Source organism: Vanessa atalanta, chromosome 13 (genome assembly GCF_905147765.1).
Source record: "Vanessa atalanta chromosome 13, ilVanAtal1.2, whole genome shotgun sequence".
Classification (NCBI taxonomy): Eukaryota; Metazoa; Arthropoda; class Insecta; order Lepidoptera; family Nymphalidae; genus Vanessa; species Vanessa atalanta.
In genome coordinates this window covers 119,496-191,584 of record NC_061883.1, presented here as the reverse complement: position 1 = coordinate 191,584, position 72,089 = coordinate 119,496, and the positions used below count along the sequence as shown (strand labels likewise).

Sequence of the window (72,089 nt, the reverse complement as noted above, 5' to 3'; positions counted from 1 at the left end):
ACGACTAAGACGGTACAGACGGCAAAAATATACACAAATTTTATCGTTTACTTTATTTTATTGAAAAAAATAATATGACACGCAAGTAAAATAATGTTATCTATTGTATTGACGAGCTTAAAATTAGTTGAAGTAAATATACTTTTCAAGAGTATCAAATATGCATGTATGTACTCGTATATGACGTAAATATAAATCTTTTCCTAACTCGTTACTCAAAAACTATCACGATCCGTTAAACATAGAGTCAAATCAAAAACATCAAAACTTCAAATTGAATTCAGTCGATAAACTTACTGCTTGAATAAATTTCCAATCTTTCACGAGATGTCATTCGTCAAACGAACTTTATGTTAATTCAATTCAGAATACTACTAGCTTACTCCGAAATCTAAATATTAAAATATAATGAATTCATTAATAAATCAATCTGTATGTAAGCGACGAAATAAGCAAAACAAATCTCCCTCGCAATCTACTTAATGGATGAAGCGAAGTGAACTAGAAATAACGGAACTATTTCTCTTCCACGCGGAGTGGTTACAAAACGTTTTACCATAAAATATTTATATTGACTTTTTATACTATTCTTTGTGAAATCTTTTCGTAAAGTATAAAGTAAGTCTATAAATCTATAGCCCGTAAAAGCCCCTTTCCTTTTAAGGAGGGGGGCTTACTCTCGGTGTGTTCTTTTATCTTCAAATATCGTATGAATTATTGGCAAAAATTAAGTACGTTGGCCCGGGCTAAGCCAAGCGATCTTCGGCTTATATTCACGTGTTCTGATTCATGTAATTAGTTTACGCGCCTTTGTTTTGCATATTTTATCATTGTTAATAGGCGGCGCCTGTATGATAACACCAAATTGCCACTGATTCTAGTGTCAGAGAGCAATACTCTTTATTGCCGTGTTCGGCTTTCTAATTAGAGGAACAAGGATAATAATATCTTTGATCACATAGTAGACGGTCCATAGACAGGGTGAGAAGTTATTCATGTTTATGTCAGTGTCTGTAGTCTTTCATCGTAAGTTCGTCGGCCTTTGTAAAATAAATTGAATAACCAACTTGTCCTTTTTAGTTTTTTCTATAGATTTTGTAATCGCTTGCAATTATCAATTTATAGAAGTTTTTAGGAATTGACATAAGCGTTATTAAAAGGTTGTCAATTGAAAGGAACCAAATTCGAGTAAGTTTAATCAGCTCGAACCTTACAGACAGAATATTTAATAAGTGAAAAGTCAAAGGTTGCGTCAAAAGTTGTCGACGAGATGAGTTTAAGGCAAACCTTAGATGAGTTTAGAATGTTTAGTTGTTTCGCATTTCTTTTATTCAGGATTAAAATAAATGAGACTTTTATTTAATTTCCGTCCTGAAGTGTTCTTCTTAAATAGATGACCTTAGTTCGTTAACATCTCGAGTTCTTAGAGAACTTATTTCAAGATAATTTCTACCTTATTTTGCCTTCTGTGTGAGTGTATCTTCACATTGGTATAGTATTATTTAATTTTGTTGTTGTATATTCAATTATGTTATAAAATGTCCTCTTGAGATATATAATATTTTATTGCAATGACTAATCGTGGTATACAATATATTTAGACATGCTTTGTTACAATTCAGGTTAACACACACATATAATATTCCTCATCACACACACATTATTAATATTTTTAACTTGTATTTTCTAGACTTTGATTTTAATAATGAATTCTTAATATATTCTAGTCTTATTAACGTAAAAAATGTGTTCTGTTTTTTAAAGATTAAGTGAGATGAACGAACGAATGAATGATGATTAAAGGACGAGAATTGCCTTTTTTATGATAAAAGTTGGCGGACGGCCACCTGATGGTAAGTGGCCACCATCGCCCATAAACCATGGCTTTGTAAGAAATATTACCCATTCCTTATATTGCCAATGCGCCACCAACCTTGGGAACTAAGATGTTCCCTTGTGCGTGTAGTTACACTGGCTCACAGCAATACTGAGTAATCTGATGAGTGGGTGGTACCTACCCAAATGGGCTTGCACAAAGCCCTACCATCAAGACAAGCCTATCAAACTATTTCAAATACATTCCCTTATAGCAGACAAATACATACTCGTTAAATCGGATGATATAACGGCCTCTTTCACGATTTAAGATTGCAATATATATATATATATATGTATGTATGTATAAGTTTTTATTTATTTGAATATTGCATCCGTTTGTCTCGTTTTAACAAACATATAATCTTCAAATAACTAGCCAAGTAAAAGTCAAAGTCCGGCTGTTCTTGTCTTGTTGTTGCTGTTAAAACTTACGTTGTAATCGAAACATACACAGACATATACAACGAATAAACTTTCCATTTTTAAGAGACCCTTATGATTCTTAAAGACTCCCTCGTTGATCTAGTGGATAGTTTTAAGAACTGTAGATTTTTCATAAGAGGACACAACCATTATAAAGTTGCCCAGTTATTAATAAATATCAATAAGATGAAACTGATACGTAACGGTAAATTAAGATGTATGTTTTATTGTGTGAATTGTTTATTAAGTATGTTTATATGTTGTTTTTGGGTATTGCTAAATATATCAAAAAATAGGATACAAAATCGTTCGCCAGCAAAATTAAATGTTACGCGTATATAAAAAGTGGATTGAAGGTACGTAATGGTATAAAAAAGGCGCCGGAGTAAGATAATAATGATGTACGATATCGGGCGCCGGGCGCGGCCGAGAGGATTACTTGTTGTTTATTTTATAATATTGCTTTATAACTATATTAAAAAAAAAGCTCCAGATAATACCTTAATCGTTAAAATGAAAAACATTGCTTTGAGCAACTTAGTATATTAATTTAATAATAAACTGAGATGAGGGAGAAGATAGAATATGTGAATCTTTACGAAAGTTAAAATTTGACAAAATAAAATAAATTCAATAAATAAAATAATAAATAAATGCTAAATGCAAATTTAATCTCGTTTTCTTTTAAGCTTAGGGATGTTATTTTCAATTAGAAATCGCACAAAAGGGGATATGCCCAAACAAAAAAAGGAATTTTCCTTAAATTCATACATGTCGGAGTTCTAAATTAATAAGACATAAAACAAACCGAATAAGTAAAATACGTCGTTTTTGAAGTCGGTAAATGACATTTTTCAAACCAGCCAACGTCATTTTATTCCATGTGCTTAATTTGTACTTCACATAGCACTCGGCAATGAAAATACATTTTCGGCGTGTCCAGCCGTGGGCTATCTACTAACTGTCTAGAGGCTCATTGAACTAGTGATAAGCATTTAATCCTTTAATAAACTTTATATCCTATAAAGTTATAAGCCTAATTTGAATTTTCATTTTATTAATGGTAGAGCGATGTATTATCCCGAGGATGGAGCATCGTAATATTACTCTTTGGAAACACATTGTTTATCATTCATCTCGTGCTCGGCGGTGAAAGAAAACATCATGAGGAAACCGGCATGTATCTAATTTCAACGAAAATCTGCCACATGTGTGTTCCACCAACCCGCATTGGAGCAGCATAGTGGAATATGCTCCAAACCTTGTCCTCAAAGATATAGAAAGCCTTTAGCTGCTGCTAATGTAATGTAATGTAATATTTATATATTAAATATGATTATTAAATGTTTTACTATGTATGTATGTGTATGTATGTAACCGCTATTTTCATTAAAATAAAATACACGAATCGCAGCATTTTTATTGCATAATTAATATTACCAAGAACCAATTACCAATATTTTATACAATACGACAACGTTTAAAATACAGCATTTGATTTAGATAATTGTTATTTATATTATTTATCAGTATCAATTGAATCCAATGTCTTGAAATAGTATTAAATGTTGATAACATAATTTGACGCGTCAAAGAAGAGTACCACTACACGCTCTGGACTTCCGACTTACCCATAAAGTTTAATTGACTTATTGAAGTTTCCATTACCAAAGTATTCCTCTTAACTGGTTGTAACTGCGATTGACAGATTGCATTGCTAATGCAGAAGATATCGGCCAGCTCTAGAATAATCGAATCATATAATAATGTCACGGGGTCCTGTCATTTGAGCCGAGATGGTCCAGTGGTTAAAAAACAAGAGTATCTATCGAAGATTACTAGTTCAACCTATGCAAACATTAACTTATTTACCGTTTATGCAAAAGTGTATTTATTTGCAATGCGCTCTGTGCCAGACTTTTAGGTTTTTTAAAAAAGTTCATTTAAAAACAATTGGAAAGGAGCCGTATCCTAACTTTTCTTAGCAGTGTGAATAAAGCTATCCTTGTTTTGATATTTCATAATACTCCTCTTTTCAAAAATTCTTAATATTTGCATAAATAAAAAACAGTACGAAGTACGTAAATTGAACTTAGAACCTCGGAATTTGAAGCTAGAGAGTTAAAAATATATTCAACCATAGTAATGCAGTTCATGAGTTCTTCAAACGTTTATTAGTGACTATGAAATGATGTGAAAGCTGTACGTTTTATTTGGCATCAGATCCAGTGTGAAATATCAAAGTTTAGTAAGTAAATAAATAAATCAATAAAAATTTTATCCCCTGGCGAACTATTGTACGAAAAAGCCGATATTTCACACGAATTTGCTCAAATGTAAAACTCGACTATGAAATTGATAGCCTGATATTTGTGTATAAAACAAAAACAAAAATTATTTACAGAAAGAATATTATTTTTATTTCACAACCTATAAATATGAACTTTAATTTTCGGAAGCCCACAACAGTCAGTAATTACGAATTCAGCAGCGTACAAAATATGAAAGAAACTTATTACCAAAATGTATTCTACATTACACAATGTGTACGCATTGTATTTAAAATATATTATCATTTTAAATTCGTATTAACTGAGCCGTACTGGTTTAGTGCTGTGGTAGGTTCGTTGGAGGCTAGGGGCTCCAAACCAAAAAGTATCTTAGTTCTTCCATTACAATGACTTTTTATTATTATGCGTATGCATTAACTATCTAACACATTACCTAAAGTAAAATAAGTTTGAGCTTTTTAATGGCATATAGCTATAATGACTAAAACCTACCGTCAGCGTGGTCGAGTTCCCAACGCACAGTCATGAATCCACTTGATAGAATTCGTGAATTTTAATAATACGTCGTAAGGTTAAGTCGTCTATCTTTGTATCGCAGAAGAAGGTAAACAAACTTTTTACATTTTTACAGAGAAGCGACATATATTATTTTATTATAATTTATTTCTTAAGTAATACCTTTGGATCAATGATATTTATATAATAGGCCTAAAAGCAGAAGACTTTTTTGTAGTGTTTCTGTGTTGAATATAAATGACTTTCCTTAGGAGAGGACTTGGAGCTTATCCAAGTTGCTTCAGTGCGGAGCACATATGTAGCACAGTTTCATATGTCATATTGAGATTTCCTCATAATGTTTTTTACCTCCAAACACAAAATTGACTATAGTATCTGGTTCTCATTTGAATTCGACAAAACTGTAGCATTTTTGTGAATTGTTAAATTTTTCTGAACTCCGCTGTAACTCGTGAAGTATTTGATTATTCTGATACAAAAATGTTTTCTTTAAACATTTTAGAAAATGTGAAACTTTATAATTCTTACAGAATATTTTAGACGGCGCTGAAAAAAAAGTCTTTTTTAAAATTTGGTTTGTGGTATCAATTTTCTATAATAGTGCCGCAAGCTCTTAATATATATGAGTATGCGAAACTAGACTAATCTATTTAAATTTGAGCTCTGACTGGACTATATTAAGCACTTGAGAGCAGTTATCGTTTATCCGTATTCTATCCACTGAGCCTTAACGGTGCTTCAACGAAAGCTAAATATTTTTAAATTCAGACTAGCGCCTGCTTTATACCTCAACACACTGTAGCTCATAATAAATGGGGAGGTCACATGCTTGTAAGTGGAACTAATGCGTTGTGGGTTGTGGTCCGCTTCCTAGCACATTTGTAAAGAATGGCCTATTTACACTGCAATCCCCGCTTTGCAGTAGACATTGCTTTTTATGTTTAACGTTGTGTAAATTTATTTATCGGTGATAAAGTTGACTAAATTTTAATTAAAGTTTATGATGAAACAAAATAAAACAAAATTGTTTTTAAGGATCAATAGTCAGGCGAGCTGGCCTGTGGGCCACCTGGTGGAAAGTGGTCACCATAACAAAACTACTACAACACACACTTCTAAGTAGAAAGGTACAGTTTCAAGCTTATCCCTTATTTTAAATTATTATAACAGGTAATGCAAGATTTTTAAAATAAATATCCGTTAAGATGAATTTTTATTACAACGTTGAAAGTACGTCGCTGAGAAGTCAAGATTTTACGAGAAGGCTTCGGCATCACGTAATATATTATCTTAAGCAAGTAGCTTCATGTTTGGTAAGTCTTTTGGAGGGCTTAAATTTGTCTACTTCTAATTTAAATTAAAAAATATCTTTTTTTGCCACTAACTCAATATATGAAACCTTTAGCTTGGAAAATGATTTCTGATGTCTTTAAGTACCAAGTTGCAGTCAAATTTCATATTTCAATTCAAACATCCTAACGCCTAATTTTAACGTTGACCATAAATACAGAACTTATTAACTCAATCCTATCGTCATCGCCATAGGAACATAAAATATCAAATAATATTGTGGAAAAGTCCCTTTCCGACTCGATCGGTTACGTCCCGGAGCTCCAAGCGATAAAGAACTCGTTTTGTTTCTGCGATGTCCTTTTATTGTACAGGGGTCGCCCTAGTTTTACAAATTATTCCACAGGCGGCATTTTTGTTTTGCTCAACCGCGCAGGTTTGTGTGTTCAGTCCGCAATGAAAGTCCTCGCGTAGCTCAGTCTTTCATATTGATATTGTATTCGGTAGCATACGAACAAACTGTTCAAGATTGACAATTGAAACGAATGTACAAATTGTTAGTTTTGAGGGTTTCATACCTCTAAATGTAAAAAGGGAGCCGTATAAGATCACTTCGTTGCCAGTCTATCTTGTCTGTATGTTTGTCCGTCGAATCCTTTTTTCACACAAACGTGTAGAGGCTTGCAGAATTGAAATTAACACCAAATATCTAATAGGACATCTGCGGTTCCTCGAAGCTGCGAAAAGCGAAAAAAAAAAACAAAACTCTAAGTCTACTCAATCAAAAGAGAACAAGACCGTTTATGTCACATTCGCTATATATCTCAAAGGGAATCAAAAACTATATATGTATATATGTTTCCAATTGACCTAGAATCACGAAATTTGGCAAGAAACAATATCTTGTAGCTCAAGTATAGGAAGAAATCCGAAAATCGTAGATTTGTTGTTACACCAGTGTCTGTTTGCCGAACTAAGGAATTTTTTTTTGGAAGTCTGAATCTTAAAATTATCTGATAAATCATTGAATAGTTCACGAGTTTGACTTGTCCATTCTCTATTACATGATTACGGCAAAAGTGAAATACAAGTTTAATAAATTACGAATTACCTTCTTTAAATTACACAGACGCTGCCGAAGGAGATGAGGAATTTTAATATATTGTCCGCACACGTGATGAGTAGTCATCACGTGCATAAGCGGAGCTCGAGTAGTCGTGCTCCTCTTATACGCTTCTTCTATTGCATCAGGTTCTAATCTCAACATATCTCGGTTGTCTTGCCCCATTCATTCACTTGGGCTCACCTTTTCTTGGCTGTCTCAATGCTCGGCCTTCGAATCGAGCAAATTCAAGGCCAATGGGACCGAAAGGAATATACGCCTCAGATAAAAAACACGGAAAAATAAATATCTAATTTGACTACTATAAATAATTTGATTATATCGTACTTGAATTATTACTCATAAATTATTTGGTTTAATTTTCGTAATTGACACGTTATTAGTGCGGCTGACTATTTCCAACTTCTGATAAAGCGTAATTTTCACATTCGTTGATTGGGTCCCATGACAATACAAATAAGAAAGAGGGTCAATAATCGAATTTATTGGGGTAATAAAGGGTGAAAATATGTTATGTATATGAGTACCAAAATACCATTATAATAAACCGGACACAATCCAACCCCGAGATTGAAGCCGGTCATTAGGGTTAATCGGTTTTCCGGATTCGGGATAAGAATACTTTTACAATGTTGCCTTTAAGTATAACATTAGCCTGCTGATAAATAGAATAGAACGGAGTTTCGTAACAAAAGCATGTTATATCGGTCTTCGGTTATTACAGATGGCGGATATATGTATCTCATTGGATATATGTATGTTGTTCTTTATAAATAATAATGTTTAAAATCTATACTTAATTTCATCGTGTTCATCATCAAAGGAAAATGTCGCCATGAAACTTGCGCGTGATCGAAAGGTTGTATTATTGTGTACTCCTGCAAATTGGTGTTTATACATAACACGGTCCAACTTTATGGTATTATTTTGCGTGAAAATCAACAAAGCATTCTTCCCGCCTTTTTATCATTATGTATGTGAAGGAAAAATATTATATAATTATAAATGTACAGTAATTTCAGTTTGTGGCTGCAACAGCCTTTGTAAGGGGTGGGGTGGAGGTATGAACAGGTAGGCTCTGTTTCAAATCAGTTATCTCTAATATAATGAACTAACAAACATCCATGATATAAACTTTCGCATTGTAATATTAAAAGGACATTTCTCTTAGATGAGCTAATGATAACAGTAACAGCCTGTAAATTTCCCATTGCTGGGCTAAGGCCTCCTCTGCCTTTGAGATCCACTACGTTCCTCCATTGCGGGTTGCCGAATACACTTTTGGCAGAATTTCATTGAAATTAGGCACATGCAGGTTTCCTCGCGATGTTTTCCTTCAATAACAATTTCTCGTCAAGGATTGTTTTTTTTTTTTTAAATATATCATCATTACAAGCGACCGCATCTCGGAGCACAGCTCATGAAATAAATATAAAAGCGTGAGTTATTCGCTGACCGGCAGGCGCCTCTCGACAGCTCGCTCTGAATTATTAATGCGGAACGTATCCCCGTCTAATTCACTAAATGATGAAAGAAGGCAAACGAAAAATGTGAGAGTATTACTCAGAAGGCTTTCAAACTCCTCTTACACTCTGAAAATCGAAAAGTTCTTCATTCAAGTAGGTCATGATACATTAAATTGAATGTCTCGAATGTAACATTGCTTATTTATTTTTAAGCACTACTTGTCGCCCGCGGCTTCGCTCGCGTTTTATTTAAATAAAGTAGCCTGTGTACCTTCTTGGAGTTCAAGTTTGCTTCATACCAAATTTCATATCAATTTCAAATTCGGTTAATTGGTTTGGCAGTGAAAGAGCGACAAAGAGAGAGACAGACAGAGTTAATTTTACATTTATAATTTTATTATAGACATTATAGATGGTACACAAAACAGATTGCCAAAGTTAAAAGATAAGATATATACACATAGAACATTCATTCAAGAGCTATGTGTACTCCTAAACATGTGTACTTATAGAATTGTCCTTGTCATTGTCATGTATAAACGGCTAAAAATCATTTTAATTTGTTTATTGGTGAAATCAACTATTGACTCGGATTTTACAGTTCGGTAATGTACTCACGTACATCGTTTTCTTGGTTCTCTCCCTTGGTCATCTCCACTAACATATAAATCATCGAGGATCTTCGCCGGTAAATTTTTTATACTCAGCTATATAGACTTTATAACTGATACTAATTTATAGTGTAAGTCTTAACAGAAAACCGTCCCATTTATAGTATAAGTTTTATAGTGCAAGTCTAAACAGAAATGCCCAATTCTCTTATTATATAACCAATCTATAACGATCAATATGATGAAAAAAATAATTATACATCACACGTTGCGAACATAGCACGAATTGCCATAGAAACGTTAATAATCTTTGATACAAAAAATAAAGCTTATACTGGTACAACCACAACAAAGGCTTTAGGGTAAAAAATAAGAAAGAATCTAATAACGGCACCCGTAAATCCTAACAAATTGCGCCCCGACTGACATCGTGAGCTGCGCTTAACGCCGAACACTAATAGGCGAACCGGATCTTCGTACTGTCAAAATGCAATAATAATACGCATCTTTTTTGTTCAAGGAAGAAATGATGATATTAATTTAAGAACTAGATTTTTGTAAAGGATATTAATTGATATAGTGGAAATACACAAAATTTGTATTTGTAAATGTATCAAGTTGGTGAGAGGAGCACTCGCTTGCTTGAAAACTTCACTTAAGATAAGTTTTTATAATTAATTGAAATTAACTATAGAGTCGACTGCAGACCGTCGATATGACAGCTAGTTTGGATCACATTACAATTTAACGTAATTTTTGTTTATATTGTAAATATAAAATTACATTCCAATTAAGTAAAAAATGTTTTTTTTTTTTTTTTGGTAAATATAAATAATTACTCAACATAATTATTTTGAATAATCGTGGAGTTTGTATGTTTTGATTTTCAGGTAAGATATTTTTGCATTTAATTTTAATATATTTATGTAATTTTAGTATCTATATTCCGAAGCAGTAGTAGCTTTACGTCCATTATAACATTGTACGTAATCGCTAGAAGAACATATTAAACACACAATTCAATAAATTCCTCCTCAATATTACATAGTATAGATTCCGACATTTCGAAATTGGCAAAATAAAGAAATTATAGAAAGCCGCGTGTAAAAATAAATGCCGCAAATGCAACGTTATTAACATCTAGCTAATAAACGTAATGCCTAAAGCTATATTGTTTTTCGCGGCGCCAGTGAAAGCTCCCAGATACTATTTTTTTTCCGAAAATCTTCGACAGTTATCTTATCTCAGACAATTCATACAAAACTTCAATGAATACACCAAAAATTTATATAACTCTCCTGAATCATTTCGTCTATTAGTGAAAACGGCATAAAAATATTGTTCTGTAGCTTACGACTTTATATTTCTAACAGACAGGCAGGTGTACAATGTGTATTGAAACATAAGAAAAAAGTAATATATTAAAACTTTAACTCATATCGTTTCGATAGTGCTTATAAGTTACTTTATTGGAAGCATGATATATAAAAAATATACACAAATATTGTGATTTTATTAAGCCGTTGTTTTACGAGTTTAATATTGAGGATTGTACAGCCTTTTGTTTTAAAGTTTATAACCTTCGCAAGAGTCACAGAAAAGTACCATTAATTAATTGTAAAGTTATATTAAATAGGAATATCTTTAGATACGATATTTATTTAAGCGTTAAATAATTGTTATTACTTTTATTCATCCGTACAATAAGGATGAACGCCAAGAGTTCCAGAGTTCAAAATACCCAAAAGACATAAAAAGTTGCTGGGGAATCAAACATATTGTCAAGTTGTAAGTAGTTGTAATAGCAATATGCAGGCAACAATGAGATCCGGGATTATCCAGCGAATGGAAATCGTGACCTTAGACTCTGGGTTCAAAGACCACCACTCAGATTATGTTCTTATTGCTAAAAATAAAAGAATGCTTCTAAATTTTTTCATAAATGACAGAATTCGGAGAAAAAAGCGTAAAAAATACATCCGAATGATGTTCCTCTTTTTTGGTTGAAGTTAGTTAAAATAAAAGTTGGTAAAAGCGTAGAATTTTTTATTAGCAGATGTTAAAATATATTTAAAATCTTCTTCCAGTGTAGCTGATGACATGTAGTTATTTATTTTAATACTTGACTTTCAGCTTTACGCTTCAGCAATTAGAAACTGAAATTAACTCGTGGAACTTAATAGAGCAGACGACGCTTTGAAATATTTTCCCAGTAACACGAGCTTACATCTATTATATAGTACAGATATTCCTTGCTACCAGTTTGTTTAAATGTTAATATTTTATCGAAATATAAGAAATAATTTATATTTTTTCTTAAATTTTTAAATAATGATTGTCGAATTACAACCACTGCTATAATGTTTTCTTGTAATAGTGAGATATTAAATATTTTATTACAAGCATGTTTATTCAAATAAAATTAATTCCTTTACAAAAATCTAGTTCTTAAATTAATATCATCATTTCTTCCTTGAACAAAAAAGATGCGTATTATTATTGCATTTTGACAGTACGAAGATCCGGTTCGCCTATTAGTGTTCGGCGTTAAGCGCAGCTCACGATGTCAGTCGGGGCGCAATTTGTTAGGATTTACGGGTGCCGTTATTAGATTCTTTCTTATTTTTTACCCTAAAGCCTTTGTTGTGGTTGTACCAGTATAAGCTTTATTTTTTGTATCAAAGATTATTAACGTTTCTATGGCAATTCGTGCTATGTTCGCAACGTGTGATGTATAATTATTTTTTTCATCATATTGATCGTTATAGATTGGTTATATAATAAGAGAATTGGGCATTTCTGTTTAGACTTGCACTATAAAACTTATACTATAAATGGGACGGTTTTCTGTTAAGACTTACACTATAAATTAGTATCAGTTATAAAGTCTATATAGCTGAGTATAAAAAATTGACCGGCGAAGATCCTCGATGATTTATATGTTAGTGGAGATGACCAAGGGAGAGAACCAAGAAAACGATGTACGTGAGTACATTACCGAACTGTAAAATCCGAGTCAATAGTTGATTTCACCAATAAACTAGCTACTTAATAAAGGTGATAACTTCGTCTTTCTAGCGACGCCTAGTCTTGAAGATAAGGCAAATAAGTTGATCTTGACAAGGGAACAATTCAACTGTCAACTATTTAATTGAGTGTGAAAATTGAGACTATCCAGGAAAATGTTGCCTTCAAAAAATTATCTAGGAAAAGTCGACTCTAAACGTTAATTGCCGCCAAAGGGAATAAAGATAAGATTGTCATGAAAAGAAATTTTGACATTTACACTATGTGGAGTAGAAGCTAATCATATAATTTTAATTACGCTTTACGGGTTTTCTACAAATTCTCCCGGGTAAGTACCACATGCTCAATAGGATACTTAGAATTGTTGCGTTCCGGTTTGAAGGATGAGTGAGCCAGTGTAATTACAAGCAGACATAACATCTTAGTTCCCAAGATTGGTGGGGCATTGGCGATTTAAGGAATGGTTAAAATTTCCTACAGCGCCATTGTTTACTGGTGGTGGTGACCATTGACCATCAGGTGGCCCATATGCTGGACTGCCAACATATGACATAAAAAAGAGAGAGTGATGGATGCCATGAGATTATGTACCTTCAACTTATACTACATAACCTTTAATATACCCCATAGGAAATAACAGTGCTCTCTACTATTAAGGAGTAAACTGGAAATATATTCCAGTGCTACTCCAACATTGACAAATAATCAACAGCAACAGATTTTACTAGCAGCATACGGGGTTCCCCCAACGCAGAACATAATTAAGCAGAGGCACATTTAAAATATGATGTACCCTGAATTGAATTGGCTATCTTTGGTTAAGATTCATATGTTCTACTGACTACCTCAGGTAAAAATTATTATACACTAAGACAAATAACGAATATTCGCGTCTATAAAAGGAATTTGAACAAACAAAAAGGAAAAGTAAAATATTACTGAAGCGAAAATTAGCGAAGACTAAATACGAAATCAAAAGTTTTAAGAATATATTAGAAACTTTTGACTGACATAATATATAAGTTGGCATAACAGTCCTCGTTACAATTATAACAGTTAAAGTCAATAGCTATTATAAGTTCTCTATGAAAGGAAATAAGGGTAATATATAAATGTTTTTGTATCTGTGTATGTAAATTGATAGAATTCGCTCAAATATAAGTTATATAAATTATGATGTCGTCCTGATTTTATTTTGGCAAACTTAATTCAGACCAACCAACTATACCAAGACCAAAACTTCTGCATTTTTTTGTCTGCCTCAGTTAAGATTCGATCCTAGTACTCGGGATCGTTGGACTTATATCTAGTCTACCAGGGCAGCAGACCAAAGCTCTATAATATTAGTTTTTTTTTTTTTTATGGATTATTTGTATAATTTATCTTCACTCTTCCACAGTCCAGACGCTCGTGTCTTAAAAGACAGGGTGTGACCCTACTAGGGTGGTTGGCGATGCGTGAGGTTAATATTGATGATGTCGATGTTTCAAGTGGCCCTTAGGTAGGAGAAGACTGGGATTCCGAACAGTGCCAGGGGAAATCAGTCACCTTTCATGGTAATCGACTAAATGACACCCATTCATTTTAAGCAGTTACTACTAACATTCATTTCTATGTAAAAGATGTAAAAATGGCGGCGAGCCAACGCTGACAGAAACGGAAATATCCTAACTGGCAAATAAATCTTACTAAAAGCTCGTAAACAAATAGATCCGAATATCTTCCCACAGAATATCGATAACAGTTTGTCCTTTTAAATGTCTTTTAATTGTTTGTCATTTGAAAAAAAAAAAAAACAAATATATTTTGCGATGCCAAGTTTAATTCTTGGGCTGTACACTTCTATAATGGTACAAATACGTTTATAAATAAAGCGCAGAAATAGCATTCGTTGATATTCAGTCAGGATAAATAATAATTCAATTATATTTTGTAATATAATACGAAAAACCGTTATATTAGGAATCTTTTTATCGATAGAATTGACATTTTTAATTCATTTGAATGGATCTCTCTACTAATGAAGATTAAAAAGTGTTTCTAAGATCTACTTGAATATATTTTGATTTGATACATTAAAATTTGTGTTAAAATAATATTTTTAATAAGTCATAGATGTTTATAACGCTAAGTGATAGAATTTGATTTCCATATAAAAATTAACTCCGACGAATGCAAGTTTTCTTTTTTTGTTTAGACGAACAAAAGTAATTCAGTCGAAACGTTGGGTGAAACAAAACGTTCATAGTTAGTTGTTAGCAGTGGAATTTATTCGTAGCATTCCGAATCGGTAGCGTTACATTTCATTAAAGAATGTAAATGTTGATTCAAAAGTTAGTCAATGCGACCATTCGCAAACCAATGTTAACTCGTACTTAAATTATGTATTAAGTACATATATTAGTGATAGTAACTTTAACATCAGCATTGTTCTTTTTATTAACGCCTTATTTACCAGTACGTATACTGTTTAATGTGTCATTATTTTTAACATCCAATTCAGTATCTGTGAAAGAAGAATGAATTGTTCAGTTCTTGTGAGAGGAGAGGTTGATTGTTATAATACAGAATGTAGTCAGCCCCGCCCACGTGTACTTCGGTCAACTGACCTTTATGTTTAAATCGTCTGTAACTCTTAATATCATCGAAATCGGCCCAACCAGGGCCGATTTCGATGATATTTTTTTTTGTATGTTTTCTAATGAATAGTTTTATATTGGAGCCGGTAGGGGGCGCGGCTATTGGGCTTCTTATTTCACTCGTACAAATTCAGACCCGGCTACTCGTATCTATATTCAATTAAACTAAAAGCCTGAAACCATTATTCCTAGCTACGTAATACATAAAGTAAAAACCCATTTCAATTCGAAATGAATTCCATTAATAATTTCGTGGTTACCCGAAGCCTTAATTAAAAATGGCGTCAGCAGATGAATCAAATACTTTTCTTTCATTTGCGGTCACTCAATGCTTTATTTCTATCCAATGATATTATAATTAAAGTTTTATATCAGTAAAGTTTTTTATAAGTGATGTTAAATAATTAAATTAATTTTGTACTCTGGTTATATCATATTTTCAATTGTGACTTATTTCGCGCTCACTAAAAGTTTTTTTTCCAAAATAGTTTTTTTTTTATGTCATATTAGATGTACTGGCAAATGGGTCACCTGATGGTAAGTGGTCACCACTGTCCATAGATGTCGGTACACTAATTATACGATATATTATTTATTCCTCATAACGCTAATGCGCCAAGAACATGGAAAAGTACACAAAACAAAAAATAAAAACTGACTTTAAATATTTGCATTTTATGTCAGTGAACGTTACGAAGTCTATGTTTTTCTTATATATATAACGTGTAGATATTGTTAGTCGACCTTTTAAAATAAATAAAAATATTCATAGGATGAGTTAATAATGTCTGATATTAGAAAACCATTGTACATTGACACATTTACCATTTACTGTACCATTGCCAGTATATTGTACACATTGACCAAATGGAAAAGAATAAAAAAATCAGTTCGTAAATATAAAAGTGTACCTACGCCAAAATATTATCTTCTATACATATAATAAAATCGTTACTGAACGAAATCTGTACATGGAAGATATTTGAGAAAAAAGTTGGGAACTACAAGGCCACGACAGACGCAAAGATACGGCAGATATGTCAAAAATATAATACCCCTACTTTTGAGGCTTAAACTCACGCGAACGGAGTTGCGGGCACCAGCTAGTGATACATTAGTGTATAGACGAATTTAGAACTTTATATTTTAACTTAAAGTAGTCAAAAATGCTATAAGATACAAGTATATAATAAGATTTCGATAGTCGTCGACGTCTTTTTACGCATTGATAATATTAAAATATAAAGAAAAAAGAAGGGTCGGTAGTCTTCTTCTTTCTATAAATTTTTAGCATTAGCAGCCTGTAAATTTCCCACTGCTGGGCTAAAGGCCTCCACGCTGCTCCAATGCGGGTTGGTGGAATACACATGTGGCAGAATTTCATTGATATTAGACACATGCAGGTTTCCTCACGATGTTTTTCTTCACCGCCGAGCACGGGATAGATTATAAACACAAATTAAGCACATGAAAATTTAGTTGTGCCTGCCTGGGTTTGAACCCGAAATCATCGGTTAAGATGCACGCGTTCTAACCACTGGGCCAACTCGGCTCATGTTCTTAATATAAATACACGAATTATAAAACACAACTTTGATATAAACAAATTTCGTTGATTCGACTTTTTTGCACTTCCCTGTGATTCCCTGAAACTCTACAGTTCTTTAGAGAGAATAACATTCGATATTTAAACTGGAATCGTTGACATAAAATATATTTAAAATCTTCTTCCAGTGTAGCTGATGACATGTAGTTATTTATTTTAATACTTGACTTTCAGCTTTACGCTTCAGCAATTAGAAACTGAAATTAACTCGTGGAACTTAATAGAGCAGACGACGCTTTGAAATATTTTCCCAGTAACACGAGCTTACATCTATTATATAGTACAGATATTCCTTGCTACCAGTTTGTTTAAATGTTAATATTTTATCGAAATATAAGAAATAATTTATATTTTTTCTTAAATTTTTAAATAATGATTGTCGAATTACAACCACTGCTATAATGTTTTCTTGTAATAGTGAGATATTAAATATTTTATTACAAGCATGTTTATTCAAATAAAATTAATTCCTTTATTTCCCTGAGTTTCTTTTGCCAGTTGAATTTCTTAAGAAACTTATTTCCGGAACGCTAGTAAATTTGTGACGGTTAATAAGTAAGCGAAATGTTTACTGGCTGGTGATTTTCGCTGAAATAACAAACTAAACAACTTTTCTACAATCTGAAAAGAATCTATCTATGGGTATATATCCTATTTATTTTTAAAACATCTGCCCTACTAATTTTTAATCGTTTTAAAGTTCGAATATATGAATAGGGTCCGATACTTGCCGATAAGGAATATCAAATCTGCGTAATTCACATGACTATGAAGTTACGTTAATCTGCTCAAGCATAATTTTTATTTGAGCGCGAATTATGGACACTATTAAAATTTTCAAAAAGTAATTCCGCAACAAACTCAACCTCTGCGACATGGCGCTTTATACATTTACTGTTGCTTTGTATCCAAACCACGTACAGACCAGTGAATGAAGTAAATGGATTTTCGTCGTCCGGTCTTTTGGTGAGAAAACAACAGAGAATTGTAACATTTTTATCTTGAATCGTGACTGGATCTAATAGAATTTGGTTTTGCTGTTAACAGTCAGTTTAAATAAATTATATTTTTGTTCATAAAAATGATCAAGAAAACATGTATGCATGAGCTACTGTTGTTTACAAGTGTGTCTAAACATAGAGCCAATCTATATAAGAAACAAGAGAATTGAGTGGGTAGTGAGTTCAGGTGTAGGATCAACATCTTCATTTCGAATCTGAAGCCTCACATGCAAGCCAATAGAACATCGAAGCAGTCGAAAAACTACCCGCAGTCGCGTAGTAATATAAGTTGCAACCTTTGTTCATATGTATTCAAGACGTGTACAAACTCGTGAATGAATTCAAAGAAGCGAGGAAACTTGTGTTTCACGAAGTTGGAAAAGTACTAACGCCTTCCTGGGTCGGAACGAGGACGAATGCAGTAAATATAACCCTTTGTTTTGAACGACGGAAGTAAACGGAAGTCTTGTTTCTGAAGGTGATAGGAATCATGACCATACTTTCACTGTTATATATGGTGTGTATAATTGTTTACTGTAACAAATATACTGTATGTTTCACTGACATTGTCTCAGTTGGTGGTAGGATTGCGTGCAAGTACGACTTGATACCGACCACTCATTATATATTCTATCGCCAAATAGCCATATATTATTTTATTCTCGTTTTATTTTAAGAATTTTGTTCAACACTTGTGGGTAAGTCCCATAGTCCCTTTGAAGGCTGAGTGAGCTGAGTTCCCTGGGGTTGTTTGGTTATAATTAATAATAAATATTTCTTTACAGTTTTTTTTTTATGTTATAGGTGGCAAACGAGCAGGAGGCTCACTTGATGGAAAATGACTACCACCGCCCATGGACATCTGCAACACCGGGGCGCTATCAGGTGCATTGGCAGCCTTTAAGGAATGAAAAGTTATATATAACTTCAGTGATGGTGAGTAGTCATGTGGTCAATTAGTCTGTCCGCCTACCTATATTATATGAAAAACAAACTCTCCACCAGCGTCGTCTTGACACGGATAGAATAAGTCTTACACCATAATATTTTAGTATACGAGTTCAACAAGTCAGGTAATTTTTATACTTTTTCGTGATCAGATTATAATTCATAATATTATATCTCGTTGTATTATTTCATATTGTTACCGGAACTCTCGCATATTTATATTACGTTTTAATCTCGTACTTAATCAAATAATTATAAATTTCACCGGAAAATGAGGTCGTATCGAGTAAAATAAACTCTTTTTCATTGAAAATATCCGCTTTTCGGGTTAAGAGCTCCGGGTACTTTATTTCGTAATTTAATGAACGCTAAGCTGGCGTGATGGCAAAGCTGATGTAAAAATTACAAAGTTTTGTTTATTTTATGCCCCAGTGGCTTGGCATGGTGTTATTGTATGCCATTAATTCAGCCTGTGTGAACTAATACCATATTATATACAATATGGCGCCGTGAGAAAAAATAATAACAGTTCTTCACCACCTTCGGCGCTAAAACGTTATGTCCCTTGTGCCTGTCCTTATACTAGCTCACTCATCTTTCAAACTGGAAACCAAAAATACTAAGTATTAGTGTTAAGAGTTTTTTTGACGTGTTTATTTACTCAAGGTTTGAACTCAGGAACTTGAGATCTGCAGCCTCACAAGCCAACTACTAGGCCAACGAGACAGTCGATTTATAGAACAGCATATCACCATTATCAGTAACAGATCATCTCCAATGATATCGAGTAGATCGCTAACATTGTAAATATAGTAAATTGCTGTGGGAATTGAGAATGTTAAGAGATTAAAAGTGGGTAAATGTTTGCTAACCAGTACACGTATAATAAGTAAAGCGCTTGGTTTTATCAAAGGATGCTCCATTTATTGATCGAAATATTAGTAATGCTTATTATTAAAATATAGCGGTGTGCAGATATGTTCATTTATTAAGGTTATTACTATATTCGCTTTTTTACCTTTAGCTATTAATTAATAAGATAAATATTTATTTTTAAAAAAACAACTTTAAGTAGTGTCCATTTAAAAATCTGCAAAGTGTCAATTACCCTATTTCTCCTAATTAAACCAAATCTCTTCGAACTAGATTCATAAGATTTTAAATTTACATGGTTGTTTTTATTACTAACAGAATTTAAAACGGGATATTTACCATGTTTTTTACGGGATATTTAACATGTTTTTTCATTTTTATTTGGTGGAGCTCGATATTTCGACATTATCTACGAATGTCTTGTTCACGAGACTGAGTTCACGAGTCTCGTGAATATCCCGTTTTAAATACTGTTAGATTCATAAGTTTGCACCACTCGGCCGTTTCGGTTTTGCTTTTGTTGTTGAAATTTGAGTCGAAGAAAAAGAATACAACGAAACAGTGGAGTTCATGAATACATATTGTTTGTACGACTAGGTTCAGTTCAGTCGTTTCATTGTGAACGACTTTCATTAGATCTACAAAAAATAAAATTTACGAGAGAATAGAAGAAGATTGGCACTGTTGCTTAGACACGTGGACTTCATCGGAAATTGTGTGTTTAAATTAAACCGCAATTGGACATTTATTTGTGTAAAAGTATGTACGCCATTACATATTCGTATACGGCTGCATTCTCTTTTTCTGGAAAGTTGGACGGGAAAAATTCTGGCTTTACGAGTTTTCTAACCACAAGAGGGTAAGCTCGCGCAACTTCCTGATACAACTGCTGCTAAAGTTATTTGACAGATAAATTCAACCATCGTATATCGGTAGTACCGCTATGGGCAAACCCGCTGAGGAAGGTCCCAGCCACTCATTACATATTATTACTACCGATGAATAGCAAGACTTAGTATTGTCTTACTCCGCTTTGAATGCTGAGGTACCTAGCTTAACTACAGCCATCTCATCGCATTCCAAGGTTGTGTTATGAGGGACAGTTAATACTTCACACTGAATCCGAGTATATGGGCAATGGTAACAACTTATCATAAGGTGACCCATTTGTTAGTCCATTTACCCCCCGCATTTGGCAACTGCAGCTTTATCGACTACAAAAATAAAATCTATATAATATATTTTTGAAAATAATTTTTACTCGTGAAATTTAAAATAAGAGCATTTTTTTCTAGCAATAACAAAACACTATCGCGCATCTTTACGTTCGATGTATGAATAATTGAATATTTTATTCCTGCAAATAAAAATAGTCTGAAACAATATTGAAAGTATTCTATAAAGGTTTCGAAATATAAAGCCGGTTATTATCTCAGCATCTCATCTCCGACTCCACAATTTCGTTTAGCTTGCTACAGGTCGCACGGTCTCGCTCTTCAGTTGACGGATATTAACTTGATTTACCCATTTCAAAAATCAATAACGTCGATAATACCGTTGATGTGACAGAATAGTCGCGATCCTTCTCAAGGAATATCCGTACAGCGATTAGTAGTTTCCTGTGTGTAAATAAACACTCTCACACTCACTCAGTGTCATAATGAATGATATAACATTATGAAACTACCCGGGATTAATAAATCTTAAGACCAATTTTTTGATAGGCGAATGTGATTTGCACATTCGCCTATAAAAAATATGTGGTTGACATGATATGGGCACCTAATATGATATGGGAAATGATTACCATTATCCATAGACATTGACGCAGTAAGAAATTTTAACCATTCCTTACATTGCTAACGCGCTATCAACCTAAGGAACTCCTATGTCATGTGCCTTGTGCCTGCAGTTACACTGGCTCAGTCACCTTTCAAAACACATCAATACTGAGAATAATTGCTGTTAACATTAACATTTTAACATTAACAGCCTGTAAATTTCCCACTGTTGGTCTAGGGCCTCCTTTCCCTTTCAGGAGAACGCTTAAAGCATATTACACCACGCTGCTCCAATGCGGGTTGCTGGATATACATGTGGTTTCCTCACGATGTTTTCCTTCACCGCCGAGTACGAGATGATTTATAAACAATCCTGAACCCGCAATCATAGGTTAAATGCACGCGTTCTTACCAATGGGCTATTTTGGCTCTTTCTGTTAACATTATTTAAAAATAACTTATCTTAAGAAAACTTCTTTGCACAGCATAAAGAAGTTTAATTGTTTATTTTAAAAATCATTAAAAATCACTCTCAACGATTTGTGAAATATATCTATTTAGCGGTGTTAACATAAATTGGAAATCATTTAACATCTATCAATGATAATATTTTTATCCTTAACGTTAATTTTTTAAAAAGTTCCTGAAGACCTGTAGTCCAAAGATAAATATCTTAAGTTCGGTCGTAAGTCGATTAACAAAACGACACTAAACATAAATGACGATAATACGTTAGAAATATTAATTATTTAATAAATAAAAGTCTCAATATATACAATTGAAATTTTCATCACTTCCTTGAGTTTATATTGAAATATAAATTCTTTTTTAATACGTCTGTTAAGACTGTAGTTGACAAGTAACCATTTGCGTTTTCTGACTATTAGATATTTGTATCCTGTCAATTGTACGAATATATCATGTCATCGTTAATTATTATTAATATGTAATGACGTTTAATATCAAGTCTATTTTATTACTCAATTACAATTTTATAACAATTTAAAAATGGCCGACAATCTGCCGCTGATACCAGAAAAAGAGTAAGCGAATAAAATATATTCCTTATAACAGCCTCACAATATTTAGAAAATATAACATAAACAGATGTTACAAATATATTTCAAAGAAGATACATTTCCCTCCGGTTCGAAGCACTCAGAGTATAAAATACCAACGTCATAAAATATTCAAATGCGAGATCGGTTCAAATAACTACACAGGTGCTCCGCATCACTCTGTGCGTGATGTATTACCAAGTCACAATATGCTTACAACAATATTATATACGTATAATCACAATACTATAGATATAATAATATCAGCAGAGATCATTGCACAAATTCGAGAAACTCAACTTTACCTACTAGGTAATCCGCAAATTGATACTTCCTTCCTGCTAGGTATTTCTATCATAAGATATAGCGAATATTATACTTGGACTAATTATATATTAATATCTTATGTAACAAATATTTAAAGGTAAGGTTTATTATACGATATAAAAGTAAGCGTGGATTTATTAATCAATTATATTTGAAAAAGAACCTGATATAACAATTATATGTATATAGCTGAGAAAATTAGAGACTAAAATAGTAACTGCGAAGTTTTTTTGTAGATTATACGCGATATCTACATTTGGGGCCCAGCTCTAATCTTTTTATCTTCACGATTCAAAAGTTGGGCTTATAACAGCCTACGTTAATAAAGAATATTTAGATATTTCTTTTAAACACAAACATACAATCACTTTCTGAATCAAAGTCAAGTTAACTTTTTTATTTAATCGAGATATTCATTGGTCGAAAAATACTCAAAAGAGTCTCGGGCTCGATTTTTAATAACACGAAAACTGATTTGAAGAATTTTTAAAAGTAATTATTGTTAGCTAGTAGTTTGTTTTGGAAAAATATATTTATACATTAATACACCTGCAATTAGCAACCTGGGACCTGCAAAGTCACAACACAAATATTTGTATTAAACTAAACTTCTGTTCATATACCTAATTGACCATTTATATTTGTAAATAGTGGGGCAGTATGTGCAGACGTCAGGTCAGTGCTGCGCGAAGTATTCCGAGACTTGGACTACGTGACACCTCCTACCAATAAACCATTTCAAGGAAAAAAGAACAAAGAACTGAAAATCGAAAATGAAACAACGAAAGATAATCTCTCGGTATTTGTTTCACCTCTGGTTATTCTAGTAGTTCGTAGATGACATCCTTGTCCCCGTCATTTTATTTAAAAAATCACACTTATATAGTTTTTCTTTTAATAAATATGTGAATATGAAAGTTAAATATATAGCTAACAATAAACACATCAAAACAAAACAATAGATCAATCGTGGTATACGAAGTGGCGATGTATCAATCCTTATTGCGCTATTTTCATTCTCATTTTTAACTCAGATTCCAGAAGTCTCTTCGGAATTCAAGAAGCTGTATCAGCAAGAAGTAAAGTTACAAAACGAATATGTCAAGCGACTTGCAAGGGATGCTCTTCCAAATATATACAAGCTACATGCTCCCGTGCTTTCAGCGGAGACATGGAAACAGGAAGCTGGGCTTATAGGGAGGCAAGATTTGAAGCCTTCTCTTGAACAGAGTGCTAATTGTAATTTGTATTTTTGTTTTATAGATATAAGACGTTGACAACGGACTTACATTTATATTGATTTGATGTTTGCGTTCTCTATAATTATACCTATAGTCTAATACCATGTATGATAATCTAATATTTCACTATCGCGTTTCAACTACAAGTTCAGTGTTGGAGGTAAAATTTTAATGTCGGAGTCAAATGCAACATAAAAAAAATCCAAGAAAGAATAATTCCATATTTTGAATATTCAAGTTAGATTGATGACGAAATTTTTAATGTCAACCTCATTGTTTTAACTGAAATGACATGTTTATCAATGTTCTGTAATTGTTAATGACTTTTCAACAATTGCAAAATTTTTAAGCAGAAAGTGGAAAAATTTCAACGAAATTTCCAAATAGCATTTGAGTGAATAATTTACTCAAGGGTCAATCTTTTTCTTTGAGGATTATTAAAGAACCCTTAAACTTATCAATGTGTGTAAGCGATATCATGTATTTATATATAACAAAATAATAGAGCCGAGGTGACCCAGTGGTTAGAACGCGTGCATCTTAACCGATGATTTCGGGTTCAAACCCAGGCATGCACCACTGAATTTTCATGTGCTTAATTTGTTTTTATAATTTATCTCGTTTTCGGCGGTGAAGGAAACAATCGTGAGGAAACCTGCATGTGTCTAATTTCAAGGAAATTCTGCCACACGTGTATTCCACCAACCCGCATAGGAGCAGCGTGGTGGAATATGCTCCAAACCTCAGAGAGAGAGAAGGCCTTAGCCCAGCTGTGGGAAATTTACAGGCTGCTATTAGAATATAGTAAATCACCTTGTTCATTAACATCAGAATTTCAGTAGTTGACGTGTACATACAAAACCACTAAACAAACAACATAATTATTCAATTACCCTTTGCTGTTTTGGATGTTGTTTTAACAATTATATGCCATAGATATTTTAGATGGCATCATATAATTTGACATCACCTGCAGGTGAAGACAGTCTATGGGTTAAAAATATATTGAATAGAAGTTCCGGTGACGTAACTGTCGTGGAAAAAAAAAGTTCACCGCTCGTTCTAAATGAACAACTTCAACCGAACGACAATGCGACGCTGCAATCGATGAGGTACGGTATTGGTATAAAATACTTATTTTTATTATGATATTATTCTATTACAGTACATTAATACTTTGTGTTAATGTATTCTGTTTTCAAAAATACATACGCTATTTTAACGGACACTAAAACTAATAGATTAATAGACGACTTGTTACGCCAAGAGTATTTTAAATTTAGGTCCACAATTTTACCATAAAGATAATCATTTTATTTTCAGTATTGGTGAAATAGTACCGAGACCTGATCCTCCACAACAGTTCTTATCTTTTTCTCCAATTTTGCCTGATTATATAATTTGTATCCCTTCGAAATTAGATTTCATAAATTTCAAAGTTGGACAGCTGCATACGGTAACTATTAAAAGTGGTATAGCGTATATATACTCCAATGCGCGAAGTGAAGATAAACAAATCTTTTATTATTGCAATGTTCCAATGTTCCGTAGGATTTATTAATAGCTCTGCTATATTATGCACTACAAACAGTTCTGGCATCCATTCTACATTTACTTCCAAAGTTCTGACAGCAACTTCATCGACATTTAAAACGGTATATTTTCACGAATCCATAATTTATTTTTAGTTTACAACATACCGAAATTTTTAGTGATTATTCAGACCAATATGTAGTTTCAATCAAATGTTTTTTAGTTTATCTTTACTCTCGCTATTGGAATTGACTAAAATATTGTATGTCATGTTATTGACTTTTTATTCGTAAAAAATTGTAGCAATCTCTCAGATTGGTCAACATTTCGAAATTCGAAATCCGTGTTTCAATCCGTCCCCCGTCGAGACGTGAGCTGGACGTCGAACTTTGTTCCCGCCTAGTTGTCACATCGGGGTCAGTGGCCGAGATGAAAATCCATTATCGTCCAAAGGACGTACGTGCGCTTACAGATCAGCTGCAAGTACGAGTATCCAGCGGACGGACACTGTGTATTCCTATTGCGTGTTTCATGGAACCACCGTTGCTTGAAAGTATGAAAATATTGGCTCTGTTAAACAATTCGTAGTAAAAAAATCAATAAAATACTTTTTGATAATAAATTTTACACACTACGATAATTCTTCGTAAATATTTGTTGTATAAAATATATTTGTGGTACTGGTAACTCAAGACTGACCGCTTAATTGATTAAAAGTAAGAATAATTTCTTGATAAATATCCTCATAAGATCGATTAAACGTATCGGCACTGCTCAAATGTCAAATGAATGCTCCTTTAAATGGCGGGTACCATTTAAAGAAACATAGTTATCCATCAGTATTATTCTTTTTTGGGTTCCAAATGGTAAAAAACAGAACCCTAATAGATTATTCATAATTCATCAGTCTGTCTATCCGTCCGTATGTCACAGCCACTTTTTTATTACTATTACTGTGTTTTTATGTATAACTGGAGAATAAAATGATTAGTAAACACTTATCCTTATGAGTGGATTTTTATTATATTGATATTAGTTAATAATTCATTCAATGAAATAAAAAAATATTTAAATCAGTTCACAGTAAGCCAAAATATTGAGTAGTATACACAGAAAAAGACATAAATCCACTAGCCTCCTGCCCTGAAAAAAGGTTAAATTGATAACCTCCCTTTTAAGTCCCCAAACAGAATTGAGAGGAAATTGGGTAATTTATTATTATTAAATGGAACAGAAATTTCACTTTTGTATCTTATAATTGTTGTTTATAATTTTGTTTAGTTATGGTATTACAATATGGATGTTACAGTTTTAGTTCTAAACAAGGTATCCTGTACTTCAAGTGTCTCCCAACCGACGGCAACTGTTAATGATGTATTAGACCTTGGAGCGAAACTTTTAGGAGATGTTCATCGTGCACAGCTTCTTCTACGTTGCGATACAAAGCATGCAACATTCTTTTTGCTTTCTGAAGATTCATGGATAGACTGTTCAATCCAGGTAGTAACTATATTCAAATTAATAAATATAAAAATTATTTTTGCATTAGCAGCCTGTAAATTTTCCCACTGCTGGGCTAAAGGCCTCCTCTCCCTTTGAGGAGAAGGTTTCCACCACGCTACTCCAAAACACAAATTAAGCACATGAAAATTCAGTGGTGTCAGCCCGGGTTTGAATCCGAAATCATCGGTTAAGATGCACGCGTTCTAACCACTGGGCCATCTCGGCTCTCAATATGTTAATGTTAATATGGAGAGCCGAGATGGCCCTCTGATGGATTTTGTATATAAAAATTATAATATTTAAAAATATATATATTCCAAATAAATTTGCAATTAATATCTTGATTTTATTTGAATCAACAATTTTTCTCGTTTCCAATACAAAATTATCAATTGCAATCGGCTGACGTTGTAAATCATTATTCCCCCATACGATTATGTCGTGCCTTCGCAAATTTATGAATTTGATGACCTTGTGCATTCTGTTATAACATTATATCAAATTTATATACGACCACATCTTTTACTTTCCCTAACTAACGCAACAAACAAAAATTGAAATCAGAAAATCTGACAAACAATGTGGATCATGCGACATCAAAAAATATTCCGATCAAATGCGAATAGCTATGACACAACTGTATTTATTTAATTTAGGTAAATCTCGTAACTACTTGTAAGTAATTTCTGTTCCATAGTTTGCAGTCGATAGATCTGAGAGTACACAAAAATATGGTATAGCGGTCGACTCATTTTTTATATCACCGGTCCGGTGGTCAGGTGCTGATAGTGTGAATGGCGTAGCCGCGTGCCGTGCAACTAGCACTGGTTTTCACTCTACCGCTTTGAGAATCATATCTTCTACTGCAATTGCGCGACCTCTAAATCTCGTAGCAGATACGATGCTATATTCGCCAAAACATATAACAGTTCAGGTACGATGTTTAAAAAAAATATGTTTGTACATAGATTAACCGCTTCGTTGGTTAAGTAACTAGCTACTCTTTATCTAACTAAACTTGGTTCGAATTCTCAGTCAGGTTTTTAAAAGTTACAGGGCTTTGCAATTGATAATTAATAATTATCTCAGGAATTACATAATAATAGGTCCTACGTGTGATTTTTCTTTGAGTTTGTCAGATTGCTTATCATATAATACGTCAATGAGGTATGGTACACTTTAATATAATATGTGTATGTAGTACACTTGGCTAGACTATTTATAATGTATGTAACTATTCGGTCTTATATTTATCAAGGTTAGGAGAATACGCTGCTCATACGGCTTAGTGGATACATATTTTGTTGCAGATTTTCATCAGATACATGCAGGTTTTCTCGCGATGTTTTGCTTTAAGACATTATTAATGAAAGTAAAACACATGAAAATTCAGTTTCAATTTGACTGGGTCTTAAATCGAAATATTTTTGTAAGATGCACGTGTTTTCTGGGTTTTTATAGTAATTCTAAATGTATTTTAATTGTACCCGAACCAGGCTCACGATAAGGACTATGATATTTGTAGTGAAGACGACCCAGCTTGCGAATATTATGTTAACCTTGGTATTGCATTCCCGCATCGCTCCCTCTCAGCGACAATAAACATTGTCAATCACAGGTATTTGAATATGTAATACGGCTAAAATAACAGTAAGTCGTGTGAGCACCATTCGTATATTGCGCTAATGTATATAGAATTTGTTATTATTGAATTTTGATTTGGCCTTTAGTATGAAATAAGAATAAATATCTACGTCAGTATTTAAGGCACTGTGTGTTGATAAATTATCCTATCTTAGGTGTAAGTAAATTTAAGTTTTACTAACAGCTAGGTTAAGTTAAATAAATAAATAAATATTGGACAACATCACATACATTACTCTGATCCCAATGTAAGTAGCTAAATCACTTGTGTTATGGAAAATCAGAAGTAACGACGGTACCACATACACCTAGATCCAAGACAACATAGAAAACTAATGAACTTTTTCTACATCGACTCGGCCAGGAATCAACCCGGGACCTCGGAGTGGCTTACCCATGAAAACCGGTGTACACACTACTCGACCACGGAGGTCGTCAAATACTAACAATGCTACTGCCTTAATGATGGTTGAAATAAGATATCATAATAATTATTTAATACCATGTTATATCACAGCCCACTATATTACAACTACTATTGGAGTGCAAGGCCGTGGGGCGTTTGCTGTTGCTGGGATAGCTTAAGATTAATCGATAATAAAAATAGTGATGATCTATGTTCCGGTGCTAAGGAAGCAAAGTTGCTCTCGGAAAAGGTACGACAAATTTATACTAACGGAAGTATCATACGGATAATATTAATGACTTGGTCAAGTGTCTAGCTTATAAAGCCGAAGTCAGATCCCGCGGTCCTAAGCCTGGGTCGAGCCGTTATAACGTTATACGAGTTTTGCCTCAAAAAGCAAGAAAGAGTTGAGATTTGCCCTCCCCAGATTATGAGCGTGCACAGTTGTGCACACAGTTGTGCACTGTAATAAGTCCCGCAAATTTAGCCTCGCTTAAGAAGGTTATCGTGGCTGAAATCGGTCAGAGATCATTCATAGTATAAAATCGTAACTTTGGCTGCTACGACTTCAGGGTGGTGGTACGATACAACCTTCAAACGATAAAGAATTGACGCGACTAGTTGTAGACACGCCATCTGGTTGCATACTCCCGCGATCAACCATGCAAGTGGCGGTTAGTGTACCAAATGTCGGTGTTCAGTTGGGCGCGCACCGGGCTGTCCTCATGTAAGTTTGAATTTCCTTGCTAATTACTTCAGTATATTTTTATTGTTAAGCTTTTAAAAAATGCTTCATTTATTATAACATGTTCTTTAGGGTTCCGTACCCACAGGTTGAAAACAGGACCCTATTACTAAGACTTCAATGTCTGTCCGTCCGTCTGTCTATCTATTATCGAGCTGTTTCTTAAGAACCACAATAGCTAGTCAGTTGTAATTTTCACAAATTATGTATTTCTGTTGACGCTATAACACGAAATACTAATATATATATTTAAGTGAGTACCAAATCCATGGTACGAAACCCTTTGTGCGCGAGTCCGACTCGCACTTGGCGGGTTTTTTAAATAAAAGTATACGAAGTCTCCCTATATATTGGTATGTGTAGATATTACATGCTCAGAACCCTGATACCTATTCCGTGTGTTTTAATCGTATATGAATTTATTTACTTAGAAATTATATTTTAACTTAAATAAATAAAGCTTTACTCAGTGTAACATGGCACCTTATACAAGATTGTAAGTTGCAATCTGGGTAAGTATTTAATTTACTTAGATTACGCTTATAAATAACTTGTGTTTGGAAGTTGAGGAGAGTACCGGGAGTTCACGAAGTTTCGTCTTGCATGTTAAATTCAATCTTATTAATTATGCGTGTCAACATAAAGTGGAGCACTGAAGTGAAAAAAACTTCAAACCTTCCCCTTGAGACTTTTGCTTGCAACCACACGAGCTGTGCAAGACGGCATTTGCTTCGTGATTTACAATATAAATCTATATATACATAACTTTGTAGGTTGATACTGAATGATGTTCCAAAAGAGAGCATCACGGTGGAAAATGAATCACTGATTTTAAGCCATAAGACTGTCGAGGAAAACGCTATTCCTGGAATATCTGCGGTATATTTAAAATCATTGTTAAATTATTTATAGTCAACATCATTAAAACCACAAAAGATACATTGATCCTATAGTACGTCAACAGTGTAAACGTGACCATGACCTGTAGGCGAAGGTGACTTACAAACTGATAATCTCTTCTTCTACATACAATAAATAGTAACATAAATGAAATTGATAAAGTTACGAAACATTTTGTATTTATTTGTTTCAAGGACATTATTTCAGTCGCGTTTAATATAATCCAATACAAAAACATCATCAAAGAGATACAAGTAATTCGTATAGAGTAAATAGATAATAGCTCTGTTGAATTTAATCGATTTTACAAGAAAAACATTCATGTGTCATTCTTCTGTTCGTTTTCCTCCTATATATCTGCTATAGTGGCGCGGTTTATACTGGAAATTAAAAGATTTTTATTATCCTTTTATTATGGTAACATAACGGACGTATAAATCTCTTTTGTTTGTTGATACACATATTTCTAACTAAGGCTTGGTCTCGCGAAACATGTGAGGTGGTGTGCGGGCAAATGGAAGTATGGTGGGAAGTAGCTCCAGTCAGATTCACACTTGAACCGTCTTATATACGGCTGCCACATTCAAGAAGGTAATTTAATATAATTTTTATTTTTAATTAATAAAAGTAATACTTGTTATCAAGAAATCTCTAATATTCTTATTTTCCTCTCCAGTTTAATATAAAGTTCATGTAAAATTGAAATAAAATTCAAGTAGTAATTATATTTTTTTAAATACAAAATAAATACGCAATTGTTCTTTAAGGGTAAAGATGGTAGCCACACAATTTCATGTAACTCAACTCAGCGGTGTATCGAGCATTACAACAAACTGGGAAATGTTAACGAACCCACCTCCTATGAAGACGAGTCCCGGGCGACCAATTTCCACGACTTTATTGATTCCGCTTTCCCATAAATCCCCGCTTACTGACGTCATAAGGTAATCAATACACGGACTCACCAAACGTATACCTACCATTTTTTTTTTTAAATAAAAACATATTTTTATTTTAAGGCTAGTAAACTATCTGAGTTTCCATGTGCTTAACTCCTGTTTATAATTTATCCCGAGATCTGTTGTGTAGGAAAATGTCATGAAAAGATCAGGATATGTCGAATTTCATTGAAATTCTACCACGTGTCCATATGCACCAAACAGCATTGAAGAAGCTTGGTGGAACAAGCTCCAAACCTTCTTCTCAAGAGGAGCGAACCTTTGCGCAGCATTGGAATATACTCTAGTCTACGCTGGGTATTATGACTCATGTTCCTGAAGTTACACTGGTTCACTTACCATTCAAACCAAACCAAGGGGATAGCAAGCTTTAATTTTTTTACTCAACCCTACTCTCACTGCTGGTATAATACTGTGTTTTAATTTTGTTTCCAATTGGCATTATTTGGATATTGTTTGTCATTTTTAGGTTAACGTCACACGATAAAGAATGCTCAGTGACTACTGTTATAGAACAATATTGTTACCCTCGATATCCTTCGATTACGCCCACATTTATATGGCTCGGGTTGGTCCCTCCCGGTGTAACTGTCACCGCCGAGTTTACCGTACACAATGACACCTATGAAGATGTAAGTGAATTCTTATAGCTCTTATTTTGTACACAACAATTACTTCGTTAAACAAAATTGAAATTAAAGTGACGTATTATGTCAAAAAGAAAGTAAGCAATCAATGTGAATTTACATTTGAATTTTCTACAAAATCATTGAAAATAAAGCTTATTCCTTTTAAACATATCTTTCATCCTAATTTAAGTAACGTGAGTTTATAACGATATAGATATAGTCAGAAAATATAAATATTATTTCTCATTTGTATGTTGTAATTGTAAACTTTCTTTGTGGTAAAATTGGTAAACTTTCTGTGTCAGATTGAATGGATTGCTACATGTTGCCGCTGGTTGGGCGAGCGTGGTGTTGCTGACGCGTGCAGAGACCAACTCCCTTGTGTGACGTGTCACAGTCGCGCTTGTACCTGTTCTTTGTTGACGCCGACACGTGGATCACTACAGCACTCACATCGAGAGCAACTGTTTTATAGCGTCACAGCCCCTGATGTGAGTTTTAAGTAAAATTGATGGAGCATATAGATGGTATCACTTAAGGCCTCGTGACCAATTTCAAATGCAGCGGACATTCTCAAGAATGTCTAGCTGACTGCGCGAGTATGTTAGCAAACATAGGTGCAGAGTGCACCTTCTCTTTCGTGATTAGTAAACGATGATGAATTTCAATCCGAAATTTTAATTTAACCTAATTATCTAAACCGACGAGACAGTGATTAATGTTCGTGCAATACGAGACCTCTCTTTGGCCTGTTGTGTTTTTAATATTCTTTCGAGAACTCAACTATTACTTCGACACTTCGATGGTTTGTATTCGAATCAAAGAGAATTGTTTAGTACTAAAATTCGTGTATCGAGAGCACTCGAATAAATTTTCCATTCTGTTAGTTACGTACCCGTTACGTGGTAAAGAGATGAAAGGATGATATCAAGTCCTTTTTATTTATTATTTATGTATTCTTTATTGCACACCAAAACTTTAGCTACAAAAGTCACATGAAGATATTTCTCCGTCAAGCATTACTTTATATTTTTCAAATCGAAAACTAAATAAGCCCTTCAGGTGCAAGGAACAAAATATCTTAGTTCCCAGGATAGGTGCCGCATTGGTGATATGAACAATGATTAATATTACTTGGCCTCTAGTACCTCAGCGCCTTCAAAGGACAACTTGATTTTTTTTTATATAAATTAGTTTTTTTTTATTTGTAATCAGACAGATGGATGCGTGGCGACCCTTATACAAGTGCGACGCTTCGGCACGCCGGAAGCAGCTCCGGGCGTGGAGGCGCGAGCTTCGTTGATCGCGTACCGAGTGTTGGCACCGCGCCTCGTTTTGCGCGCTTTACCTTGCTATGGGGATAAACGACAAGAATGTAGGTAGTGCGCTGTTATATCACTGATACGATAAATAAATATACTTGTGTTTTTTTATATTAAAGTATGTCATGTCACGTAATAAACATTAATTAATAATAATACTAATTACGTTTTCTACAGCCGTAGGACTAAAAAATCAAAGGTTTTATAATTAATTTAATTAAACTAAACTGACTTTTAAACTACACTAATTTGGGACAGTACCGAACAATGTTAAATTCAGATATTGAATCATTAATATTAATTTATAAGTAATTACGAAAACTATATTCTGCTGATGAGGACTCGTCGATATGTGTCGCATGTGGAACTGGCTCTCTGCATCAGCGATTCTAGCGTCTCATGTAACATACTCGATACAATACTATATTACGACGCTCTCTTATGCCGTCATGCTCCTCTCCAGCGCCACTCTTTACTTCTATAGGCGTGCGCGTTTCGTATTCTTTATTATAAGAATAATTATTATTTTAATGAGAACCAGTGGGTCTCCCGCGAAACTTCGCGTTTATTCAGAAGATTTTTTAGGAATTTCGAAACCTATGGTTTTGATTTAATTTTATTTCGTTGTAAGCTGCAAGACTCTCATCTTCAGTTGGCACAAAAAGATTAATCCTCTTTTAAATGATTTTTTTAATATCAAATAGTATACATTAGTTCAGTTAGATTGTTTATCTGTAAAAAGACGATTTAAAGACCTATTTTTTTAAATTTTCTGCTTGGTTAAGAGTTTTCAAGTTTTTATGCTTATGACTTTTGGGTGCATACAGGTGAAGGATGTGCTTTAGATACTGGGCTGGACAACAGCCCCCGCGGCTCTGCGGTGCTTCGTCCCAGCACAACGCTCACTCTCAGAGACACTTCGTGCTGTCGACTCAGAATCACGAACATTACTCCGCTACCAACGAGTGTCAAGTGGGAGCCAGCTATGGGTAAAATAAATTTCTTATAATGTATTTAAAATTATAAGTTATTCGTATAGTATGATCGTTAAAATAATTGGTATCGTTGATAATATTAGACAGTGATTTTATTGACCTCTGAACAAGAAATGAATAATTATACACATAAATTAAGTTTTTTATTCCAGAACATGAAGAATTTGTAGCAGTAACTTTTGCACCAGAGCAATTTAAAATCAGAGGCCATTCAGAAGTAGATATTATGGTAAGAACGAAAATTCAGTTATGTTTCAGTATATCAGATATATATCAGATACTACAGATATGTTGAAATTTAAAATATCGGATTAATTGCAATAACTTTTTCAATTATCTCACTTTGTCCATTTTTTCAGGAGATATTGAAAAAAAAATTTATTCCTTTTGATTTTCTATAATATTCTCTCGTATGTTTTCCTCTGCTATTTCACTTGGAATTAAAGTTGCAGTATGTATATAACATACTGCTAGACTAAAGGCTGATTGTTTAATTCCTCTTGTAGTGTAGATTTGGAGGTTATTCTATCACGCAGCTCTAATGCGGCTGAGCGTATTATCGCTTGACGCTGTATTTCATTTCACACAGTTTTCCTCACGATGTTTTATTTACGGCACGGGTAGGTAATAAATTATAAACAAAATTTTATAAGCTTCAAGGTGTTCGGCACCACTGAGTTATAATATGTTGGCTCGTGTGGAAAGTAGTTTGAGGTAAATTAAAAAGTAGATACATAAAACAGTATCGATTTACTATCATTATAGCCATGGTTGTTGCTCTCGGCTTAGTCAAGGAACAAAAAATATTTAACATGTACACAAGCATTACTTACAAGTTTTTCAATTTTCCACAACGATACACAAAATGTATTGTCCTTTTACGCGTCGTTATAACTTTTTCAATATCGTTCGAACGACCTCGCTCACGATCTTGGTTCAGATTTATTATTACTCATTTTTATACAACCTATCAGATACAGTTAATGTATTTTTATGAAATATTTTTTGATTAATAACGCTTCGGCCTTTAATAAATTTGACCAAAATTAGAACAGTGACGTTCAACTAAAAGAATTTCGGACACGGCGGGCATTTTGAAAGAGACAGCCCGCGGGAGATATCAATAAAAAATGTAGGTTTTACACGCGATACTAAAAACTAGCCTATCTCATTCTCCAGCTCTAACACTATCTGCAAAAACTGAAGTAGTATAGTGTAGTACTCAGAACTACAATAGTAGTACACGGGGTAGAAAAAGAAACAAATTCTATTCAGTACGAGTCGAGGCATTTTATAATAAATAAGTATTTGATTCCAAAGATATTAAATTAAATTAAATTCGTTATAAAAGTATTTTAAAGGTACAGGTACAGAAACTATTTTAAAGGTGGATACTTTGAACACTAAGCTTCTAAGAAATGAACATCGGGTCTGATACAACTTCCACTAAAATAATATGAATTTATAGAATTAACCTAACTATATAAATAAAATGAAAATAAATATATACTTAATTCCAGGAGGTACTTCTGAGTCATAATTCTCCACTAAAATCGAAGTAATTTTCTCGTAAGCTTCTGCTCTCAGATTCTAAAGTCATATCTACAACATTTGAACTATTACAGTTACATATTTAACTTTACCACATACGAATATACAATATATATTATACACATACACATTATTATGTATATATACACAATATTGTGTATATTCCAGATCTCTTTGAAAAAAAACAGTAAAAGGAGGAGGAAAGGTAACCTAATAACACCTAGTTTCCGATTTCGCAGGGTGAAAACATCCTCCCTGAGGCACGGCATTCGTTTCTATATTAAGATAAGATAATAAAATTCCAAATTTATTTGTAGCTTGGTCTACTTTAAATCCCATGCCCAAAAGAAGAATTACTATTACTCAATAAAATATTATCTTTACTTATATATAAAAAAATTCGAGTGTCCGTTTGTAATATTAAAATAACCGCCTTTTACTAAATGCATAATATGTATGTATACATGGTGCATATACCAAAATAACATTTGTCTATCTGTCTGTTTGTTCTGGCTAATCTCTTGAACGGTTGGACCGATTTTGAGAGCACTTTCACTGGCAGATAGCTGATGTAATAAGGAGTAACTTTTAATTAAATTCAAACGCGCACTAGGTCGTGGGCACAGCTAGTATTAATATTAATAATAAAAAACATGGACTAGTATTCTTTGATTTCCTGGCGGGATGTGATATAAATTTATTTGTTCTCTTTTGACATAAACTCTAATAAAAGTGTTGGAAAGAAGTTAATACCGGGTTGCTGGCTCGGTAGAATCTAGAATCTTTACATTTAATTTTAATATTGTGACATGACGATTCAAAAGTGCTTTTAAAAGAAAATTTCGATTTAGATAAATTTTGATTTTGTATCAATTGTTTTATAAAACATTCAAAGTTCGTTTCCTATCTTGACGTCGGGGAAGAGTTGGAAGACTTTATACTAAAGTTTTCCCATTACTTTAATCCCGTGAATAATTTATGTTAACAGGTCGTATTGGAAGCGAAGAAAGTTTGCCATCGCCGGTTATTCCTTCGCAAGGCCAACGTCGAGCACACGCAGAAACCTTTGTACTTGGTTATCGACGCTGCTGTTTCTGTGAGTACAGCCAACTATTTTTAATCCTTGTAGTAAAACCGATCCAAACTTCGAGAAATGGTAGTTTGTCGCAACGGAACGTATTATTTACATTTACATATGTACGTTCAATCAAACCGTGATAACTGAAACACTTTCAATACAAGTTTCTAGTAATGCTAACTAGTAGTTATAGACCGCACTGCAAAGCGCGCGATTTTGTTTCGCGTTTCTATAACATTTGTAACTTGAATTTAACACAGCATGAATAATTGTATGTCCAACTACTGTCTACAGTACATCCTTAAATTTACCACCTTCGTCTTCATCTACACTTTCCATCAGGTGATATATAAGACAAACGCCTATTCCATTACAACTTTATAAAAAATACTTATATATATATAAATGCCGTTTCCAATTCGAAATATTCTATAACAATCTAATTCGCTTGAAATGTTTCAATTATATTTGGAGGTTGTTTTTTGTTTATTGATATCTTATTTAAATGCCCAGTTTTGAAATATTTACAGTTTGACTATTCGTTAACGCTATTGGTTCGATAACTTTTGAATTAATCTCCGTTCACTTGGCGCATATTGATGAGTTAACTCATCGATCTGCTTATCAAACTTTATTTCGTTTTCTAATTTTTTCAAAAACGGATTTTTGGGTTAAACCCTATACGTTGTTTATATTGTGTTAAAATAATAAAAATAAATGTTACGACCATATTTGTTAGGATTTGAACACATTTGTTATTTTTCGTGGCAGGGTTTTACGCAAGCCCGTCTGGATAGATAACACCTACTCATCATTTCTTTTACACACTCGTGCTCCGCTTTAAAGGAGAGTGATTGAGTAAACCAGTTTAACTACAGGCCCAAGAGGCAATATTAATTTCTACGGCGTCCCCGGCATTGGCGAGTTCTGACGGTGCCAATGTCTATCCGCAGTGGTAACCACTTACCATCAGGTGGCATTTGTACTTTCACCTAACTATGCTTTAAAGAAAACGAAGAGGTTTTGCAAAACTTTATTTTCCCTATTTAAATACGCCGCGACAATAATGGTCACGTGGATTAATATTGTAGTACTGCATTGATCAAGAGTTTTGCACTAGTCTTCGTATCATGCTCTAGTAGATAGCTAAAGTTTTACATATTATGCTACTTGATAGTAGTAGCATTTTATTAGCAATTAGCACAAAATAATAGATTTTTTCGACATTTGGTAAAGAAAAAGCCAAATACGTTCAGTAGTTTGACCAGCTTCGGAGTGATCGAAGGACGTCGTTTGTCTTACACGAGTCGGTCCGAGCAACGAGTCCATTAGTTGATGAATGATCCTTTTCGGATGTTTTTTTCTTTCATTTGCAATTTTTATATTTACTTTACGAATTACTATAAATATATTCACGTGTAATTCATTCACTGGACGCGACGCTAATGACTTGCGTTGTGATTAGGTAACTGTTTACAAAACCATTAATATTATGATTGATATTTAAAATGGTATTTAATAAATGTTATTTAGTTTACCGCATTTTCTATCAAATAGCTATTTTAGTAATTTGACGCTAATTAGCTGGCACAAATCTATTACTACTATGATGCTGATGATATATATTATAAATTATAACCTCCAATAAAACCAAGGAATACTAATAATTCTTCCATGGTTGTACATAGTATAATTTTGTATAAATTTATCACTGATACTAAGCATGAGAATGAGTTTTCATTATTTATCATCCTTATGTATCTTTCTCTGTAAAGGGAGAAGAGGCCGATGATAGCGGTGGGCGTTTATAGTGCTATTTTTAATTTTAATAGAGATTCAAAACTTTTAACCTCATATCTTCAGAATCAATCGCCTATATCTTTAGTGGGGTTTTAATGTCGTTGCTTTAGTGGATATTTGTAACATTTGGAATTAAAACAATAACCAATTGCACGCACGTAGCTCGGTCTGCCGTAACTTGGTGGTAGGGCTTTGTGCAAGCCCGTCTGGTTAGGTACCACCCACTCATCAGATATTCTACCGCCAAATAACAGTACTCTGTATTGTTGTGTTCCGGTTAGAAGGGTGAGTGAGTCAGTGTAATCACAGGCACAAGGGACATAACATCTTAGTTCCCAAGGTTGGTGGCGCATAGGTGACTTAACGAATGGTTAATATTTCTTACAGCGCCTTTGTCTACGGGCGGTAGTGACCACTTACCGTCAGGTGGCCCATCTGCTCGTCCGCCAACCAATGCCATAAAAAAAAGTTTCGGTATCTGATCATCTTAACTAGCTACAATGATAATGCAAAATAAAAACTCGGCTATCGTGCTAATATTAGTACTGATCGCGCGCTTCGAGTTTACCCTACAAAGCATTTCATCTAGTTATTGCAATTTAAACTAAAAACTACCAAAGATTCGGAGGAATTACATCTTGTCCAGAAAAAAAAACCGGTGAATGTCACATAAGCTACATAAGCGTTAATCAAAACAGCAAACCAACACACGAATAGTAAAACAAACAAAAGACCAGAAGGGGATCGATTCATTCACAAGTGACGCCTGTGAACTCACTTTTTTTTTTTTTTTTACTGTTTAGACTGTTTCTCCCAGTAGGACCCTGATTCGTTTACGTCCTCGTTCGCAATTGACAGCTATCAAGTTGCGAGAGCATTAACTTCCTTTAATGTCAAGACCAGCGACTGTGAAATCCGAGATTGATTACAGACTAAATAAACGGTGAATAATAATACAATTTGAAACGAATATTTTAAAACTGCGGTAAATACAGTACACATTCTATGCATAAAATCTTATCTACAAAGAAATACCATTTTGGTTTAGGATTGTATAATAAATTATTATTTTTAGTATTTTAAATTATTACTAAAATATTTATTATATTGCTAAATTTCTGTCTCAGTTGTTTTAACGAAAAATAAATATACTATTGAAATAAGAAGACGAACCACGATGTCGCATTTCTTCGCAGTGGCAGTAGAACGGCTACGCCTTCCGTTTCCGTCGTCATTCTATCTGTTAATGAGGAACATTTTTTTCCGACGGAAGTTTTCTTCTCCATCACATTTTATGTATTTTTAACATTTTTATAACGGTACACGAAGTATAATAATGTTAGCGTCCCGTAGTAAGATAATTGTAAGTATATGTTTTCTCCTTTATTTCCATGCCTTGACTGTCACTAAAACCCAAAAAAAGGTAAACAATACAATAAAAATATGCTTGTATTTAGTCAAAATCAAAAAGTATTTTATTTAAGCGAACTCTTATAAGCATAATAGAAGCGTCATGTTATCATGTTGAATATAAAGCCATATAATAATGTTCCTTTATTTTTTGATATTCGAGTCAACTAGTATTGATACGAACAATACAAAAATTCAAATATTTTAAAACAATACCGTTCGCCTCGCCCGACGCGTGACACACGATGAAAATACTATAATATGTTATCTTAAGATAAACTATCGCTCGCTTTATATTTCAAAAAACGCTACGGTGAATATCATAACCATCAGATATATCTTAAGCTGAAAGTATCGTTGAAGGGTAATTTCAGATATGAGATTATCTGGAAAAGAACTGATCCTACTGAAACAGCTTCAAAAAATTAAAAGATTTAAGTACCAGTTAGTTGGTCAATAGTAACGTATGTCGATTGTCGAAGAACCGTCGTAACAGATGAGTCCTATACTGAAGACTATCTCTAGATTAATAGAACAACATTTAAGGACAATTATTATTATTTTATCCCCGAACAATATCACAAGTATCTAGACACGCGGTAGCGTGTCAGCCAAGTTCTAGTAACAGAACTGGCTAGTAGCACCGTGTGTAATATTACACGAACCATTTGGAGCCACTTTTGACCTCCTCATAACTCAAAAACTATTTGACATAGATGTGTCAAATTTGGCTCATATATTGAGACTCGCGAGATACATATGTTTTCCAAATTTCATAAACGCATCTCAAATGGTTATTTAGATATTAACGTCTAAAAATCGTCATTTTTATCACTGACTGACCTATAGATCAAAACTATATCCTACTTCCAGGTGACCTAGAAAGTTCAAATTTGGCATGCAGGTAGATAATTAGGCCAATATAAAGGAAAAAATCTGAAACTGGTAATTTTTTATCATTTTATTATAATTTTTCATTTTATTGGGTCTATAGGAAGACTTATATACTTAGTTCCTGTAATAACTGTAATAATAAAAAAATTATGTAAGAACCAGCAATCAAAACTTATGACAGCCGGTCTTCATGTGGATTTAAAGGTCTTCACGTGAATATATAACAAGTTGAATACTACCCTTAAGTTTTTTAAATCCAAATATTTCCGTTTTAGTACTTATGAGTATAGCCGACTTTCGTATTTATTACGTTATTAACTAGCATTTAGCGCACATCAATGGTGCCAAATAATTATACTTAAAAAAATAATAATAATAGGCATTTCGGTACACGGCGCGCGACGCGACGCCGGAGCAGCGGGTTAGGAGCGTTGCGATTAAACCTTACCGCGGACGTGTCTGAGCGAGTGGCAACCGCGCTCATAAGAATTATTTCAACACCTTCCGATGGAAACTGCCTAGTCTATTCGACTGCATATTTTTTGTTTGAGTATACTAGTATACAACAATAAAATAGGTTTCGTGAGATTGTAGTAGAGTATGTATATCGTAACTGGAATGATTTAAGTTTGTACTCTAGCGCTACAAACGGGGATCCTTATTGCTTGGAAGAACAGTATCGAGCAAGCATGCTGATGTCAGCAAAGGACTGATGAATGGGTCCAATGGAAAAATAGAGAAGGTACATTGGGGACGTCGATAACAGCAATAGCGCACGTAAAATAACAATTCAATTTAAACATAATTTAATTTGCGAACTAGAAGTCAAAACCAAGTTACAGATATTAAGTAATGTACATATATGTTCAAAGGAATAATTCTCTATTTGCTTAGCATATTCTACTATTATACACAAATTACAAGGCCTTCGCCTTGACGGTGCTCTTTTCGACATAGGCTCCTCTATATTAAGTAAAGAGCAGGCTTACGTTGGCCTCTCTAGAGTTAAAACCTTAGATGGAGTACATCTTATCAATTTAGGTCCAATTCAAATCAAGACACAAGAGAGCTCTATTGTAGAGTACAACCGTCTGCGTCACGTTATACCACCCCTACTTGGCCAAATTAAGTATAAACAGAAAACGCGTAAAAAAAAATCCGGACACTGAATGGACAATTCACTCGAACATTTCAGAGGTACCTACAAGAAAAATAAGAACGTATCAAAAAAAAACAATTATACCCCGTAAACGTAGGAAAATAGAATAGCTTAACAAAAACCATTTGGTATTAATTTTGTTATTAATAAGTACCTATTAATAATTTATATACAAAAAGTAGTGATATCCCATCAAAAACATAAATGTAAAAATGAGAGCCAAGTTAAATATTATGATATATACCTTGGTTGTTGACTTCAACGACAAAAGAAGTGAGATCTAAATTTTTGCCAAGTTAAATAGCCCTTCTGAAATTTATTTATAACTACATAAAATAGCATTTCTTCTTATAACTTGGGATAATATATTGTTGCCTAAGGTCTGACTTGGCTAGTTCTTATATGTTTATAAACACTACTTGTAGTTTGTGTTTAAAATAACAAATTATAACTCAGAACATCTAAGAAGAATGGAGGACAGCTCAGTATTGCTTAGTTAGTATATACGTACATTAAGAGCTGCGATGGTCCAGTCACTAGAAAACAGGAATCTTAACCAGATATTGCGAGTTCATATATAGACAAGTACCATTGAATATTTGCGTGCTTAATTTGTGTTTATAATTCATTTATAAAGGCTTAGAACTTACGAAGGCTATAATATCATTCTTATATGAGAACTAGCCAAGTCAGACCTTAGGCAACAATATATTATCCCAAGTTATAAGAAGAAATGCTATTTTATGTAGTTATAAATAAATTTCAGAAGGGCTATTTAACTTGGCAAAAATTTAGATCTCACTTCTTTTGTCGTTGAAGTCAACAACCAAGGTATATATCATAATATTTAACTTGGCTCTCATTTTTACATTTATGTTTTTGATGGGATAATATTTATACATAAAGATAATAACTTAAATATTTATACAATAAAATTAATTTGAGTAACAAAAGTAATACATTACTTAACAGAAACAAATGTTCTTCTGAAACGATTTAATGGTTTTAAAAATTAAATAAATCTCACGATATCTTGAGATAGTTTATTATTGTATCTGAACCTCATCGTGTGTAGCGCTTCATTGTTGTTCAGGCATAAGTTCTCGGACAGTTCAGCAACAATGAATACACAGCGTACACGGAGACCGAGTATTGATTCTACACATTGTTTTTAGTCTAGCTCACCCGAGTCGCCGCCACCGCTGCTACGATATTGTTTAACTTTCATTTCGATCTAGAGAAAGTTACTGTTTATCTTCCATGCTCCGGTAACAATAGCCAATTGTTTGAATATAATGGGGTAGGAGTATTTTACTGCTAACCCCTTATATTCAAACAATTGAAATGTTCGAATTCATTTTTTATTATGCATTTTGTGCCATACAGGGTCCTCATCTGGGTCCCATACTATTCATATTCGTCATTAATGTGTCACACGTAATGATTGTTCAATTTTTGCTAATGACCTAAACGCGTATCATGGTCCTTAGGATGTCTTACTGCTTCAATAGTGCTATAATAACTTTGCAATGACAAACATATCATTTCCTTAATTTAATGATTTTAAAAATTGTAAAAAATACATATAATACAAAAGTCCCTAAAGCGTTAAACGAAAATTTTAAGACTTTTTATAGCTTCAAAGAAAAATTTAAATAGAAACACTGAAAATAATAGACGCTTGTACAATGTTATATCAGTCGTACGGTAGGGACACGAATGACAGGCAGTAACTGTTACAAATATCGATTATAAAAAATCATTATTAAGGTATTGTTACAAACGGAGGGTCCTTTTGGTCTTGGTCTCTTTGGCTAGTCGTTGGGGTCTCTTCAGCTGGTGTAACTCTCTTTAGAAAAATAAGGTAAAAAAAATTGAATTCTAATTTGAATTAGGCATTTCATCGTCTGTTATATATATTATATTTTCTGTTTCCCATCACTAGCCCGTCCTTCAAAAAGATCAAGCTAACTTGAACAGGGTATAGTACATATAATGTTGCACGTTTAATAATTTTTAAATAATAAATTTTATAAAAGCGTTAGTTTATAAATTATTTTATATTTTGACAAAAAATAATCCGCAAAATTATTTGACACCAAATTTTTAATACCTGCTTTGGCGATCCATGAAAATGCCAATGAAGTCTGGAATTGTAATATTGCTGAACAAAGCCATCTCTTAAAAATTAAATAGAGGATAAGTATGTGGCTTTTGTTAACAGTAATTATTTATTCTAACGAACTCCTAACCATCTCATTTAATTATTTTCTCTTTGATAAATTGTCTTTTAAATGCTCACATTCTAAATATTAAAGGCACGAATGTTAAAGTACTTTATAAAGTAATCAGATTTAAGTTCAGCAAAGAAGCTACGAGTCAAACACCTTTAAAGTGCACTCAACACTTTTCCAATGGAGGTGTGCAAAAATAAAACTGAATAATTAATGAGATACGACCTCTAATGGATGTCATATAAAACGTTCTAGTAGTAATGCGACTTACTGATAATTCATTTTCCTAGTGAATAGAGAGACGAGACGATAATCGTTTATATGAAGCTACCTATTTTATATAGGGTTGTCAAACGATATACATATATTACGGTTTTATTAAATTAATAACTTTGATGATCTGAATACTGAAAAACAATGAATAATATAATACTGAACGAGTTCAAGTTTGCAATTCGTCTATCGAAAAATAAATATATTTACTGGGTATGGAATGTAGGTTAATCGTATCTGTATGTCGAAAAGTGAAGTCCAGTTGAATTTAACAGATTCAAAAATTGATTTATATTAAAAATTGTTAATTATTTGACAAACAAAATACGTCTATAAACCCGAATTCGCCTCCCTCCACGTTCAATTCTTTTTCGTTTTATATAATCAACTTAACAAATATAATCTCATTTGTATATTTTCCTGTCTTTACTTTTAGTCGTCTCACACACACTAAGACATTTTTTGAACACGAGAGTCACTCACTCATACATACAATATACGCCGATAATAATTTAACGTGAAAGGAGCACCTTCGTGATTGAATTGATCAATAACAACGATAATTTCAATCTAAGTGATCATCATTATCCTGCCGTTATCCCAATTTCACTTGTGGTCGGTGCAGCATGTCATCTTCTTCCATACTTCTCTGTCGGACGTCATTTCACAAGTAACATTCTTTCTAACCATATCGTCTTTCACACAATTCATCCCCTACCTTTATATCCATCCACATACATTCTCAAATCCTTTCTCACAACATGGTCCTCATTCCTCCGCATAACATGCCCATACCAAGACAACCGGTTTCCAGATAGCTTCTCGGTTACCGGTGTCACTTTCAATTTTCCTCTTATGTACTCATTCCTTACTCTATCCACCACACATTCCTCCCAGCATTCTCATCTCATCACATGCAAGTGTCATTTAGTCATCCTAGAACAGCCGGTCTGACCATGGTCTTATAGATCTCCCCTTAAGTTTAAGAGGAATATGGGAACGCGAATTTCAATCAAAGTGATCTAAAAACTATTCTTTATAACTATCGATCTTACGGTGAATATCTGCTAAGAGAGCGTTTTTTTTTGGCAACCCTTAGTTAGGTGTTAAAGGAGCACGTATCGCGTTTGCGGATAGTAATGATGTCGTCTCCGGTCCCTGTGTTGAATTACAAATTAATTCGTTTCGTTTGCTTTCCGCCCAGTCTAATGCGATGTGATTTAATCCAATTGCGATGAAGTTGAAATGTCAATATTATGTGGTTTGCTCGTGCTTGACAAATGGACACAAATTTTTATTTTTTTATTAATATTTATATAATTATTTTGTTACTTAAGAAAAGTTAGGTTAGTGTCGAATACTGAATATTAAAAATAATCTGTAAAGCTTTACTTTAAATCTTCGTATAATTTTGCATTCGATTTGGCGATACACAATAACACACTTATTACTATAAATAAGTGTTTATACTAATAGTAGTTTTTATACCTTCTACTTTATTTTCGCCACTAGATGACTTACAATACTTCAACTTAAACTAGTTTAGTTGGTCTCACGGCGGTAATCGTATGAGACGGTCGTGTCATTAGCTAATTACTTGCGCGAGGAAGTTAAAAACAATACCGGGCCGGCGGACGCATATTGTGCGACCCGTCCGGTCCTTATCAGTTTTACCTGCAGTGTGGACGGTTCACGCGGGAAGGAACCATTAATAAAATGAGTGAATCTGAGTCAATTCAAAAAACACCTGAATCCAGATTCTCTTGTCCCAGTGGAATGGTGGATGAAATACACAATATGTGTGATGAGTCGGTAGACGAAGAGTTAATGTTAAATCAGGAGATATTGCAAAATTCGACTTTAAAGATTGATGAAATAAAGGATATTGAATTTGAGGGAGTGAGAAATAAGAGGGAGCGGGAAGAAGATATGGAAGATTTAAATACGAATGAGTTTGAAACAGTAAGGAGTCAAAAAGAAAAGAAGCGTCTTAAAATACAAGAAGAAGTGGATATTTACATTTTTTGCAAGGAAAAAATACATAAACAGTTTGCTTTAGCTAGGTTGTTTAAAGAAGAAGGAATTATTGGAATAAATAAAATTAAATATTTAAGTCCATATAAAATCAGAGTAACTGCAAAAGATGAAACAGTAGCGAACAAAATATTAAATTGTAAAAGATTTCATGATATGGATTGGCGCTGTCAGCGCGTTTTTGATATTAACGTGTCTTATGGAGTAATAAAGGGGGTGGATTTGGAACTTGAGAATGAGGATATTTTCAAAAGTATAACATGTCCAGAACCAAGTATTATGGTGTCTGCTAAATGGCTGCAAAAACGTGATGTGGATGGGAAGTGGATACCCTGTGATGTTGCGAGGCTAGCATTTAAGGGTACAGTTGTGCCATCGCACGTATTTGTGGATCAACTTAAGATTTCGGTAGAACCATATATTTTCCCAGTCTCTCAATGCTCACGATGTTGGAAGTTGGGTCATACATCTCGCTTTTGCTCCTCTAAGAATATAGTTTGTCCAAAATGCACTGGCCCTCATGAAAATTGTAGTATTAAAGAATTTAAATGTGTTAATTGTTCCCAAAACCATATGTCTTTAGAAAAAATGAAATGCCCAGTATTTGCAAAAGAAAAAAGATTACGGGAATTAATGTCAGAATTTAGGTGTACTTATAGAAAAGCTTTGTCAATGTATGTTTCTCCAGAAAATGAATCCCAACAAGCAAGGAAGACTGAAACAGTGATGCCGAAAGCCACACTTTCAAGTTCTTGGCCTTTAGAAATACATGTACAAACAGTAGAAAAAGTTAAAGAAGAAGTAATCAATAACAGTGATGATATATATAAAGAGAAGAAAGAAAAGAATAACTCAAAAGATAAGAAATCTAAAAAAAATGCAAGAAGTCAAAATGACATAGACGAGTGTTGGTGGTCTTCAAACTCAGAGTCAGAACAGTATCGGGAGACTTACGTTACTGAGGAGAAGAGAAAGTGTAAGCGTAATACTAAAATGAGCAAGGATCGTGAGGTGACTTTTAGCGAATTATTAGAAAGACTGAAAGCGGTTGTTTTTAAGCGAGGTTTTAATTTTAAGGATAAAGTTGGGCATGTTATTAAATTATGTGTAGAATGGTTAGTATTGGTAGTTTTTGAAAATTTAAGTGATTGGCCATTTTTGAAGACATTATTTGAATATTTCAGTAACATATAATCATTTCAATAATTCAGTTACAAGAGTAAGAATAGCACAATGGAACGCGCAAAGTTTAAGACCTAAGTTAATAGCTTTCGAAAATTTTCTACTACAAGATAGGATCCATATTGCTGTCCTTAGTGAAACTTGGTTGGAAATAGGGAGTTTTTTAAAAATTTCTAATTATAATATTTATAGACAAGATCGTAATGACGGATATGGAGGTGTTGCTGTAGTACTGCATAAAACCATCCAAGCGCACATCGGTAACATAACAGACCTCGACTTGGGTGGAAGTAATGACGGTATTGAGATTTTACATATAAAAATATTAAATTGCGATGCGATTGAAAACATTATTTCTGTTTACTGTCCGCCATTGGCTCGTACTTGTTCACATAATTGGATAAAATTATTTTCATTGTTCACTAAGAAAACTATTATTATGGGTGATTTTAATGGGCATCATTCTAATTGGTCTAATAAAAACGATAACAGAGGGATGAAAATTTTTGATGCCCTTCTAGATAGTGCTTTCGTTTCGTTAAATGACGGAAAATCCACGCGATTAAAGTTAGTTGGCGGAATATTGCAACAATCATCACCGGATATTACCTTTGTGTCCAGAGATATTGCGCTCAAATTTAAGAGGGATGTGACGAATGAAACATTAGGCAGTGACCATAGAATAATAGTTTTATCTAGTTTTTTAACCAAAAGCAAACCTCCAATTTCTAATAGAAACTTTAAAAAAGCGGACTGGGTATCTTATACCAAATTGTTGAATAATTTGTTTTCTAATTTTCCCGAAGAAAATAATTTACAATTTGCTTATAATATATTCGTCGATTATTTAAACATTGCGGCCGATTTACATATTCCTTATCTTAAAATAAATCAAAATCCTTGCGGTTTTGTCCCCAAATCTTATTGGTCTTCAGATTTATCAAAAATTGTAGCGGAACGTCGACTTGCACTAGCAAATTTTCGAAGAAATCCTACTCCAACAAATTTCGACATATTAAAAACAAAAATTGGCGAGGCACAAAATCGTATACGAAAAGCTAGTTCTAAAGATAGACAAAGTTATTGGTCCGCGGTGGATCACACAGTTACGGCGGGCGATATGTGGAATAAAATGAAATGGACTAAAGGATATAGAGAGCCAAAGAGTCAGATTCCGAAACAATTAGCATATGAATTATTATTATGTCTTACACCTGATTACGTCTCCCCGCAACCACCCGTATTTTCCTCGTCCGAATCAGTTATTAGCGTGCCTTTCACCATGTCTGAGTTAATGCAAGTTCTAAAACAAACTAAAGATACATCTCCCGGTTATGATGCGATACCGTACTGTATGCTGAGACATTTACCTTATAACGGAAAAAAGTACTATTAGATCTATTTAATAGGTTTTTTGCAATCGGCTTTGTTCCAAATCAATGGAGAGATATTAATATCGTGGGTATACCCAAGCCCGGTCGAGAGGTTGGTTCTGTGTCGTCTTTGCGTCCGATATCAATGATGTCGTGCATTTGCAAGCTATTTCATAACATTATTAACAGACGTTTGGAATGGTTTTGTGAACAAAGAGAACTTTTTTCAAATTACACTACGGGTTTTAGAAAAGGACATTCAACTTATGAAAATTTGGCTTCATTAGTGACAAACATACAAATAGGTTTTTCTGATAAAAAATGTACAGTGGGATGTTTTCTAGATATAGACAATGCATATAACAATGTTGATATTTTAACGTTGCTTAAAATTATTAATGATTTAGGGATTGGATTTAAATTTTGTAGATATTTTTGGAATTTTCTTATAGACAGACGACTTAGGTTACAAGTAAATGACAGTTATTTGTGTCGTTCTACGGGCCGCGGTTTGGCGCAAGGAGATCCAATTTCGCCAATTCTTTTTAATTTAGCAACTTTACACATTTCTAGGCAAGTTGATAGTGTGTTTATGTCCCAGTATGCAGACGACTTTGTTCTGTATGCTATCTGTTCAAGTATAGAGATATGTAGATATAACTTACAAATTGCGTTAAATGTTCTTACACGGTTGTTTTTGGAATTGGGTTTAGAAATATCTCCCACTAAGAGTAAAGTTTGTATTTTTAAAAGAGGATATAAGCGGGATATTATATTTCTTACTTTGGGAAATGAACGTATTCAGGTAGTGAACCACGTTAAATATTTAGGAATGTGGTTGGATAGGTCGCTGAATTGGTCTAAACATATAAATGAAACTAAAGAAAAAGCTTCAAAATTTTTGAACATCCTTAAAGTTTTAACAGGGTCTGGATGGGGTGTACATCCTTGCCATTTAAGACGTTTATATATGGCCGTTGTGAGGAGTAGACTAGAATATGCTAGTTTTCTTTACGATACCAGCAGTAAAACTCATTTAAACAAATTAGATGTTATACAAAATCAATGTATGCGAATTATCGGTGGTTTTATCAGATCTACAGCTATCAATGTGATGGAATCGGAACTAAACTTACCCCCTCTAAGTGTACGTCGAAAATATTTGGCGGGAAAATTTTTATTAAAGTGTAAATCGTTAAACAGTCAAGATATTTGTTCTTTGTTAGACAGCTTAGAAGAACGGATTAATAATAATTTTTGGAGACATAAAAAGAAACCTCTGCTTCTTCAGTTACATGAAATTTTACGAAATAAACCTATTTTTAAAAGTAAAAAATTAGAAATGTTTTCTCTTTCAACTTGGGTCAGCAATATGGATCTTGGATCAGCTGTCCAGTCAAATATTGATTATGTCACCAGAGCAAAGTGTCATTATAATCCGATTTCATTAGGTGTTTTGTGTAATCGGTTCATACAGGATCGTTATGATAATTTTTATAAAATTTTTACCGATGGTTCGAAAGACCATTCATGTGTAGGTGCTGCCTTTTATGATGTTCAGAACGACAGTAAAGTTTGTCTTAAAATGTCACCAACCATTTCAATTATGCGAGCGGAATTGATAGCTATAGCAGAGGCTTTGTCTTATGTTGGAGATATTAAAGGTCAAAACATTGTAATTCTGTCGGATTCTAAAAGCGCTGTACAACATGTGGCTCGGTGTGCCTCGACTGTTCGATGCCTTCCGATAGCCTATTCAATCATGCAATCCATGTATGAATTAATGAATCATAATAAAAATGTAATATTGCAGTGGATACCTTCGCATACCGGCATTCCAGGAAACGAAAAGGTCGATATTTTGGCCCGAAATACTACGATAGAAGGCGAAGATTTACATTGTGTGCCATATTTTTCAGAGTTGCTTGGCTGGTTGAAAGATTTGTGTTGGAAGCAATGGAAAGAGCATTTTGATGAAAGAGCCTTAAGCAAAGGAATATGGTACAATACCATCCAGCCTAATTTGTCACGTGGACCTTGGTTTGCCGATAGTCGTATAAGTAGGGAGAATATTATCATAGCCCATAGGCTCCGATCTGGTCATATTCCACTGAACAGCTTTGGTTTTCTTTTGAAAAAAGTCAACTCTCCATTGTGCTCAGTATGTAACCGCTTAGAAGACGTGTACCATGTGTTAGTGGAGTGTGTGCGTATCGAAGCCGAACGTAAACAATTTTTTTTGCATTATCCACAATACAATGTAAACAATGTGGGGATATTTAATAGTATCCTGGCCACACCTACCTCCAGAGAGGCTAGGCATTTATATAAATTAGTTAAGATTTATTTAGATAGAAGAGGTTGATGTAGTTTGGAACGATGGGGGTGACATGGTCATTATTGACAAAACCCTCTTATAAATAAAGGTTAAAAAAAAAAAAAAACTAGTTTAGTTAAGTTTAGCTGATATTAAACATTTGAGAATAGTAACACACAAAACTCTATCACTTTTTATGTTCCGTCAGTAATTGGACTACAAGACGTCAATTAGCTGTGCTCTGGTTTGTGGTTTGTGCAGTAAACGAGTCAATTAGTTGAAGTTATAGTAATTAAAGGTACAACGAAATAACATCTGAGATGGGGTTGAGCGTCATCAACGAAATAATTAGTGTTTCAAATTTCTCGCATTTCAGCGTATACGATTACAAGTCCCACCTTCAGGTGGTCTAAATAACTTGTATCAAAGTCAAAGTAAAAATTTTAATTCAATATTGCTTATTGGTAGTCAAAACCATTACGCAAATTAATACCTCGGACCTGAGAAGAACCGGTGAAAGAAACTCAGCGGGATATATGTTATATATATGTTCATTTTTACAATTTTGTTTTCATACAATAACAATAAATATATTTTCGTTATTTGAAACAGCCCGGAGGCGATCTTCTCATTCCCGAGACGTGTGATAAGCTAAGCAGTCATTATTTTTGTAATATCCTTTAGCAAATAGTTTAACGATTCTTTAAAATTTTATAATTGAATATTTTTAAACGTTTTCTGGGTTCCAGTTGTACAAACATTGCCCCACAAAAGAGTTACAAACCCTTTGTAATCGGGTACTTGAAATAACAAGTTTATGTTTGTTGCTAGTATTAATCGTATGTATGTCACAATTTCCAGAAAAATCATTTTTTTCCTTTGTACATAGATAACATTATCAGAAACAAATCGAGAATCGAGTCAATATTTTTATTTCTTTATATTTACATTTTCACGATAATATATTGAATTAAATTTCCTTCTATTAAACAGGGTGTGGAAGGTGTGGTGGAGTTTCCGATAGGAGATAAAGAAACGCTCTCTTTTCCTAAAATCAAGCTGACACAGGTGAGGACACGGAACACGTTATTAAAAGTCTTATATAGTATAACAGGACCGATACAATCAAGTTGTTTCAACGCGGGAATGTTACCCGGAGATGGAAGGTTCCTACGCTCGCCAGCTTCACCGAGATTGTACATATGTACTTCACTTATATTTTTTTAGAAAGAGTTTAATTGCTTGATCTACAGCTCAACGCGCTTATAGCGAGTAACAGCGTAAACGATACCTAGTGCATAAACTAAGATTCAAAATTGTATTTTTTTAAAGTAAAGGCTAATTTCAATTGGTGGTTCAATTTGTTGATTCGACCTTGGGGTTTGAAGCCTTACAACCTAGCCACTAGACAAGCGAAACAATGAATACTGTGTTATAATACGACGTATATTAGGTATAATGGCTTATTATTAAAGAGCACTAAGGGTGGAATAATGGGGCATGCAACGAATATCTAACGATACATTGACATCCATACCATCACGAACAATGCAATGTTGACCTAGAAATCTAAATGTGAATACACCCTTTAAACTTTGTATACATAGTTTTAATGATGATTCATTTGTATCGCACAGTGACGATATTTAAACGTGGAGTCTCGGAGTGGGACTCGGATACAGTATTATCTTATTCCGAATTCCTGAAACATCGAGTGTTGGCTAATTGAAAATAACATGCATGCATTTCAAATCAGCAACTACATTAATGACGCGAATAATTAAAACGATGAGATGATGATATGATGAGATAGTTTAAAGAAAAATAAAATCCTATTAGGATTCATTGAACACAAACAGATCACTATTAAAAATCAATCAGTCAAAATTATATACCAAGAAAAAGAAATATATTTAACTCAATCACAAACATATTTTAATGAAGAATAATTGCCTATATCTTGTGCTAGGAGTAGGGACGACAAGAGCCCGATTCATCAGGATAGAACCTGCGACCTTTTCATCGTTAGGCAGGCTGGTAAACACACTATAAGGACTAAAGCAACTCCATGTTTTTATTTTGACGTTATTATCATGTATCGTAGATTTAACTTAATTGAAATTTGTAATTTGGCCGCATCCATTATATTTGAATACAGTTATATCGGTTTGAAAATAAGTATCGGGAACATCTGGCGCATTTAACTAAGACTTTAATTAACAGAACGTAATAGGACGTATAATAAAGCGGTTATTGTAAATATTATTTCATTCATTCATTCTATCAATCAGACACTTAACTCTGTTATGGTAGTTGGTGATTTGATCCTAGTATGGTATTTTAAGAATGTGTCTACTGTTATTAAATCTTATGAAGCCTACGTAACAACACTTTTTTTTCAGAGAAATAATTTTAAACAAGCTGTAGCGACACAGGAGCCGAAATCTTCTGAAGAAATATTCAGCGACTATGATCGTAAACGAGAAGAAATAAGAGGTTAGATATAACCACTTAACTGTTTCCCAAAACAAAACTAAACGTTGAATTGAAATTAAGTTAGTAAAAAAGTAAATGACGAATAAAGTTTTGATACAACATTTACTTGGAAATGTCAAAATCGATATCACTTAGTCTAGTAGCTTTGTAGAAACCGGTTTTAACCGGTACAAAGCCCAAGTGCCAATCAGTCGCCAATTATTCTACTGCCAGACAGTCATATTTGTAGCGCTGCGTTTTGGTTTAACAGGTGAGTGAGCCAGTAGATTTGATATACTAATAGAAATAATTGGGATAGTAAGTAAATAATTGAATTAATGACCACAAACACTATATTTCGAAACACGTTCTGTAAACTATAAATCAAAATAACACATCGAAATCGATATCAGCAGAAACAAACGGCTCGGACCGCCATCTGTTCAAATATTTATTGCGCTTAGTTTTAAACGAACAGGCGATTATACTCGCAACGTCCGAGCCATTTGTCTTTTTAACTCTTTTACGTTCAATAGACACGAAAGATTTACACGAACAATTTTAACCTAAATCACTGCCGGAGAGGCTAATTTACTGAAAGATTTATCCCCAAAGACCTAGTTTTGGATAAAATCCACTGTTTTATTGGTTAAAATAAAAAGTTACATTCTGAATGGCGTCAACAAATGGATTGCTTTTAATCACTTAGTTCTTTTTTTTTTAATTTACTTTACAACATCCACGGGCTCACAGTTGCCCGTGGATGTTGTAAACTAATTGTTTTTGACATTTTATTTTTATAAATTTTGTCGTTATTTTATATTTTTACTGAACATCAGCAGATCTTCGCTGGACTTCTAGCTTGTCGTCTTCTTGGAAGATGTGGCCCACACTGACATTTTTTTTTCAATTTAAAATAATATATAAATAGTCCATAATAAATAATATATGACAATTTATAATATATAAACATACTGTAAATAGTAGTTTTTTTTTTAAATCCTAATTACTGCAATCCAGCGGGCCCTGCTCTATGCTCGATCACAGCCTCGGCGACTCTGATATCGCGTTTATGTATAGATGTCTTAAGGCTGTGCTCTAGGATGGTCTTTTCTGTAACACCCGCCGTTCGCTATCATCGTCCGTGTAATCTCTTAGTTCAAAAATAAATATATATTTTCGGTATCGATATATGATAAAGCGATACTAATAATAAATTTCTTACGCACTTAAATGTGTTATATTTGCAGAAAATATTTGCAGCTGCGAATACAAGATGTTGTATATACCGCCGGAAAAGAGGCCTGACCTTCCAGCGGACTGTGAGGAGAGTCCTTCAATCGAAATAAGTACTCGATCATAATTACATTATTTATAATTTGTTGTTTTTCATTTGGAGCGCCGTAAATTAATATATAAGTTGAATTAATATTTTTTGATTAAACATTTTAATTACACTTCAGTGTCATAATGATCATAATGTCCGGTTACGATTCGTTTTGTTTACGGAAATATTTATATAAAAATGAAAGGTTTGTAGGGCAGGGGAAAAAACAAACCCTATTAATAAAGTTACCGTTCTTTATCTATCTTTAGGAGTAAAATTGAATATTTGTATGTTTATCCGCCTTGCGTTCATAAACTATTGATCTAATTGCAATAAAATTTTGGTAATTTATCCGCACGCCCGAAAAGGTTCCAACCATGTAACGAGAATATTTCTTCGTGTGTCTGTCCCTCATATAAACGTCTACGTCGACCGATACCCGTGCGAGCTCTTTGTAATTTGAATATGTCCTGATACGTCGTTGGTTTGATTTGACAGTTGAAGAGCCGCCCCCACTTACTCGTGTGTGTGCTTGCGCTAATTGCCAGAAACCGGTCTTGCCTGAAGTCTCAGAACCTTATTGCTTACAGTTCAAACAACTTCCTTTGAGATCCGGTAGGTATTGTCCTTCGGTGTTGTTTGCTTAAACTCAAGACGCGTTTAAAATTTGAGCAGAAATTTTTGATGGGGCTGGTTTGGATTCATTTTGTTAAGGATGATATAAAAAATCAAATTGTATATATTATCCCTCTCGGGAAATTTAATGTAAATTAATGCAAAGATAAATATTTATTTTACTTGGTAAAAGGGCTTTATGCAAGCCCATCTGGGTCAGTACCACCATCAGATATGTGTATGTGTGTGTGTGTATGTGTGTGTGGAGTTAAAGGGTGAGTAAACTAGTATAACTATGGACAGAAGGGATATAACATATAAGTACAGTACAGCGCCAATGTCTAGGTGTGGTGGTGACCACTTACCATCAGGTGGTCCATTTGCCAATCCGACTAAATATCTCTTTTCATTTTTTTAAAAGTCGTCTTTGTTTCATTATGTTATTTACAAATGTAACCGTTAGTTGAGATTTACATATTGTAATGTCCATGATTTTTGTGTTGTTGTACATAAAACATACATTTTTAATGATGTAGTATGTTTATTTTAAAAATATGTTTTTAGTAATGTCGCGCACTGTGGCACTTCATAATGTATCTCGGATTGACACACGCTGGAAAGCCGTAGTGCGACGGTGGCCTCGACGTCATACAAGGACGATACATAAAGGTAATATTTAAAAAAAAAAAACACTTGACAAATGCTTAAACAAATGCACCTTCTCTAAGTTCTATCACGTTCGTAATCCGTTGAGACGGTAATCGGACATGATCAGATACGAGATGCAAATAATACATGATTTCTGAAACCCGCCCGTTAACTCTACCGACTTCTAAACTTCCGGCTGCTGCAAGTCCAACGAGGCAGTTACATAACCTAATCAATGATCGTTAAATATCAGGAGTATCTAAATCATGAACCGACATTACTGTTAAACTATTGATTACTGATAAATAATTGGGTTGCTTACGATGTATTTATTTTACTCGTAATTGTTAAGCTGATGAAAGAGGAACTCTTTCATCTTTTAAAGTAAATAAATTATATATAATGCGAAGCGCTAACTTTGTATATTTATATATTTTATGTTCAATAAACAGTTCGCTATGAAACGGTGAATAAATATCTCTTATAATACACATATGAGAGGACGATATAATATCAAGAAATTGTCTTCGAGATCGGAATATCACACACGATTAGATCACTTCGCTGTCTCCGCGTTACTCTCGCTTGGAGTTCCCGCGTCCGGACCGGAGACGAAGATCTTCCTAATGAATCTTCTGATCTTCACTTTTACGTTTCCTTTCCAACTTTTCCTGCAAGGAACTCGAAGCTAAGTGGCTGTTTTATTGAGACGTAATTCCGTTATTAGTTACTTACGTCACTAAATAATAAAAACGTTAAGTAAAATTAAGCCTCTTGAATAAGAGGTTTCTTGCCGGTTCTTTTCGGTAGAGTCTACGCTCGAAACCTGTAGTGGTGGTAGTAACGTCACGAATCAAAAGTGCTTTTATGTGCCTACTTGAATAAAGATTTTGGTTATTATGTAAAATATGTAAATATAATAGATAATATTTAAAATTTACAATTTTATTTCAGAAGATTATGAAAACACAAACACTTTTTAATACATAAGTAAAGATAACGTACATGTTTATTGTAGTCCTATCATATTTACAAATCAAGTCGTAATCGATCAAAAACACAAGAGCGCTCTATTCCTTTACTCCTCAAGATTTGATTAGGAGCTAAAAGTAAATAATTACGTACGTTATTACGAATTTAAACTTAAAGCTTTCTTTGTGTTGTTAGATTTGAATATATATACTATGTCACTACAAAATAACGTAATTCAAATATAACAAAACTCAACACAGTTTCATACCACACCAATGTACTATTATATTTTGTGTTTGCCCCAAAATCCTTTATTAGATCGTTAGAAAATAGAAAACTTAATGTACCCTAATGTATTAACTTTTGTTTATACAAATTATTATATTTAAATAGAGCACAATATTTTAAGTAGTTAGCCGTGTAAATTACGATCGCTGTGTATCGATGTAACTATATTTTGAAAATACGTGTACACTAGCTTAGTTTAACGAACAAAGTAATTCAACTCAGAAAAGAGCGTACTCTTTCCTGAAAGGCCGACAACGTACCTGCAAGCCCCCCGGTGTTGCAGATGTCCATGGGTGGCGGTAGTCACTTTCCATCAGGTGAGCCTCCTGCTCGTTGGCCACCTCTGACATAAAAAAAAAAACTAAATATTTAAAAAAAATACATTATTTTCTGTATATATGTTCCTATAATCTGTTATATGTTAATTTGTATAAATAAATATATATTTCCGTCATAAAAATATGAATTAATCGATTTTCGTAGATAAATCAAAATCGTGGCCCAAATCTGTAAAATTATAATTCACGCATACATCGATGGTAATTTACAAATAGTTTTTCTCGATTTTTTGTAAAACAATTTGCAAGACGTGAAAGAAAAGTAAACGGGACCTTGGCAACTGGCTCATTTGCTGTTTTTAATTAATCACTAACTTGAAAAATAACATGCGATGCAAACGTTTGATGACCTCGTTCTTTTTAAGTCGGTTAAAAAGCTACCGGTTTTCAACATTTTCATTCGGAGCGAGTGTCGTTTGTCAATTTTGTTTTGTTGCGACATTCTATCGACGTTGAAATATTCAAATTGTTCAACGTAAAAATAACAGAAATAACGCTAAAAGAAAAACTTAAAATGACCCGGCGTGCATTCGTTATACGTCTGTATAATACTTTGTTAAAGTTACGGATATTTTTAATCGTATTCTTATCATTAAACAACGGTTGTATTCGTTGGCGCGTCACATCGGTCCGATCTGTATTGTTTAAAAGCGTTTCGAGAAGTTATTCAGAGAGAGAAGAAATAAAAGTATTTTGTTTACAAAAATACGTCCGAAACGAGGGTCGAACTGAATTTAACAAACATTGTAAGTAAATATTTCGTTCGAGGAATTCAATTACGAAGATCGACTTTTAAACTTGATATTTGCTTTAAGGGATATCAACGCCAGGGCTATCACGTGCCACGTATAAATAAACCTTACCGAATTTCTCATTAAAATAAAGATAATGAAAGTGAAAATTTCGTTTATTTACTGTTACAAAAAACAGTGTTATTCTATAAAAACCCACATCGTATCTCACTCGTGAAATATTTATAGCCTTACAGAGAAATGCCATTTAAGGCGTGTTCTTAAATGTCGAGCTCGTTCCGCCATACTGTTTTATTGTGGGTTGGATACACATGATATTACTCATTTGACAAGTGCACTGATTCTTCGCCAAACGTGAGAAGATTTACAAACACAAATCAAGCACATTAAAATTCAGTAGAACTCGCCCAGGGCCTTAAATCTTGATTTACGGTTAAGTGCACGTGTTGAAACAGCTGGGCTGTCTAAACTCACTTATATTATGCAATTTCCCTTTTTGATTATATCATATACTATGTATAAATACTAAAAGAAGATCTAAAAGAATTTAACACAGTAGTACTCTGTTACATCATTTTTAAAGACAAAAGAACAATATAATTAATTTGTAACCCGTGTATGAAGCTGCAATTCTCGAGTATGACACGCCTGTTTTAACTACTTGGCCACTTGGCATTATTAGCAGCCCGTAAATGTCCCACTGCTGGGATAAAGGCCTCCACCCTTAGGCCACTTGGACTTTTTGGTAAAAAATATGTATCATATTTTATGCATTATATCAAAAATCATTCCGTACGTAGACATTCAGTACCTCAATCAGATCCGTGTTCGATGAAGATTTTTAATCTTTCTTATAAGACTCTTTTGATGCTCACGATTATAAGGTACAATCTCAGATTTTGATTGCTTTTCGAGTGACACAAGCACAGTTGTACCGACGATATTCCCTACATTTATTTCGACGGTAATATTATTTCTTTTATTTTAAAAAACATTTTCGAGCAAATATTGGATGTCTAGGCTCCGTCCAGTTAAGCTTATTTATAAGGTTTCGATCCTTTTCTCTGACGCAAATAAAGGTTTAGAATTTCCAAGCTTTTTTCCGAATAGATTGAATTTTAACTAAAGAAAAGTTTTAATTCGATTTGGCTTGGAAGAAGTTTGTTTTATTCGTACGAAACCAATAGACTTCTCATTCGCTTGCCTTCGACATGGCTACTTGAGGTAAGTGAGTCGTTTGAGTGTGTTCAATCATAATTTCTTATAGTCATATCCTCAGCCACTCTATGCTGTAGTATAATATTATATATAACACAAATATATAACAAGACGGTATTTCAATTGGTTTGTGTTTGTGTAACGACCTTTGTTTGACAAAATATTTAGTGCATCGCCCAACATTACAAATGCACTGAGCTCGCAAATAGCTCAAACGTGTCAGATTTTTTCCTTTTTCCTAAAACAATGACCACACAGAGTTTCACTGAACGAAAAAAGTATCAACGCCAATATTTTATTTAAATTTCATCCGTTTGATTTGACCGTTGTATTACAGCAGTCTACTCGAATAAATAATCTCATATATATTTTATCTCCTTGTTTAATAATGATGGATATAAATGACCATCGATTCGGATATTTTCATTGCCTTAGATTACGCAGAAGTCTTTTCTTTATGGTATAGGTAGGCGGACGAGTAAGTAGGTCATCTGATGGTAAGTGGTCAACACCTAACATAAACCATTCCATACACTAACGAGCCACCAACCTTGGGAGAGATGGTATGTCCCTTGTGCCTCTAGTTGCACCGGTTTACTCAAAATGGAACACGGTAGTGCCTACCTAGACGGGCTTAAAAGTATTGTATTTTTGTCTATGTGTAATTAAGACAATCGTGGTGTGTTCGCTGATAAGAAAATCAACAAGCATAAACATGGATTTGAAGCCTCTGCTGGCCGATTCAGGGATAACACGGCAGCGGCAGCAGACAACGTGTACGCATTACAACTGGACAACAAAAGCTTGTGTTGTAGCCGTTATCGTAAAACTAACGACTGCCTATGTAATAACAAACTTTCGCACGATATAACCATCGTCGCTCGCCCGTTTTAAATGACAAATGTAGGCTTTACATTGAAGTGGGCATCGCTCAATTATTCATAAAGTATTTTACAAAAATTACGTAGATTATGTTTTCGTAGAAGAATCATTTAAGGCTAGTGACCCGGCTCTAGTAATGCTAGTAAGGATGCATTTTAATTGTTTATTAAAATAATATTTTATTTAAATGTTATATTTCATACCCTTTCATTAGGCATTCAGGAAAAATATAACTTTTGTACCAGTAATTTCTTTTTTTTAGAATTGGACCTTATTTTGTCATTGGATTTGATTGGATTGGATTAATTGAACAAAATTTTACCTCTATAGTATCATATTAATTATATTTTTAGTAATATTTTATAGATTTTTTCTATATTAATCACACTTTTATCACACTATTACTATATTAAGATCAGTTCAGGGATGGACTTGTTTAAGTAGGTAGTGCGTTAATAAATTCACCATTATCAAATATAAGGAATTATACGTACATATGTTTAAAAACACTTTATTACCGTACTCTCTCTCTCTAACTCTAAATCTCTTTCATAGTCAATCATATAAAAACAACATTTTTTAAATAAAAAAAAAAATTGTTAAAATGTTTTATATTTTTTTAGATTTTATTATACTATGTAGCTTGTAGCCAAATTAAAATAACACTATTAATATTTAATAAATATTTTTATACCGCATTACAAGTATTATTTACATTAAAAAAATCTACTTTCGAAAGAATAATTATGTATTCAACTTAACAGTAAATATATGTCGGTTGCGTACTTTTGAAAAGGAAATTTCAGAATGGAAATTTGAAGGCAAAAAAAATACTGTGGCATCTTTTTTTTATTTCAAATATATTCTGAATATCACAAAAGTTATCGTATGACGCCCCTCTTTTTTCGGACATCATTATGAATTCAGTCGAGTAGTGAAATACCGAGCTCTTTCCATAGCACGCTGAGCGACTTTAAGCTTGCGAAGGAGACCGACGCGAATGAACCGTCGAAGAACTATTTTTTTTGCCATTTGCATAATTTGCATTATAGGATCCTAAAATCAAAAGAGCCCATAACGAACTACATAAATTGTATTACAGTTGATATTTCAATGGAATTTTATGAGTTATTTAATATAATTTCATCCAAAATGAATATATTGAACAAAGTACTAAAGGTCGAACTAAATTTACTCGTCCCGCAATATTCCGACATTCTACGAACACGAATATTCTACTTCGAATGAGAATTCGTCACACGCTTCGATTGAACCAATCAAATAAATCGATCGCGTCATATACAAAATATTTCAATCTATTATATAGTAAGAAATATTTTGTCATATCCAAGTGAATGTATGAATAACTACGTAAAAAATGTCGTATATCATTTTTAGTATTTGTATATTACAACGGCGCTTTCTATTTGTCTTTGTATCTCCGCTTTCTTCTTCTCAACCTCTTGACCGATTTTGATATAGCTTAGACTACTGATAATAATAATAATAATAATAAGAGTAATAAACGAGGAAGGATTCTATATAATATTATTTGTATACAAAGTTATTATTTTGGCAAACAGCAATACTTGGTATTGATGTGTTCCAGTTTGAAGGATGAGTGGGCCGTGTACAGGGTGTTATTATCGCGCCCTAATTCCCAAGGTTGGTTGGTCCGCGCCAATGTTCACCTGACTATCACCAATACCTATTTCATAAAATATCGTTTGAGAAACAATTGATTTATTTATCGCGTTATTTATTAAACCAACGCATAAAAGCTATGAATAATGTAAAAATAAATACATAATTGCATTATGGGTTCGGTGGTCAGTACATCTTCAAAATAAAACATTTGGTAACTGAGTGTTTATGAATGATCTTTTTGCTGTCTAATAATTTTATGTAACTGGCCGAAAAGTTTTTGTGAAGCGGTAATTTGTCAAACGTTATGGTGTCCATAAGCACCGTGACTGTGACCGCTCAGATGGATATAGATACGAATTTACTCATTACTGTGCCGTGTATTATATACTCGTACACAAAAACCAAACAAATGACGTGCACACGCGTTGCAACACAATTATACAACATCATTTCTGCTTAATACAAATTAATTTTATAGAGTTTCACTTTCATCTTAAATGATAAAATTGACTAGCTACAGATTATCTTTTTTTTACAATTAAATTAAACCCACAGTTCGTACGTGAATCATACCATATCGGATGATGATATTTCTTAAGTGCTCGTAAAGTGCTCGTATAGAGTATATATTGATTTTATCAGCTTATTACATTAGAAATTATTTAAGCCACCACTTCATATAAACTTAGGACTATGTTTTAGTAAATTCGAGAGATGCCAATTTGGAATTCTTCCAGCTCCTTTAAATAAAACTCTTAGTTCGAATTCCATTTTATTATTATACCACGTCGCGTTTGTTTTAGCTGACGTTACTAAATTAATGTAATTTTGTAAAGTGAGTGTACAGGCTGTATAGTCGTAGTACTGAGGTCGGTGCGACTCTTTCATGAGAGAATCAAATTATAATGAAGCTTCGAATATAATGTTACATATATTTTTTTAATTTTTTTATTTATCTCTCTAAATATGACATGAGTTTGAGAACTAAAAGAAAAGGTATAGAATTATAATTTATGAGAGTCAGTGAAAATTTTACTTTGACTGTTAAAATGTAAATGTAATGCTTCCATTTTGAGTATATAAATTTAAATTAACATTTTACTTTTAACAGTAGCAGTATAGTTGCTGCAAGTTTATATATGTGTAGTTTGTATGGCAGGCAAATAGCTTAATCAGCCATCCAATTAAACGCCTAGCCACTTTACTAAACGGTGCTATTCCATCAGCGGCCTGAATAACACTCAGACAATTCATCTTCGAGCTAAGTCGGCATAAGAGCCGAGATGGCCCAGTGGTTAGAACGCGTGCATCTTAACCGATGATTTCGGGTTCAAACCCAGGCAGGCACCACTGAAATTTCATGTGCTTAATTTGTGTTTATAATTCATCTCGTGCTCGGCGGTGAAGGAAAACATCGTGAGGAAACCTGCATGTGTCTAATTTCAACGAAATTCAGCCACATGTGTATTCCGCCAACCCGCATTGGAGCAGCGTGGTGGAATATGCTCCAAACCTTCTCCTCAAAGGGAGAGGAGGCCTTTATCCCAGCAGTGGGACATTTACGGGCTGCTTATGTAATTCATCTTCCGTTCATAGAATAAGGACTCTCGTGTAAATAAAAATGTATAATATTTATATTGATAACTCAAGTTTAAATATAGTTATTTGGTTAAATGCTAAATATTTAGAACATCACGCCTATATACAGTTCTTTTAAAGGTTTTTACATCGAAAATTACTCTTGTGATTTACGTGTTAACACCACCGCAGTAAAGAAAAGGTTACATTTGGTCTCCTAAAATGATACGCAGACAACTAGACTACTAATTGAGGAATGAAAAGTGTAATTTGATACCTTAAAAGGCATTTCCAAAGGTATAGATGTATATTTATTTTGTTAGTAAGATTGAAGAGAGTGTTAATTACTTTTTGTTACAGAGCAATGGGTTGGAGACGTTCGCTACCCTGGCGTGATCTTGCAGTGCGAGCCTGCAAACGGCGAGCTGCGCGCGCGCAACAAAACCGCCATACAGGTGTCCGTATACGCCGACAGCTGGGGATTTTATCACGACCAGATACTGATACAAGTACGTAACTCGTCTCTGCAAAGTTTTTTCTTAATATTATATTTCAATATAAATATATAATAATATAAAGTAATATTTGAATGTGAGTTTGTCTGTATGCAACGATTTTACGTCTTAAATACTCAGCTGATCAATATGAAATTTTTCATACACGTTGTCGATACCCATTCTTCATAAGCCGTTGAAGGTGCGTGAGAAAACCAGTTGAGCTATAATAAATAACAAAGATATGTTACTGGTGATCAGATCATGTCGATCACTGTACACGGGGTCGTTTTTAGGGGAGAAAGAAAGAGACAGTCCAGTTGAGATCCGTAGGCGCCGTAAAAGATATTTTGTTAATCGCATCCCTCTAAACGGGCAGCACTTAACGTCTGAAATTAATATCTAAGGCGGGACGGAACATTAATAACTATATAGTAGTGCTTAAATCTATTCTGCCTTTCTACACCAGATACCTATTTTAGTGTCAACATCGATGTCGGGATTCATGGCTCTTTTAATATGAAAATGTACTTCATTTAAATAAGCTTTTACAGGAACATTTAAATCGAAATTTTACAAATCTATTGTATGTGAAGATGCCACCGGTTCGAAATGTAATTGTAGACCTACTGAGCGGAACCGACAAGAAACGCAGCTATTACTCTTTTCCAACACTGTATTGTGTTGTTATTGTGGATATATAATACCTACCTTACAGTCAACAAGGATTACTAAGACCTTATATTTTAATGATTTTATAATGTTAATTGTAAACTCAAAATACATAATTATTTAGGTTTGAATAGCGAGCATTAATCATAGGCTCAAAGGGAAGTTTTAATATTTAATAAAAATAAAAATCGTAATAGCACTCGCTCGTGCGTGTAACCACATTTAAGTGGAAAGAAATGTTTCCGAAAGATTAATTCAATTTGCAGATTCACAAACATTTAGTACAATTATTTGTTCATTCCTCTTTTTTCCATTTTTATATTAATTGTAGCGATGGAAATGTCAAAGTTTACTTCCACAAAACTAGTATATATTTTCTAAATGACCGACTGACAGCGCACAGTCTGTACCGATGGGTCTAACGGGATTAATTTTTTCAGGGAAATTACTTACAAAATGTAAATGAGCACTAGCATAGGATTTCTCTAATGCAAATTTGATTTAAAATTCGTCGTTTTTAATGTCGGAAATATTAAAATAGGTATTCAGGATTATAATAATAAGTCAAAACCTGGTATTATTTTGTCAGTCAAATACTCAACCCACCGCCTCGAGTGATATCAACTTTTTTGAAAATTTTGCATTTATGGGATAAAACTTAAGATACTGAAGTATGAATAAAATATGGAAATTAGTACTTTGGATTCTATTGAAGACTTAAAGATATTTAATATTGTGTTTTTGAAAATTTACGCTTTAAGGGGGTGAAATTTAAGATCAAAGTTTGTATAAAAAATAGCCTTTGCCAATGTTAGAAAAGTGGAAATCGATATCGAAGATTCCAGAGATAAGTACAAAATATTACAATAATTGTAAAAAATCATCCCTTAGGAGAATTGGGGTCAAAATTATTTAGAGAAGTACGTAATTTTTCATATTCCAAACGAGTATATGGTTCTATTAATAATCACATTTGCGTTGCCTATTAATAGAGCAATTTCCGTACCATAAAAAAATGTCATACTAAAGAAATTCAGAGGATTTATTTTTCGTTTGTTTTGTAAACGGTATTTAGCTGTCGCCCTATATAAGAGTGCTTCAATTAAATAATAAAGTTACATTAACTTGAAAGTGTGTAACCTAATTAAGGCGCTTAAGTCCATTAGCATTCATTGACTTCAACGTCAGACGAAGGGTCAGGAATTTATTTCAAATTAAGAATAAAAGCGAATTTCGTTACTGAAACAGCTTGTAGTAAAAATAAAACAAAACACTCTCCCCGTAACGTATACGTTTATTGCGTCCCTCGACGCCGACAGGAATTAGGGGGCCGTGTTACCCGACGCTGTTTGGATTCCGCTCTGAAAGCGTTGAAGTGTGATTGAGAAGTGTAACTTAAGTGTAGTCTTACGTGACTTTAAGGTTTTTCTACACTCACCAATTCGTATTGTTTATATATGTATTATCATATTAGCTAGCCGTCCCGTGTTCATACGGGCTTGAAGTAAGGACTTTAGCCCGGGCTAGTATTTAAGCCAAGATATTACATAAATAGAGCAGAGAATTGACGTTTGGGTATATTCAAGTACATTTAATTATTTGTATCAACACCATAGCTTAAAAAAAGACTGTCAATGATTACAGTTGTGATATTAGTAATAATTAGACAATTTACACCTAACAGACTAATAATATAGTTTTATAACTTTTAAAAACGTGGAGAATCTGTTTTCGAAGTGTACCTGAGACGGATGAGTCATTGTTGCGAAAAACATCGCTCAAGTTTTTATACTGATTAGCAAGAGCACTCAATGTGTAATAATATTTTAGACAGCTTTAATGATCTTATGATTATGATTGTAAATTACATGATTATCATGTGAGGAAACTAACCCATGGTGAATGATATTCAGCCACGAGCGTTGGATACGCCACGAGTTGCGTTTTGAACTGAACTCCTAAAAATTAAAGAAATATGTGCATTTAAAGCTCTTCTTAAAATAAATCTATAATAGCATATAATTTTCACGGAATATACAACAAATATTCCATAATCCCTGGTTTCTACAAACAGAGAACGTTTTTGGGCGATGGTATATGCATGCACAATAAGATACCGGGAAATATAATCAATTTACTATTTAAAAAACTAAAAAAATATATTAACGCAAAATTAATCAATAAATCTTATTATTTAATAAAATAATACGTTTGAATAAAGATGCCTGGAGAAGGCTCCAAGTCAGGGCTGATGGAGAACAATTATTGTGAATACTAACATCATTGTAAATCTTGTAATTTAAAGTGCAACTCTGCGATTTTTTTTTACCGTTTTTTCTCGCTGGAGGGTGCTTTCCGAAACGATGGCAAAGTTGAAATATTGACGATTCAAGCGCGCTTTACAACCGCGAACCTTATAAATAAAAAATAAGGGTAAGCCGTATTATACATGTACATTTCAAATGTCACAGGTCGAATTTCGAGCTATTTAACTACATACACGTCAGACTTACTCGATCAGCTGCTAAATACACAATAGACAAAAGTACATGAAACACAAGGTAAACGTTTGCTAGTTTTTACTTTTTGTTAATTAAAATTCTTTAATTTTCATTCGGTTTAATTTGTTTAATGTTTCTAACTCTATTATAAGCTCGCTGTTTGAAGTTTTAAAGGGAGAAACTTAAATTTGGTGGTAAAGTCTTCAAACATAACTACCGAATGTGTAGATCTGTTCACTTGCGAAGCTCCGCAATAAATTATAATCGGCGTGCAGTGGTACGAGTGGGGCTCGTGATTACAGGATGTCTTCGTGTGCGTGAAGCGACTAGTAAAGGCACCAACAATACAAATTTGATTATATATCTTATATAAAGTGCGGGCGCGGCTACGCAGCATACTTTGTTTATCATTAGAATACATATGTACATATTTACCGTCGCTATATTTATTCAATTATTATAATATATTATTCAAGATGGAAAAACGTTATTAGTATTTGTAAATAAAACATGATACCGATTAAATAAATATAAAAAAATACTTTAATTTCAGAATATGATATTAATATTTTTTTTCGGTAATACTAACACTACCCATTCGTCCCAACTTTGCACGAGTATAATAAGGTTCTACATAACGGTTATACTAAACATGTTATAAAACAAAGTCAGAATCTATCTCTCTGAATATCTAAAGTCACTTAATGGCGGCTGAGTGTTATCGACATTGGCAAAAGTCACGCAGTCGCTTGTGCAGTCAAGGCGGCTCACACCTGTTAATGGATACTTTGGACTGTTGATAATTATTATATATATATATATATATCTAATTTTCCAGCCTTCTTGTTTAAAATAAAATGAAAACATATTTTAACTTTACTGAACAAGCGTAGAGTCCTGAATTTCTTTGTTATGATTATTTATTTGTACATTTTGTTTTCGTCACAGACAAAAAGGATTCTTTGAAGAAAATTTACATAAATTTGCTTATAAGTTATTCTCGTTCAGCGACAAATAGATCTCAAAATCTTACAAGTTTTTAAACAATTCTCTTGCACGAAGTTAGATACTATTTTTGCTTGAATGTTTCATAATCGTACAAATAATATGCTTCTCGTGAATGCTTCTGTTAGCGTATAAAGGCGATTAACAAACAAATCTAATTATCCGTTGTCCAAAGCCGAGTATTGGGCGAGGTGTGTAATTGCGTTTATTTTGATAAGGGACAATGGTTTATGTTCTCAACTTTAAATTGAAAATATTTTTGATTCTGAAACACAATGTGATAAATGCCCTCTACGGATCCAGTGTCTAGTTATGAGGCGAGCGCGAAAGTACTGCATTATTTGATTCTTAATAACTTTTATTAATATTCATGTGTTATGATATGTATTACACATACATATATATTTGTTTGTAAAACTAATTTGTTGTATATTAAAGTACTCGTTTTTCGCTTTTCAGTTTATATTTCTTTATATTTTTTTTTAAGTGTTGGGTTATGCGAGATTGACTATTTTATTTAAAAGTATCGTCTTCGAAATATGAAATGAATGGTTTTCTTGTATTTTTACTTTTGAAAATCATAATAGCAATGCTCATTATAAAAGGGATTACTAATTTTCCTATTGACGACCCCGATTGAGCTTAAAGCAAAATGTTTGCAAAATGAAATGTACATGGAATTTACAAGAAAAAATAATACCCAGATTGAAAACTTGGAGCCTTTGATCGTGGATGTTTGGATTGAAGCCGTCGGGGAGCCTTTGGAATTTGCGCTGCGTCCGATTGATCAGCTTATACAACCGACGCTCTGGTACGAATATATCTTTTCTCCTCTTATAAAGAAAAAGAACACTCTTGTGTCATGAGAGGCTTTCCTTCATTATCTGATGAAGTGTCAATCAGTAGAAATGTGCTAGTAACATTATCCCATTATTTAAAGAGACAAATGTAGCTGAAGGTGGCATATTTGTACCGATTTTATTTAAGCATCCATTGCCGTCTTCTAGAATCCGTATTACTATGCATACAACTTTATTAAATATGTAAAACTGGGATGGTAATTATTTCTCATAGTTACCACCTTTCATCAGGTGGCCCATGCGGCAGTCTGGCTATTTATTTGAAATAATAAAAAAAATATCTAATTTCATCAAAAATAAAATATAAAAATACGATTCACGATCACATTTCCTTTTATACGTGTTTAAATAGGCACGGTGCCTATCTCGTTACAATGAAATAAAATGTACTTTTTGTGGGACATTCGTCACGATATAAAATATGTCACGAACGAAAAAAAAGCTGTAACAGAAAACCTCGTACTAAATTATATTGCCGACTGACTCAAATTACAATATCGTCTGCATATTTAGTATTGGCTAAAGTCTGCAGATTTCGAGGTCCTAGGTTCAAACCCAGCTCATCCATGGCATGGCATTTTCCGTAGTTCCTGTTCAAAATTTCTCAGTACCTTAAGGACCTTAATGAAAGGTACCTTAGAAGTGGACAGTTTTAAAACTCCCGGTGCGTCAATGGATACCGGGTTAAGCTGTTCTCTATGTAATATAAGCTAATGATTTAAAATTTTGATTTATTCTTACAATACATTATCAGCCTATAATTTTCCCACTGCTGGGCTAAGACCTCCTCTCCCTTTGAGGAGAAGGCTTGGATCATATTCCACCTAGCTGCTCCGATTCGGGTTAGTAGATACACATGTGACAGAATTTCGTCTAAATTAGACAGATACAGGTTTACTCACGATGTTTTCTTTCACCGCCGAGCACGAGATGAATTATAAACACAAATTAAGCACATGTGAAGTCAGTGGTGCTTGCCTGGGCTTGAACTCGCAATCATCGGTTAAGATGCACGCATTCTAACCACTGGACCATCTCGACTCTTTCATTCTCGCCATGCCTGTTTTAAAGGTTTTACACCAAAATCAAAATATACTTTATTCTAGTAGGCTTTTACAAGCACTTTTGAATCGTCATTTAACAAACTATTTTAATTGAAACCTACCACCGGTTCGGAATGCAGGTTCTACCGAGAAGAACTGGCAATAAACTCAGTATAATATTTAAAAATACAAAATCATGTTAGTTAAATACAATTATATATATCCTATAACTAATATCCTATTTTCATCTGAGTAATGTTGAACTATCAACCGTCTCTTTCCCTAATATAAATCAAATCAACAGTAATTACCGAATGATATAATTGCTTTAAAGGTCATTAATTAAGTTGTTGAATTTTTATTCAGGATGTCGAGTACCGATCCGGAGAGAATAGTTCTCGTCAAGAACACGTCTCGAGCCGATCTCGTAGTCTACGGTTATATTGTAAAGGATAACGGTGAGTCATAGATAATAAGGCCACGAAACATGTACATAAAGTATAACACTTAAAGTGACAGAAATAGAGCAACAGGCTGATAGTGTCCCACAGGCGGGAATAAGACCGGGAGCCATTCGAGCAGACTACTCAATTGTGAGCCAGAAATTAATCAAATACACGCAAATTTATACACATTATTTTTCTTTAAAGCCAAACGTGTGAGCGTCGTTAACAAATTCATTCAAATTCCAAAATGTTCTATCGACGGACCTCACCAATACTGTCTTTTTTACC

At 33.6% G+C, this 72,089-nt stretch overlaps 1 protein-coding gene across 1 annotated transcript; it reads left to right on the top strand.

Moving 5' to 3' along the window:
* Window positions 1-31,604: 31,604 nt before the first annotated feature.
* LOC125068311 lies at window positions 31,605-54,541 on the top strand. Its single transcript, XM_047677417.1, has 9 exons — window positions 31,605-31,774; window positions 32,259-32,421; window positions 32,724-32,909; window positions 33,634-33,793; window positions 34,568-34,729; window positions 34,888-34,964; window positions 37,275-37,382; window positions 53,034-53,108; window positions 54,443-54,541. Exons 1-9 carry the CDS (start codon window positions 31,605-31,607, stop codon window positions 54,539-54,541), a joined length of 1,200 nt encoding a protein of 399 aa, XP_047533373.1.
* The last annotated feature ends 17,548 nt before the right edge of the window (window positions 54,542-72,089 follow it).

Coding starts and splice junctions, on each gene's coding strand:
- LOC125068311 (XM_047677417.1), top strand. CDS start 31,605: ATGGTAGCCACACAATTTCATGTAACTCAACTCAGCGGTGTATCGAGC. Junction 32,910..33,633: donor ATAGCGTCACAGCCCCTGAT/GTGAGTTTTAAG, acceptor ATTTGTAATCAG/ACAGATGGATGCGTGGCGAC. Junction 37,383..53,033: donor TTATCGACGCTGCTGTTTCT/GTGAGTACAGCC, acceptor TCTATTAAACAG/GGTGTGGAAGGTGTGGTGGA.